The 58508-nt window shown below is 42.3% G+C and overlaps 3 protein-coding genes, 1 long non-coding RNA gene and 1 pseudogene across 5 annotated transcripts; 3 read left to right on the top strand and 2 right to left on the bottom strand.

Moving 5' to 3' along the window:
* The first annotated feature begins 2149 nt into the window (after positions 1-2149).
* Positions 2150-9940, top strand: LOC121871692 (annotated as a pseudogene).
* A 2504-nt stretch (positions 9941-12444) lies between these two features.
* Positions 12445-18477, top strand: LOC121871734 (collagen alpha-2(I) chain-like). Its single transcript, XM_042374146.1, has 7 exons — positions 12445-12488; positions 13237-13425; positions 13927-14338; positions 14626-14897; positions 16174-16456; positions 17002-17319; positions 18202-18477. The coding sequence occupies exons 1-7, from the start codon at positions 12445-12447 to the stop codon at positions 18475-18477; spliced, it is 1794 nt and encodes a 597-aa protein (XP_042230080.1).
* A 1667-nt stretch (positions 18478-20144) lies between these two features.
* LOC121871733 (proline-rich proteoglycan 2-like) lies at positions 20145-21866 on the bottom strand. The gene is made up of 3 exons (XM_042374145.1): positions 21497-21866; positions 20911-21153; positions 20145-20368 (listed from the first exon to the last, which is right to left on the bottom strand). The coding sequence occupies exons 1-3, from the start codon at positions 21864-21866 to the stop codon at positions 20145-20147; spliced, it is 837 nt and encodes a 278-aa protein (XP_042230079.1).
* A 2416-nt stretch (positions 21867-24282) lies between these two features.
* Positions 24283-55547, bottom strand: LOC121871889 (ornithine aminotransferase, mitochondrial-like). Of its 2 annotated transcripts, none has more exons than XM_042374483.1 (9): positions 55439-55547; positions 46759-46976; positions 43933-44157; positions 38308-38531; positions 34007-34100; positions 31845-32002; positions 29983-30075; positions 26384-26543; positions 24283-26190 (listed from the first exon to the last, which is right to left on the bottom strand). In XM_042374483.1, exons 2-9 carry the CDS (start codon positions 46973-46975, stop codon positions 26030-26032), a joined length of 1332 nt encoding a protein of 443 aa, XP_042230417.1. In that variant the 5' UTR covers position 46976; positions 55439-55547; the 3' UTR covers positions 24283-26029. The 2 variants fall into 2 exon arrangements, with proteins under 2 accessions (XP_042230417.1, XP_042230416.1); XM_042374482.1 differs by lacking the exon at positions 55439-55547 and adding an exon at positions 48374-48424.
* Positions 55548-56148: 601 nt separating this feature from the next.
* On the top strand, positions 56149-58159 carry LOC121871888. Its single transcript, XR_006089977.1, has 3 exons — positions 56149-56658; positions 57596-57654; positions 57776-58159. It is a non-coding gene; the product is annotated as an uncharacterized LOC121871888 (long non-coding RNA).
* The last annotated feature ends 349 nt before the right edge of the window (positions 58160-58508 follow it).

Below are 58508 nucleotides of genomic sequence, written 5' to 3'. Positions count from 1 at the left end.
CTAGAAGCGTATTGCTCGCTTCAAGCCAATAGAGCTAGATAGAGGGTGCGCCGATCGGCTCCTTTAATTATTCCATGAATTTTGTTCTATTATTTTTCCTTATACCACGATATTTAACAAGCTTGTTCTTTTTATTTTATAGTACATATCGAAATATAATACAATGAAAATTTGAATGGAAATCGAGATGTTACTAAACATTTCCTACTTTTTTTTACCTTTATCGAAAAAAAGTGGCTTAAATTTTAAATTTTTATTTTTTTATGGTTTCATACATCATGACACTTTTACATTAGAAGACCCATTACAATTAATAAAACAATTCCATGGCAAGTGAAATGAGCCCTAAAAAAAAGGTCTGACTATTTTTCGAAAAACCTCTGAGGCTGAGCCTAAGTTTTCACTTACGATGTGACTCTAGGCTCGAATCTGAGAGAATTAATGAGGCCAAATGAGGATTGTCATTTGCAGCTGTGTGGTAGATAGATAAATAAATATTAAGTCATTAAAATCATAATAAAGTTTGCATTGATTTGGCATAGAGTACTGTACATGGTAAATAGACAATGCAGGTATACATTGTATATGCAGTATAAACACTTGAGTGCAGGTATACAAACAGTATACAGATAGTGCAGGTCATGCTATTGTACTTGACAGTTCAGGTATGCAAACAGTGTATCCATACAGTATGGGTATACAAACAGTATACATAGGCAGTTCAGGTATATGGTGTACATTGACACTGCAGGTGCAAACAATATACACTCGGAAAAAAATATATATGTATACAGTATTTACATTTTGGGGAAACAAAATACACTACTAACAACAGTTTTATAAAGGCCAAGAGGCCTACTGTTATTCACCAGTCACATTGCAATGAACTAATTTTATATTTTGAATTAAATAACTAAATTGATCACCATAATAGGTAATGAAATGTCTCGTAATCATGCCTACCAACCCAAGCGAGACAACACGATTGTTCAGTTTCAAATTCATTGGACCCTTTCCTGAAAAGATACTTTTTACTGGTACACATAGACAGTGCAGGTATACAAATGATGCACATATGACAGCAGGTAGACAGTGCAAGACAGTACAGGTATACAAACAGTGCAGATAGACAGTACAGGCATACAAACAGGTGTACATAGACAGTGTGGGTATACACAAGCAAAATGGCACCCTGTGGTGTAGTGGTCAGCATGCTTGCATCACATCTGAGTGGTCTCGGGTTCTTATTCCCAGTCAGGGTGAAACTATGGGTTTCTTTCTGCCATTGCCTCTGTTCTACCCAGAATGGGAACCTGTATAATTAATTCTGTGGATCATGTTCGGCTTAATGGTTAGCCAGTGCAGTTGGCGAGTAGTTCGGTCTTTTGCGACTATTCCTGACACTGGGTCACAACTTGTTGACTTGGGGTGTGTGGTTGTTGTGTTGGAACAGCTTCTACACTTTTAAACAAACTCACGTAGGTGGCCTTAAGGGTTTGCCATCCTCATACACAAGGGGCAACCTTATTACTTTTTACTTTTATCCTCACTGATCGGCTTGTTGGCAGCTGCTGCATCGGTCCGTCTCTGATTACCTTTCCTTTTCATTTATCTTCACCAAAAGGTCGCCCGCTAGCTCGGGCGTCGGTCACGTCTCTGTCACGCACTGTTGGCATGTACTGGGCATGCACTGCTCCTGAATGTACCTGAACCATTCAGTGTTGGTCAAGTCTTGTCTTTGGAAAGAGCTCTACTGTGCACAGACATTGTGGCTATATAAAAATGTATAGACCGTGTGACTGCAGTTATGCATTATGCATAGATAGTATATACAATGTATATCCCAGACTGAAGTTAGTAATCCAGTCAGGGGGAAAAGTGCCCCACTCTTACTGGATTCCATTGTTCTACCATCACACCCAACACACAAAAGTCCCTTACAGTTTAACAATCGAGCTCATTACTATTTCTCAATAAGGACTGAGAAAGGATGTCATTGTTTTGTTTAATAAATTTATGAAATATTTAGCCATTCAAGTATTACATTATTTGACATTATATATACAAAGTTCTATGTCATGTAAATGTGATATGCTAAACAAATGTGTCTATGTGAACAGGCTGCCAGATCCCACAGTGGCTGCCTTTTATGGTGGAACCCATCCAAGCAGGCTGGAGTTGTCGTTCCCTCTGAAGGCTACCTCAAAGGTGAGTAATCTACCCACACATTCTTTTTAGTACTGCAGTCATACTGTGCTCTACTTTATCCTCTTTGCCACTGACCTGTTAGCTGTTTGGGTGTTGGTTCATATTTCTTTTATGCATGTTACTGACTGTAGAATATACTTGAACCAGTGTTGGCTAAGTCTGGTACTTTATTAAATGAGCTCACATTGAATGTCACCATTATAACACTGTCTATCAGGTCATTTTTAACTTGGAGACTGTGACCTCAGTGGCATGGACATCTACTGGCTCCAGATACGATCCTTGACTGGGTTATGTCTGGAGGTGCTTATAATTCCTATCAAGTCACCTTGCCCATCTATAGTATCAGCTGAGGTAAATGCAGGTGTTTTAACTCTTGATAAGAGGTGCTGGAGTGCTGGCACCAGTTTAGTGGCCTGGTTTTTGACATTATCAATCGCTGACAGTCTGCAGCATATCTTGCAGACCAGACAGTACTCAGGTGGGGGAGGGAGATCACTGATAAGCTTTGAGGGATAGACCATTCATATTTAGTAATGCCCTTGTTCATCCTTTGAAGCTTTTTTCATTAAGTACTGGCTCTACATTGCACACAGTCCTGGCCATACCAGTGTTCATAGGACTCGCACTAAGAAATAACCCTGAAAATTCATTGGTATTCATTTTTATGAACCTTTGATCATTCCTCTCAAATGTTCAGCTTACCTCACATACAGTCAATTACACTGTGGCTGAAAGAGATGCCCACCTAATACAGTACCTTGCTTTCATGGGGTTACAAATTAGATTTTGTTCAAATTTCATACAAAGGTATTTCTGTACATTCTGGTTAAGATCTGGGTTCTAAATCTTAAAATTTGATTTATTATTATTAATTAATGAGCTTTGAAAATTTATAATTCGTTTAGAATACTTTATATTTTACTGTCATGAAATACACTGAGCTGTATCAGGTGTAAGTTTTGAAAGTGCATCATTGTTTTAAGACAAAGTCTTAGGGATATGTATAGATGGTCCAGATGTGACCATGTGTCATATGTATAGGTGGCCCAGATGTGACCAATGTGTCATATGTAGTGGCCCAGATGTGACCAATGTGTCATATGTATAGATGGTCCAGATGTGACCAATGTCATATGTATAGATGGTCAGATGTGACCAATGTGTCATATATATAGATGGTCCATATGTGACCAAGTGTTGTATATATAGATGGTCCATATGTGACCAATGTGTCATATATATATAGATGGTCCATATGTGACCAATGTGTCATATGCAGAGATGGTCCAGATGTGACCAATGTATATATATAGATGGTCCATATGTGACCAATGTGTCATATATATAATGGTCCATATGTGACCAATGTGTCATATATATAAATGGTCCAGATGTGACCAATGTGTCATATATATAGATGGTCCATATGTGACCAATGTGTCATATATATAAATCCAGATGACCAATGTCATATATATAGATGGTCCATATGTGACCAATGTGTCATATATATAGATGTCCATATGTGACCAATGTGCTATGCAGAGATGGTCCAGATGTGACCAACATCAGCAGATCCAGGAATAAAGGGGGGTGTCCAAGAAGTTGTGTGTGGGGAACATGGCGAGCACAGAAAATATTCTGAGGTCAATAGTAATTACTTGTTACTATACAAAAATGCCTGAGTACAATACTGCATTAAAGAAAAAATATTGGAGTTTTCTGATGAAAGGGGGGCTGGACTCTCAGGACACCCCTTCCCCCTCCCCAGATCAGCCCCTGCATGTGTAGATTAAAAAGCAAATGCCTAAGTTGATGCAGGATCTGACTCAAGAGGGAATGGTATAAGGTATGGATTCCATGAGAGGAGGCATATGTTCAGGCATAAAGAGTTAGTGGTGTGGAGGAGGGAACTGATTTGAATGATGCTGGGATCCGGGAGCTGTGTAGCCCCACAATGTATTGTGGATCGCAGATGAAGTGCAGACAGGTCTAGCACGCACAGGCCGCCGCCTAGCTGTCGACTATGAGAATGTCAGGCCAGACATCCTCATCCTTGGCAAAGCTCTTCTGGGTGTCTACCCGGTATGTATACCACTCCTAAAACCTTCACCCTATATTAATGTATTCTATACTGTATAACCGGTGTATTCAAAACAAAACGGGAAGATTAATGAATTTCCGACCATTTGTCTTCCTAATGTACCTGAATTAAACACTGGCTTAGTCCTTTCCACCATCAGTAACTTGGTCTACCATTTCAAATATTTATTTACCAAGTGTTCACATTTGCCAAGAGCCATCAAATTAATTTTAAGTGCAATACTGTATCTGCAAAAACATGGACAATTGATGGGTTGTTTTATTTGTTAGGAGCACAGTTGTTGAATAAATATGCAAAGTACTGTACAAGCAAAGCAAACAGCCAATTGATAATGCATTACAATCCTGTAAATTTAATGTGTTGTTTCTAAATTTAGTTTTGTACATGTAACTTACTGGAACTGTATTCAAAGCTTTATTTACCACAGTATATTTAGTTTTGTACATGCAGGATAATAATTATTTTACTGCCACACACAGTTTGGGCATTCAGGATCCTGATGTTATGGTTGTCCAATATATAAATTGGGCCGAGACTCATAGTTAAAATATCATACAGTCCATACTTCACTTTAATGACTAATTGGTACCATGAAATCAGTCGTAATGTGTATACAGGTATTTTCACATTTCGACTTACGACCAATTCGACTTCCGACCTGGTCGTCGGGTCCCTAACCCTCAGTCAATTGGGACTAGCCCTCAGATACTTCTACCCACTATAATCCTTAAAACCCCACAAACAATTACCTTTTATTCACACACATAATACTGCATGGAGTTAATAACTAATAATAACTAACCTTTAAACACTCCTTGAACTCATACTGTGCTTCCAGCACCACCACCACCAATTGATCCTTCAGTCTCAAAGCCAGTGAAGTCTAGTGGTAAATCATCTAACAGATCCCACTCAGGTAAATCTTGAACATTATCACCACAACATTCATCTCCTCCCTCCTGTTCACACACTCAGATTAAAAACAAACCTACATCATCAAGATGGCCACCCAGAGTGACTATCAACTTGTGCTACTGATCGTTATTGTGTTGAAATGTATCGTTAATGTGTTGAGGTGTCACATTTCATTACTTTTTTACTTTTATCCTTTCACCATTGATCGGCTCATTAGCCGCTAGGACGTCGGTTACGACTGTAGTTATTGTGATGAATCGTTAATGTGAAACTCATTTAGGTGAATTATGTACTGTAATGTAAATCAAACATGGCACAAATATAGTAACATGAGAACAACCCAAAATTTTCTTGTTTAGATATTATGGCAGTAATTATAGCTCTACTTACTCCCTAGGAACTACTAATGTTTTCTCTCAAGTAGACATCTGCATGGTTAGGGCATAGACAATCACTTACTAATACACTCTGAAAAATGTCTTGCATTGAACTGACCTCTAAACAAAAGTTCACTTGGATTTACAGAAAAGATATCCCAAGTTATGTTTGTATGTAGGATAAGTAGAGACAAATCACATTTTTTCAGAGAACTTGTTAATTTGCAGTGATTATTAAAGAAGGTAGTACAGGTACTGTAATGTGATGCAGTGCTGGATTAATGATGGGATGTATTGTATTATATGAACACATTATGATTAAGGTGTCATTTAAGAGACATATATTAAGCTGTGTATATATGCATAAATGAAGGAAACCTTTCATTAATTTACAGGTGTCTGCAGTGTTGGCAGATAATGAAGTCATGATGTGTATCAAGCCAGGAACATGGCTCAACCTATGGTGCAACCCCTTGGCTGCAAGGTAATGCAGTACCTGGGATGCCCACTACCTTTCACTTATACACACACTTGCCTCTGTCACCTTCCCTGTTATTAGGTTACCACTAATCACTCATGCTAACTTATATCATGTGTACATGATACAATGGTACATGGTACAATATATGGATGAATCAGATTATGATAAGCCTTTTATATTATGCTTTTACTGTACTGTATTTTAAATCTTTCCATTACAAAAAGACATGATAAATCAGTTGGGGAACATAATTTAATTGTTTTCTGGATCAGTAAATAACCACACCAAATCTACAACCATCAAAGACAATGGGGATCAGGATAACTTATAGGCAAGTATCCAGACACTAAATGTTTACAGGTACCGTATATACTGCGTGTATAGTTTGAGTTTTTGACCAAATTTTTAGGCCAAAAATTGGGGGTCGTCCCATGCGTAATAGTTTTGTTAGGTTGAACCTGCATGATGGGAAGGCAGGAGACTTTTAGCTTCAGACATGAAAAATAATTACCATTTACTGCCAGTAAACAATGGAAACGTAAAATATGTACCAATTAGAAAAAGTAGTTCCTTCAGCAAATGAAGCTCACCAGCTTAAAATAGGCTAAATTACCTTACAACGTGCTTTCAGCAGCCTATGTTGAAGTTCTTAGCACTGGCTAACTTATCATATCATATCTACGTTATCACAGTTCTCATTGATCTAAAAATACCGTAATAAAAACCTTTTCATTTCACACTTAATGTAATACCCGGTATCTACTTCAACCTCCTATTGTTTACGACCGGCATCACGCACCACCAGCTGTATCAGCTGGAGGTACGTGTTTTTCAAATCATTTTCAGTTAAAAACTGTTACATCACATGTATATTTTACCTTAACTGTGCCTGAATGAATATATTCTCGGAAATAAATAGTAATTTTGCTGAAGCGTGATATATTTTAATGTAAAATAGGATAAAATACGGCGAAAACAAAAGATTTTACCTAACCTTCGATGTTCAAGAAGTTACTCGTTTTTAATAGTTTTTGGTTAAAATATTGTTATATTACAATGGTATTCATACTGTGCTTGATATAATGCATTCACGGAACTGTAATATTTTGCTGAAATGACGTATGTATTACAGTGGAAAGTGGGATAAAATCGTGGCGAAAACAAAGACTTCGCTTTCTTTCGTTCAAAAGATGTTACCTTAATCTAAGCTTTTCAATGGTTTTCAGTTAAAAACTGTTGTATTACGATAATATTCTATCTAATTGACTTGAATAAATACTACGATACCATATTTCTGAATATTTTCATTAAAATCCATCAAAATCATTTTCCTTGTCATCGCCTGCAGCACCAAACAGCTTCTCCCAGTCCTCTCCTTGAACAGGACTAGAAGTGCGTGTTTTTCAGTCGTTTTCAGTTAAAAACTATTACATCACATGTATATTTTACCTAAACTGCGCCTGAATGAATATATTCTCGGAAATAAATAGTAGTTTTGCTGAAGCGTGATGTAATTCAATGTAAAATAGGATAAAATACATAGCGAAAACAAAGACTTTCCCTAAGCTTCTGTTTTGAGATGTTACTCGTTTTTAATAGTTTCCTGTTAAAATTTTGTTTTATTACAATGATATTCTATTCATACTGTGCTTGATATAATACATTCACGGAAATATAATATTTTGCTGAAATTACGTCGTATTACAGTAAGTGGGATAAAATCGTGATTGAAAACAATGACTTTAGCTTTCTTCGTTCAAAAGATGTTACCTGTCGCTTTTCGAATGGTTTAGTTAAAAACTGTTGTATTACAATAATATTCCTCTAATTGACTTGAATAAATACTTGAATGGAAATATACAATATTTTGTTGAAACTACCAGCGTTTCAGTGTAAAGTGTCGTAATAATAAATGGTAAACAATTTGCCGGCACTTTCGTGTTTCAGGCACGGGAGCCTCAGTTTATAGGGCGTAGAGCGTTTTAGTGAAGGTTTTGTTGTTCCATTACCCTCAAAACGTGGGTCGAACTATAAGCGAGGAATATCGTAAATTACGATTTCTTGGTCAAAATCAGGGTCGACCTATAAACGAGGGGGAGAGCAGTATATACGGTATTTTTACCAAGCTAAATCTTAGGTTATACAAAATACTTAATGAACAGCTTATATATTGGATGACTTTCTCTTGCTTTCCTCATTTTTCTTCATAACAAACTAATCGTTGATGTTAATATGTCAAATTTGTTTGTGTAATAATAATAATAATTAATGGTTTATTGGCGGCAGCGTAGAAGACTGAAAATATAGATACATAATTGGGAATGGATCACTTGATTGGCAAATAATGGACAGGTAACATAAGTGATACAAATATGGTATATAATGACAAGGTGGGGAGAAGGTCATACAGTATAAGTACTCCAGAGCATGCTGATTTCGAATATATGGTCCACGATTCGATGTGGGGTAATTAGTGGCTGTAATGACCCTTGGAGAATTTAATTATATTTTTCAATGCTAATTACTCGCCAACTATGGGTTCAAAGTGCGATTTTGGTGTTAATGTGTTTTTTCTGAAAGTACTTAATTAGTTAAACCCTTAAATTTCAATTCTGTGAAAAAAGTATATTTTGGAGAAAAATTACCAAGGGGTAAGGCTTACCTTTTCGACAGTTTGGCCCAAAATTGTATTTTGTTGAAAATCGTTGTAGGTACTCCAGTGCATGCTGATTTCAAATATATAGTCCACGATTGATTCTTGAGGGTAATTAGTTAACGTAATTAGTTAAACCCCTTATCCAAAATTCCGAAACCTCTGAAAACCTTAATTTTTTTGTGGAGCAAAGCTTTGCATTTTTGTATTTATTCATTTATTCTTTTTTTTCTTAACAGGGTTAGCCCACCGGGCACTGGTCACTGACCCACATAAGGGCCTGGGGGAGGGCGAAATAATAACAATAATACTGTAACAATAAAATAATAATAATAATAAGGAAATACAAGATCAACAGTGAGAAACAACCTAGACCTATAATTCATTATTATTATAATTATTATTATAATTTCGCCCAAGCTCCAATGTGGGTCAGTGACCTGTGCCCGGGTGGGCTGATCCTGGAAAAAACAACTAAACTAACCATTCTGAAATCCGAACAATTCCAAAATCCGAAATGCATCTGGCCCCAAGGATTTCAGATAAGGGATTGTCATCCTGTACTACAGGGTATTGCAACATATAGTAACAGTGCAAAAGTAAGATTGGCTGGGAGTAAACTTACATGAACTTACAGGTTTATAAAAATATGAACCCCAATTCAGGTTGGTCTAGCAGCCTTGCAAGTGATGGAGGAAAGAAATTGGCGAAAATGCTGAAAAAATGGGAATCCCTCTTCGTTCAGAGCTCTTCAAGTTTAAAGGAGGTGGTTTCTTTGGTGCGGGACGAGGACTACTGAATGCTATTGTCATTAACAAGGGTAAGTTCTAAGCAAAAGTCGGTGTGAACTTGGGTTTCTTCAATATACTGTATTGGTTTCAACAAATGTAATGACATTTCACATAATCACATAGCATACGACAACAAAACAACAATTTTTTGTAATTTTTGTACTGTACTATTTTTTATTTTTTTATTAACATCTTATAAGCCATTTTGATTTTTGACAGAGTTTGATGCATGGGATGTGTGTTTACAACTTAAGAACAATGGGCTGTTGGCTAAACCCACACACGGACACATCATCCGATTTGCTCCTCACTCTGCATCAATGAAGAAGAAATAAAGGAGTGTATTGATATTATCAAGAACACTATCTTATCTTTCTAGCAGGTTTCTCTTCTTGCTGATTCTATGGTATTGGCAACAAATTATTTGTGGATCTTTTTACCGTATATTAAATGAGGTATGATATTTTTCTGTAATCTAGCAAGTAATTGACAGATTGGTTAGGCAACTTTTGAACAAGTTACGTATACATAATTCCTGTGCAGTAAATATAGTATGCAGGGCTTGACAGTGCAGTATTCAGGTATGCTGATATTTTGATCATTAATTTATAACCAAGTTTAAGTTGAAAATATCAGAAGACAATTTTTATTGAAGACATTTACTAATTTCATCAAACTTTATACTTGCCAACAGTGAGACAAAGAATTTATATACTGTAGGTCTATTCATTCATGAGGATGAGAGAATGTTGTTTACCTGTGAAGGAGGGCAGCTTCTAGTGGTTTGTCATGGATTTTGATACTTTTGAATACTGAAGGTCCTTCCTGGATAAGGTAAGGGAAAGAATATGCTTGTCAGATGGTGTCTTAATGTCCAAACTGATCGCTTTTGTAAAACAAAAAAAAAAAAATGAAGCTCAAGCTCCTTATAATTTGAACCTTTTCTTCAATTCCTAGCAACTAACCCCATTAATGAAAAGCTAAATCAAAGTTTAATACAGCTACCATTTGCATTGATGCTGGCTGTGTCATACCTGGCCACCCTCAAGCCTTGCCATAGCAATCTAGCCCAGCTGGGATTACTCTCCTGACCCTAAGAAATGCTCCTCCTCGGTCTCAGCACACAAAGAAATGTTTATTCCTCTGTTTTTAACCTTAGGGTAATTATTATTGACTTTACCTATTTTGTATGCAAGATTGGGTGTGCATGGAACTGAATGAAAAGAAATATGAAAAAGTTATGTTTATCTATCCAAAATTACAAGTTGAAGAATAATGATAACATCAATTCTATCTCAGCATGGTTAGGGAGAGCACTAGGGCATGTGGCCATCCCAGCGGATTTTTGTTACTCAAACGTTAGATAGCAAGGAATACCTGTACTCCAAACAAGGAAGCACCTCGCTCTTGAAGAGCATTGGTGTCATTTTTCCACAAATTTGGGATTTAAGGAAGTGTCATTTTACTGGAAAATTTGGGTGTTTCAGGCACCCTTACAGGTGAGGTACACTCGTAGGAAGGAGAAGTACACAAACTCATTGGCAAGTTGTACTTTAATTTGTGATAACATTTTGTACTAGTATAGTTTTCACTAAACACAAAATATCAGATGTGACATACTGAAACAACACCCTGGCCACCTACTATATAATCAGGGAACACTTAAGGGTTTTCAATACTCTACCACTGTCTGCTATCTTGGATATATACAAATGTGTAAGCATACTTATAGTATCTTGGTAAATATACAAATTAGTCGGCACACTCTTAGTTACGTAAAATATGGCATGAATGTGTTTCACCTCCTGGTTCAATTAATTTAGAATAACAGTATAGCCCTAACACTACTTCTGGTCAGAGGCAACTGAATTACAGTTGCCTCAAAATGAAAGTAACACCTTTTAGTTCAGTATTTATAGGAAACCTACTAATGTGTGTTCATATATTCATTATTATTCTGCCCACCATAATAGTCAGTCAGTATTGTATACTCTTCAATATTTTTGCATGCTCTACGAATAGGCAGTCCAGAATTCATTGAATTGGAATATAAATACTGTACCTGTATATCTAATATATTGGATTGAACTTAAAATACCCTAGTTCTTTTAGAGACAAATGCCTTAACATTGCTAAGAAATCTTTTATAGAACTGATCCTAAACCTCCCCATGACAGTAAGAATCTCTTAGTTTTACCATTTAACAAAAATTTCTCGAAATTCTCTACAACTGAAAACCTGGACGTAAATGTAACGTTTAGTAATTCTTGCACTGTAAAACAAATGTTAATTAAGAACTCTCCCCAGCAATGCAGGTGGCTGCATTTACGAGGTTCCTTGCAAGTAATGTAATATTTTCTACTTAGGCCAGACAGGCAAAGATCTTATAACTAGACTTAAACAGCGTAAATATAGTGTTTGGACAGGCCAGAATCCAATGCTTTATTCATTCATATGAGAGATAATAAACATTGCATTGACTGGGATAATGCCTCCTCAGTCTTACCTTGTAATTCAGTTGTCAGCAGAACATTATAGAATCTAGTCTCATTAAACTTACAGTCTGTCTACATGAATTTGAGTAACGGCTTGTACAAATTGTCATTAAGAAGATTTGTAACTAGGTGAAAGGATTGGGTCACTACTTAATAACCTGAATATGGTGGACACCTGCTGTCCCTAGGACTTGATCTCACTCTCCCTTACTGTATATATTATCCTTGTCGATAATTACTCCTTAGTCTGTGGCACCAAATAAATTTTGAATTTATATGTTATACCAGTTTTGAGGTATACTGAATATACTACATGTATATATTGATATATAATTTGTATGTATTAAGTAAATCACTTTATGTTGTGTATTAGTTAGGTAAAATATGTATAGGGAAAATAGTTTGATAATTAGCAAAATGGTTTTGGCACTGTGTGGGTCACTGGTCCATGAGCTCAGCTGGTGAGTGGGGAAGAGGCAGATGAGCCTAGCTGGGGAGAGTGTGGGGTCCAAGTCTGGTACAGTTGGTTTGGACCTGGGATATATGTACAATATATGGAGATAAGTGTTTTTCTTTTTACTGTTCAAGTGTATGGTAAAGCTGAGTTTAGGGTTTAGGATAATTTTTCCTGTGGTTGTTTGTGTTTAAATTGTTCCTACTGAACTTGTCTTTGTAAACACATGCTTAATTTTATTATATTAAAGAATTATGCAGTGTATGATTCCTCCTCGATATGAATTAATCTAAGGCTTATTAAGAACCTGGCAGATATAATAATAGATTCATTAAAGTGTTTACAGGGCGGCCCCAGGGCCATATCAAGAGTGCCGCTCCCAGGGGTCCCTACCAAGGTGAATCCAGTGGCTCTTCAAGGGTGCCTCTCAGGGGCTCTACAGGGCAGCACCCCAGGGGCCTATCAGGGCGAGACCCCTAGGGGACCTTCCCAGGGCAGTGCCCTGAAGACTGTACAGAGGTAACACCCCCAGGGCCTTACCAAGGGTGGCACAGGGGCCCTACCAGGAGCAGTGCTCACTGAGGCAGTGCACGGGGCCCTATCAGGGGTGGCGCCCCAGGGCCCTACCGGAACGGTACCCCCAGGGACCTCCCATGAACCCTCATAAGGGCAACGCCCCAGGGGACCTTCAGGGATGGCTCCCCAGGGGCCTTCCATGAGCGGCTTCCCCATGGGGCTTAAAGTGCCACCTTCAGGTGCCCTACCAGAGGTGGCAACCACAGAGGTCCAAACCGAGATGACAACCCCAGGGCCCCACTAGAGTGGCATTCACTGGGCCCATACCAGGGGAATCCCAAGGGGCCCCTACCAGGGCAGTGCTCCCATGGGCCTGACAAGGACAAAATCCCAGAGGCCTACCAGTGGGAACCACCAAGGGCCCTAAAGTGGTTGGGCCCCAGGGGTGCTACAAGTGGTGGTGCTTCTAAGAGCGGTGGCTGGAGGGCCCTATGAAAGGCAGTACCCATAAGGGCCTTACAGGGCAGTGCCCTAGATTCCTATCTGGGGCGACGCCCCAGGGTGTTCCCCGGGGCCACACCTCCAGGGATCCTACCAACGGCTCCCTCCAGGGCTAACCATGGAAACTCCCCAGGGCCTCTATCTTCCTTGGTCGTGGTGTTGTACATATTACATGCGTTCTGCAATCCCTTAGCTACGATTGGTGGACTAAAATGTAAACCCGCCAAATTACAGCCAATAGGATAAGAGAGCAAACAGTCAGCACAACACCCCAACATATGTTTTCCTGTTGGATATTACAGTATTCTTCGTTACATTGTTCTGCATGTGATGATATTGGAAATGCAATGGGCGATGCATTTATTTAACGTCGCATTTCTCAGAGTTATAAATAGCACAAAAACAACCTACCCCTAAGGTCCCTACAGGGCGCCCACGGGGGCTAACAAGGCCGACGTCCCAGGGGCCATAACGTGGACAATGCCCAGGGGCCTAGCATGGACAACGCCACAAGGTACTCTCCCAAGGCGACGCCCCCAGGAACCCTCTTGGAACAGCTCACTCGGGGCCAACCCAAAATGGCATCCCAGGGGCCCTACCGGGGAGCCGCCCTCAGGGGCCTTTGAGGGGTCTTACCAGGGTGACGCCACCAGGGATCATACCAAGAGCGGCACCCTCAGGGGCCCTAATAGGGGCGGCACCTGGGGCCGTACCCGTGGTGGCGCCCACAGGGGACAACAAGGGACAGGTCCTCAAGGTCCCTACAGGGGTGGTCCCAGCGACCCTACCAGGCGTTCTCTGGAGCCCTACAAAGGCTGCACACCAAGGTTCCCTACCAGGGTGGGGCGCCTCATAGGGCCTAGGGCCGTCCACAGAGGCTCTATAATTTGCTTGGTCGTGGTGTCGTACATATACTTACATCCAACAATCCCTTACTTAACTGTGATTGGTGGACTAAAATGTAAACAAGCCAAATTACAGCCAATGGAGAGAAGGCAAACAGTCAACACATCACCCCAACTTATGTTTTCCTGTTGGATATTACAGTATTCTCCGTACATTGTCCTGGATGTGACGATATTGGAAATGCAATGGGCGATGCATTTATTTAACGTCGCATTTCTCAGAGTTATAAAAGCACAAAAACAACTGCCCCAGAGTTCCTACAGGGGCGACGCCCCCAGGGGCCCTACCATGGACAACGCCACCAGGTAACCATTCAAAGGCCACGCTCCCCAGAGACCCTCTTGGGACGGCCCCTCATGGGCCGACCAGGAAACGGCATTCCCAGAGACCTATGCGGGAGCCGACAACAGGGTCCTACCAGGGATGGCGTCCCCAGGGGCCCAACCAGGAGCAGTGCCACCAGAGGCCCTACACAGGGACGGGGTCCTCAGGGGTAATAGTGGTGAGGTCCCCAGGGCCCTACGGAACGGTTCTCCTAGGAGCCCTATTGGGACAGCACCACGAGAAAATCTATCAGGGTGGCACACTCTGGGACCTACTAGGAGGGACACCCACAGGGGCCATACCAGGGGTGGTGCGCACCCAGTGACCCTATATAGGGGAGGGGGACAAACCTAGGCATCCTACCAGGGAGGCCTACGAGAGTACCATGGGCGTGCCACAGAGGCTCTATAATTTGCTTGGTCGTGGTGTCGTACATATTACTTACATCCAACAATCCCTTACTTAACTGTGATTGGTGGACTAAAATGTAAACCCGCCAAATTACAGCCAATAGGATAAGAGAGCAAACAGTCAGCACAACACCCCAACATATGTTTTCCTGTTGGATATTACAGTATTCTCCGTTACATTGTTCTGGATGTGATGATATTGGAAATGCAATGGGCGATGCATGAATATAATGTCTCATTTCTCAGAGTTATAAATAGCACAAAACAACACTACCCTAAGGTTCCTACAGGTGCACGCCCATAGGGCCTAACAAGGCCGATGCCCCAAGGTCCTAGCATGGACAACGCCACCAGGTACTCTCCCAAGGGCGACGCCCCAGAGACCCTCTTGGGGCGGCTCACCAGGGCCAACCCAAAACGGCATTCCCAGGGGCCCTACCCGGGGAGCCGCCCACAGGGGACATACCCGGGGAGCTGCCCCACAGGGCCCCTACCAGGGTCCTTTTGAGGGACTTACCAGGGTGATGCCACCAGGATAGTACAGAGCGGCACCCTGAGGGGCACTATTAGGGGAGGCACCTACAGGGCCCCACTGCGGGTGGCACCCCACAGGACAACAAGGACGAGTTCCTCAGGTCCCTACAAAGGACGGGGTCCCCAGCGACCCTACCAGAGGAGGCGTTCCCAGGCCCACAAGAGCTGCACACCCAGATTCCCTACCAGGGGGGCCTCCAAGGGCCAACCAGGGCCAGTCCCACAGAGGCTCTATAATATGCTTGGTCGTGGTGTCCTACATATTGCATCCATCCAGCAATCCCTTACTTAACCGTGATTGGTGGACTAAAATGTAAACCCGCCAAATTTCAGCCAATAGGAGAAGAGAGCAAACAGTCAACACAACACCCCAACTTATGTTTTCCTGTTGGATTTCAGTATTCTCCGTTACATTGTTCTGGATTTAATGATATTGGAAGTTTATTTCTTTATCGTTGCATTTCTCAAAATTAAAAAAAGCACAAAAACAACTGCCCCCAGAGTTCCTACAGGGGCGAAGCCCACAGGGGCCCAACAAGGCCGACGCCCCCAGGGGCCTACGAGGGATAACGCCATAAGGGAACCATCCAAAGGGCCCCCCCCCCCCCAGAGACCATCTTGGGACGGCTCCCTCAGGGGCCGACCACGAAACGGCATTCCCATAGGCCCTACGCGGGAGCCGCATACAGGGGTCCTACCAGGGATGGCGTCCCCAGGGGCCCAACCAGGAGCAGTGCCACCAGGGGCCCTACAAGGGACGGGGTCCTCAGGGGTCATGAAAGGGGTGAGGTCACCCAGGGGCCCTACAAGGAACGGTGCTCGTAGGAACCCTATTATGGACAGCACCACTAGAAACACCTATCACGGGTGGCACCCTCTGGGACCTACTAGGAGGGACACCCAATGGGGCCCTACCAAGGGTGGCACACCCAGGGACCCTATATGGGGAGAGGGGGGGACACACCTAGGCACCCTACCAGGGAGGGGGCGCCTCCAGGGGCCTACATGAGACCTACCATGGGCGTCCCACAGAGGCTCTATAATTTGCTTGGTCGTGGTGTCGTACATATTACATACATCCAGCAGTCCCTTACTTAACTGTGATTGGTGGACTAAAATGTAAACCCACCAAATTACAGCCAATAGGAGAAGAGAGCAAACAGTCAGCACAACACCCCAACTTATGTTTTCCTGTTGGATATTACAGTATTCTCCGTTACATTGTTCTGAGTGTGATGATTATGGAAATGCAATGGGCTCTTTCTTTATCGTCGCATTTCTCAGAGTTATAAATAGCGCAAAAACAACTGCCCCCAAGAGTAACTACAGGGGCGAAGCCCACAAGGGCCTAGCAAGGCCGACGCCCCCAGGGGCTGTACCACGGACAACGCCACCAGGGAACCATCCAAAGGGCCACGCTCCCAGAGACCCTGTTGGGACGGCTCACTGAGGGGCCGACCACGAAACAGCATTCCCAGAGGCCCTACGCAGGAGCCGCCCACAGGGATCCTACCAGGGATGGCGTCCCCAGGTGCCCAACCAGGAGCAGTACCACCAGGGGCCCTACAAGGGATGGGGTCCTCAGGGGTCATAAAAGGAGCGAGGTCCACAGGGGCCCTACAAGGAACGGTGCTCCTCGGGGCCCTAGTAGGGACAGCACCACCAGAAAAGCCTATCAGGGGTGGCACCCTCTGAGACCTACTAGGAGCGACACCCACAGGGACCCTACCAGGGGTGGTGCTCCCAGGGACCCTATATGGGGGGAGGGGGGACACAGCTAGGCACCTTCCAGGGTGGGTGGGCGGTGCCTTCAGGGGCCTACAAGAGGCCTGCCATGGGCGTCCCACAGAGGCTCTATAATTTGCTTGGTCGTGGTGTCGTACATACTACATACATCCAGCAACCCCTTACTTAACTGTGATTGGTATACTAAAATATAAACCCGCCAAATTACAGCCAATAGGAGAAGAGAGCAAACAGTCAGCACATCACCCCAACTTATGTTTTCCTGCTGGATATTACAGTATTCTCCGTTACATTGTTCTCGATGTGATGATATTGAAAATGCAATGGGAGATGCCTTTATTAATGTCGCACAGGGTACCTACAGCGGCGATGTTTAGGGGTGCTGGTGGTAGAGTGGTACCGCGCTTGCCTTCGCAAGCGAGATGTCACGGGTTCAATTCCCGGGCCGGTGGAAGTTGTTTGGACATACTTCCTAGCCCCCATTAGTCCCTGTTCACCTCCAGTAAAGTAGGTACCTGGTGTAAATCGAAAGTTGCGAATTCGTATTCACGGAGATGTTGTTGGAGCTTCCAATATCCTAATGACATAAGCCATTGACTCTTCAGGCTTCTATGCCCTTGACTCTTCAGGCTTCTACGCCCTTAACTCATGAGACATAAAGGCAAGCATGAACTTAGCATGCTTCCCTGTTGGGCACTGTAAACGCTTCTGCGCTTCACCTTACACAAGGATGTAGGGAAGTGCCCAATAAAAAAATAATAAAAAAAGCGGCAATGTCGGCAGGGGCCTAGCAAGGCCGACGCCCGCAGGGGCTCTACCAAAGACAATGCCACCAGGGAATCTCGCAAGACGACTCCCCAGTATACCCTCATGGTGCTGCTCCCTCAGGGGCCTACCCAGAAACGGCAATCCCAGGGGCCCTACCAAGGGAGCTGCCCACAGACGTCCTACCAAGGGCCCTCTGCGGGGTACTACAAAGGGTGGCGTCCCGAGGGGCCCTACCAGGAGTGGCGCCACGAGGAACCCTACCAAGAATGGGACCTTCAGGGGCCCTACTAGGGATGTCACCAACAGGGGCCCTACCCGTGTTGGCCTCCACTTGGCCCTATAAGGGGTGGGGTTCACAGAGGCCCTACAAGGCGCAGGGTCCCCAGGGACCCTACAAGGGACGGTGCCCCTAGGGGCACTACCAGGGGAAGCGCCACCAGGAACCCTACCAGGTGTGGCACTCTCAGGGGCCCTACTAGGAGTGGAAACCCACAGGGGCCCTACCAAAGGTGGCGCTCCCAGGGGCCCCACAGGGGTGATGCACCCTGAGGAACAACTAGGAGGGGTGCCTCCAGGGGACTATGAGGGACCTACCAGGGGCGTCCCACAGAGGCTCTATAATTTGCTTGGTCGTGGTGTCGTACATATTACATACATCCAGCAATCCCATTGCATTTCCAATATCATCACATCCAGGACAATGTAATGGAGAATACTGTAATATCCAACAGGAAAACATAAGTTGGGGTGTTGTGCTGACTGTTTGCTCTCTTCTCCTATTGGCTGTAATTTGGCTTGTTTACATTTTAGTCCACCAATCATAGTTAAGTAAGGGATTGTTGGATGTATGTAATATGTACGACACCACGACCAAGCAAATTATAGAGCCTCTGTGGGACGCCCATGGTAGGTCTCATGTAGGCCCCTGGAGGCGCCCCCTCCCTGGTAGGGTGCCTAGGTGTGTCCCCCCCTCTCCCCATATAGGGTCACTGGGTGCGCCACCCCTGGTATGGCCCCTGTCGGTGTCCCTCCTAGTACGTCCCAGAGGGTGCCACCCCTCATAGATTTTTCTGTTGGTGCTGTCCCTAGTAGGGCTCCTAGGAGCACCGTTCCTTGTAGGGCCCCTGGGGACCTCGCCCCTTTCATGACCCCTGAGGACCCCGTCCCTTGTTGGGTCTCTGGTGGCACTGCTCCTGGTTAGGCCCCTGGGGACGCCATCCCTGGTTGGACCCTTGTGGTCGGCTCCCGCATAGGGCCTCTGGGAATGCCGTTTCCTGGTCGGCCCCTGAGGGGGCCGTCCCAAGAGGGTCTCTGGGAGCGTGGCCCTTTGGATGGTTCCCTGGTGGCGTGGTCCATGGTAGGGCCCCTGGGAGCGTCGCCCTTGCTCGGCCCCTGTGGGCTTCACCACTGTAGGAACTCTGGGGGCAGTTGTTTTTGCGCTATTATAACTCTGAGAAATGCGACGATAAAGAAATACCATTGCATTGCATCACATCCAGGACAATGTAACGGAGAATACTGTAATATTCAACAGGAAAACATAAGTTGGGGTGTTGTGCTGACTGCTTGCTCTCTTCTCCTATTGGCTGTAATTTGGCTTGTTTACATTTTAGTCCACCAATCACAGTTAAGTAAGGGGTTGTTGGATGTAAGTAATATGTACGACACCACGACCAAGCAAATTATGGAGCCTCTTTGGGACGGCCCTGGTTGGCCCTTGGAGGCGCCCCCTGGTAGGGAATCTGGGTGTGCAGCTCTTGTAGGGCCCCTGGGAACGCCTCCTCTGGTAGGGTCGCTGGGGACCCCGTCCTTTGTAGGGACCCTGAGGAACTCGTCCCTTGTTGTCCCCTGTGGGGTGCCACCACGGGTAGGGCCCCTGTAGGTGCCTCCCCTAATAGTGCCCCTCAGGGTGCCGCTCTTGTTACTATCCCTGGTGGCATCACCCCTGGTAAGTCCCCTCAAAAGGACCCTGGTAGGGGCCCTGTGGGCGGCTCCCCGGGTATGTCCCCTGTGGGCGGCTCCCCGGGTAGGGCCCCTGGGAATGCCGTTTTTGGGTTGGCCCCTGAGTGAGCCGCCCCAAGAGGGTCTCTGGGGGCGTCGCCCTTGGGAGAGTACCTGGTGGCGTTGTCCATGCTAGGACCCCTTGGGGCATCGGCCTTGTTAGGCCCTATGGGCGTCGCACCTGTAGGGACCTTAGGGGTAGTTGTTTTGTGCTATTTATAACTCTGAGAAATGAGACATTATATTCATGCATCGCCCATTGCATTTCCAATATCATCACATCCAGAACAATGTAACGAAGAATACTGTAATATCCAACAGGAAAACATATGTTGGGGTGTTGTGCTGACTGTTTGCTCTCTTATCCTATTGGCTGTAATTTGGCGGGTTTACATTTTAGTCCACCAATCACAGTTAAGTAAGGGATTGTTGGATGTAAGTAATATGTACGACACCACGACCAAGCAAATTATAGAGCCTCTGTGGCACGCCCATGGTAGGTCTCTCGTAGGCCTCCCTGGTAGGGTGCCTAGGTTTGTCCCCCCTCCCCCTATATAGGGTCACTGGGTGCGCCACCCCTGGTATGGCCCCTGTGGGTGTCCCTCCTAGTAGGTCCCAGAGTGTGCCACCCCTGATAGATTTTTCTGGTGGTGCTGTCCCTAATAGGGCTCCTAGGAGAACCGTTCCTTGTAGGGCCCCTGGGGACCTCACCACATTTATTACCCCTGAGGACCCCGTCCCTTGTAGGGCCTCTGGTGGCACTGCTCCTGGTTGGGCCCCTGGGGACGCCATCCCTGGTAGGACCCCTGTTGTCGGCTCCCGCATAGGGTCTCTGGGAATGCCGTTTCCTGGTCGGCCCATGAGGGGGCCGTCCCAAGAGGGTCTCTGGGAGCGTGGCCTTTTGAATGGTTACCTGGTGGCGTTGTCCATGGTAGGGCCCCTGGGGGCGTCGCCCCTGTAGGAACTCTGGGGGCAGTTGTTTTTGTGCTTTTTATAACTCTGAGAAATGCGACGTTAAATAAATGCATCGCCCATTGCATTTCCAATATCGTCACATCCAGGACAATGTAACGGAGAATACTGTAATATCCAACAGGAAAACATAAGTTGGGGTGATGTGTTGACTGTTTGCTCTCTTCTCCTATTGGCTGTAATTTGGCTTGTTTACATTTTAGTCCACCAATCACAGTTAAGTAAGGGATTGTTGGATGTAAGTAATATGTACGACACCACGACCAAGCAAATTATAGAGCCTCTGTGGGACGGCCCTGGTAGGCCCTATGAGGCGCCCCACCCCCTGGTAGGGAACCTTGGTGTGCAGCCTTTGTAGGGCTCCAGAGAACGCCTCCTCTGGTAGGGTCGCTGGGGACCCCACCCCTTGTAGGGACCTTGAGGAACCTGTCCCTTGTTGTCCCCTGTGGGGCGCCACCACGGGTACGGCCCCTGTAGGTGCCGCCCCTATTAGGGCCCCTGAGGGTGCCGCTCTTGGTATGATCCCTGGTGGCGTCACCCCTGGTAAGACCCCTCAAAGGGCCCCTGTGGGCGGCTCCCCGGGTAGGGCCCCTGGGAATGCCATTTTGGGTTGGCCCCTGAGTGAGCTGTTCCAAGAGGGTCTCTGGGGGCGTCGCCTTTGGGAGAGTACCTTGTGGCGTTGTCCATGCTAGGGCCCCTTGGGGCATTGTCCACGTTATGGCCCCTTGGGACGTCGGCCTTGTTAGGCCCCCGTGGGCGTCGCCCCTGTAGGGACCTTAGGGGTAGTTGTTTTTGTGCTATTTATAACTCTGAGAAATGCGACGTTAAATAAATGCATCGCCCATTGCATTTCCAATATCATCACATGCAGAACAATGTAACGAAGAATACTGTAATATCCAACAGGAAAACATATGTTGGGGTGTTGTGCTGACTGTTTGCTCTCTTATCCTATTGGCTGTAATTTGGCGGGTTTACATTTTAGTCCACCAATCGTAGCTAAGGGATTGCAGAACGCATGTAATATGTACAACACCACGACCAAGGAAGATATAGAGGCCCTGGGGGAGTTTCCATGGTTAGCCCCTGGAGGGAGCCGTTGGTAGGATCCCTGGAGGTGTGGCCCCGGGGAACACCCCTGGGGGCGTCGCCCCAGATAGGAATCTAGGGGCACTGCCCTGGTAAGGCCCTTATGGGTACTGCCTTTCATAGGGCCCCTCCAGCCACCGCTCTTAGAAGCACCACCACTTGTAGCACCCCTGGGGCCCAACCACTTTAGGGCCCTTGGTGGTTCCACCACTGGTAGGGCCTCTGGGATTTTTGTCCTTGTCAGGGCCCATGGGAGCACTGCCCCTGGTAGGGCCCCTTGGGATTCCCCCTGGTATGGGCCCAGTGAATGCCACTCTAGTGGGGCCCCTGGGGTTGTCATCTCGGTTTGGACCTCTGTGGTTGCCACCTCTGGTAGGGCACCTGAAGGTGGCACTTCTTTAAGCCCCATGGGGAAGCCGCTCATGGAAGGCCCCCTGGGGGAGCCATCCCTGGAAGGTCCCCTGGGGGCGTTGCCCTTATGAGGGTTCATGGGAGGTCCCTGGGGGTACCGTTCCGGTAGGGCCCCTGGGGGCGCCACCCCTGATAGGGCCCCTGGGTGCACTGCCTCAGTGAGCACTGCTCCTGGTAGGGCCCCTGTGCCACCCTTGGTAAGGCCCTGGGGGGGGGGGTGTTACCTCTGTACAGTCTTCAGGGCACTGCCCTGGGAAGGTCCCCTAGGGGTCTCGCCCCTGATAGGGCCCCTGGGGGTGCTGCCCCTGTAGAGCCCTGAGAGGCACCCTTGATAGAGCCACTGGATTCACCTTGGTAGGGACCCCTGGGAGCGGCACTCTTGATATGGCCCCTGGGGGCGCCGCCCCTGGTAAACACTTTAATGAATCTATTATTATATCTGCCAGGTTCTTAATAAGCCTTAGATTAATTCATATCGAGGAGGAATCATACACTGCATAATTCTTTAATATAATAAAATTAAGCATGTGTTTACAAAGACAAGTTCAGTAAAGGAACAATTTAAACACAAACAACCACAGGAAAAATTATCCTAAACCCTAAACTCAGCTTTACCATACACTTGAACAGTACAAAAGAAAAAACACTTATCTCCATATATTGTACATATATCCCAGGTCCAAACCAACTGTACCAGACTTGGACCCCACACTCTCCCCAGCTAGGCTCATCTGCCTCTTCCCCACTCACCAGCTGAGCTCATGGACCAGTGACCCACACAGTGCCAAAACCATTTTGCTAATTATCAAACTATTTTCCCTTCTATACATATTTTACCTAACTAATATACAACATAAAGTGATTTACTTAATACATACAAATTATATATCAATATATACATGTAGTATATTCAGTATACCTCAAAACTGGTATAACATATAAATTCAAAATTTATTTGGTGCCACAGACTAAGGAGTAATTATCGACAAGGATAATATATACAGTAAGGGAGAGTGAGATCAAGTCCCTAGGGACAGCAGGTGTCCACCATATTCAGGTTATTAAGTAGTGACCCAATCCTTTCACCTAGTTACAAATCTTCTTAATGACAATTTGTACAAGCCGTTACTCAAATTCATGTAGACAGATTCGGTAAGTTTAATGAGACTAGATTCTATAATGTTCCTGCTGACAACTGAATTACAAGGTAAGACTGAGGAGGCATTATCCCAGTCAATGCAATGTTTATTATCTCTCATATGAATGAATAAAGCATTGGATTCCTGGCCTGTCCAAACACTATATTTACGCTGTTTAAGTCTAGTTATAAGATCTTTGCCTGTCTGGCCTAAGTAGAAAATATTACATTACTTGCAAGGAACCTCGTAAATGCAGCCACCTGCATTGCTGGGGAGAGTTCTTAATTAACATTTGTTTTACAGTGCAAGAATTACTAAACGTTACATTTACGTTCCAGGTTTTCAGTTGTAGAGGAATTTGCGAGAAATTTTTGTTAAATGGTAAAAACTAAGAGATTCTTACTGTCATGGGGAGGTTTAGGATCAGTTCTATAAAAGATTTCTTAGCAATGTTAAGGCATTTGTCTCTAAAAGAACTAGGGTATTTTAAGTTCAATCCAATATATTAGATATACAGGTACAGTATTTATATTCCAATTCAATGAATTCTGGACTGCCTATTCGTAGAGCATGCAAAAATATTGAAGAGTATACAATACTGACTGACTATTATGGTGGGCAGAATAATAATGAATATATGAACACACATTAGTAGGTTTCCTATAAATACTGAACTAAAAGGTGTTACTTACTCTGTGGAGGCAACTGTAATTCAGTTGCCTCTGACCAAGAAGTAGTGTTAGGGCTATACTGTTATTCTAAATTAATTGAACCAGGAGGTGAAACACATTCATGCCATATTTTACGTGTAACTAAGAGTGTGCCGACTAATTTGTATATTTACCAAGATACTATAAGTATGCTTACACATTTGTATATATGCCAAGATAGCAGACAGGTAGAGTATTGAAAACCCTTAAGTGTTCCCTGATTATATAGTAGGTGGCCAGGGTGTTGTTTCAGTATGTCACATCTGATATTTTGTGTTTAGTGAAAAACTATACTAGTACAAAATGTTATCACAAATTAAAGTACAACTTGCCAATGAGTTTGTGTACTTCTCCTTCCTACGGTGTACCTCACCTGTAAGGGTGCCTGAAACACCCAAATTTTCCAGTAAAATGACACTTCCCTTAAATCCCAAATTTGCTGGAAAAATGACACCAATGCTCTTCAAGAGCGAGGTGCTTCCTTGTTTGGAGTACAGGTATTCCTTGCTATACGAACGTTTGAGTAACAAAAATCCGCTGGGATGGCCACATGCCCCTAGTGCTCTCCCTAACCATGCTGAGATAGAATTGATGTTATCATTATTCTTCAACTTGTAATTTTGGATAGATAAACATAACTTTTTCATATTTCTTTTCATTCAGTTCCATGCACACCCAATCTTGCATACAAAATAGGTAAAAAGGTCAATAATAATTACCCTAAGGTTAAAAAACAGAGGGAATAAACATTTCTTTGTGTGCGAGACCGGGAGGAGGAGCATTGCTAAGGGTCAGGAGAGTAATCCCAGCTGGGCTAGATTGCTATGGCAAGGCTTGAGGGTGGCCAGGTATGACACAGCCAGCATCAATGCAAATGGTAGCTGTATTAAACTTTGATTTAGCTTTTCATTAATGGGGTTAGTTGCTAGGAATTGAAGAAAAGGTTCAAATTATAAGGAGCTTGAGCTTCATTTTTTTTTGTTTTTTGTTTTTGTTTTTACAAAAGCGATCAGTTTGGACATTAAGACACCATCTGACAAGCATATTCTTTCCCCTTACCTTATCCAGGAAGGACCTTCAGTATTCAAAAGTATCAAAAATCCATGACAAAACCACTAGAAGCTGCCCTCCTTCACAGGTAAACAACATTCTCTCATCCTCATGAATGAATAGACCTACAGTATATAAATTCTTTGTCTCACTGTTGGCAAGTATAAAGTTTGATGAAATTAGTAAATGTCTTCAATAAAAAAATTGTCTTCTGATATTTTCAACTTAAACTTGGTTATAAATTAATGATCAAAATATCAGCATACCTGAATACTGCACTGTCAAGCCCTGCATACTATATTTACTGCACAGGGAATTATGTATACGTAACTTGTTCAAAATGTTGCCTAACCAATCTGTCAATTACTTGCTAGATTACAGAAAAATATCATACCTCATTTAATATACGGTAAAAAAGATCCACAAATAATTTGTGCCAAGTACCATAGAATCAGCAAGAAGAGAAACCTGCTAGAAAGATAAGATAGTGTTCTTGATAATATCAATACACTCCTTTATTTCTTCTTCATTGATGCAGAGTGGAGGAGCAAATCGGATGATGTGTCCGTGTGTGGGTTTAGCCAACAGCCCATTGTTCTTAAGTTGTAAACACACATCCCATGCATCAAACTCTGTCAAAAATCAAAATGGCTTATAAGATGTTAATAAAAAAATAAAAAAAATAGTACAGTACAAAAATTACAAAAAATTGTTGTTTTGTTGTCGTATGCTATGTGATTATGTGAAATGTCATTACATTTGTTGAAACCAATACAGTATATTGAAGAAAACCCAAGTTCACACCGACTTTTGCTTAGAACTTACCCTTGTTAATGACAATAGCATTCAGTAGTCCTCGTCCCCGCACCAAAGAAACCACCTCCTTGGGTAACTTGAAGAGCTCTGAACGAAGAAGGATTCCCATTTTTTCAGCATTTTCTGCCAATTTCTCTTCCTCCATCACTTGCAAGGCTGCTAGACCAACCTGAATTGGGGTTCATATTTTTATAAACCTGTAAGTTCATGTAAGTTTACTCCCAGCCAATCTTACTTTTTTGCACTGTTACTATGTTGCAATACCCTGTAGTACAGGATGACAATCCCTTATCTGAAATCCTTGGGGCCAGATGCATTTCGGATTTTGGAATTGTTCGGATTTCAGAATGGTTAGTTTAGTTGTTTTTTTTTCCAGGGATCAGCCCACCCGGGCACAGGTCACTGACCCACATTGGAGCTTGGGGGGCGAAATTATAATAATAATTATAATAATAATGAATTATAGGTCTAGGTTGTTTCTCACTGTTGATCTTGTATTTCCTTATTATTATTATTATTTTATTGTTACAGTATTATTGTTATTATTTTCGCCCCCTCCCCCCCAGGCCCTTATGTGGGTCAGTGACCAGTGCCCGGGTGGGCTGATCCCTGTTAAGAAAAAAGAATAAATGAATAAATACAAAAATGCAAAGCTTTGCTCCACAAAAAAAATTAAGGTTTTCAGAGGTTTTCGGAATTTTGGATAAGGGGTTTAACTAATTACGTTAACTAATTACCCCGCAATCGAATCGTGGACTATATATTTGAAATCAGCATGCACTGGAGTACCTACAACGTGATTTTCAACAAAATACAATTTTTGGGCCAAAACTGTCGAAAAGGTAAGCCTTACCCCCTTGGTAATTTTTCGCCCAAAATATACTTTTTTCACAGAATTGAAATTTAAGGGGTTTAACTAATTAAGTACTTTCAGAAAAACACATTAACACCAAAATCGCACTTTGGAAACCCATAGTTGGCGAGTAATTAGCATTGAAAAATATAATTAAATTCTCCAAGGGTCATTACAGCCACTAATTACCCCACAATCGAATCGTGGACCATATATTCGAAATCAGCATGCTCTGGAGTACTTATACTGTATGACCTTCTCCCCACCTTGTCATTATATACCATATTTGTATCACTTATGTTACCTGTCCATTATTTGCCAATCAAGTGATCCATTCCCAATTATGTATCTATATTTTCAGTCTTCTGGCTGCCAAGCGCTTTCAATAAACCATTAATTATTATTATTATTACACAAACAAATTTGACATATTAACATCAACGATTAGTTTGTTATGAAGAAAAATGAGGAAAGCAAGAGAAAGTCATCCAATATATAAGCTGTTCATTAAGTATTTTTGTATAACCTAAGATTTAGGCTTGGTAAAAATACCGTATATACTCGTCTATAACCCCCCCTCGTTTATAGGTCGACCCTGATTTTTTGACCAAGAAATCGTTAATTTACGATATTCCTCGTTTATAGTTCGACCCACGTTTTTGAGGGTAATGGAACAACAAAACCTTCACTAAAAACGCTCTACGTCCTATAAACTGAGGCTCGCCGTGCCTGAAACACGAGTGCCGAAGGCAAATTGTTTACCATTTATTATTACGACACTTTACACTGAAACGCGGGTAGTTTCAACAAAAATATTGTATATTTCCATTCAAGTATTTATTCAAGTCAATTAGGAGGGAATATTATTGTAATACAACAGTTTTTTAACTAAACCATTCGAAAAGCGATTACGGTAACATCTTTTGAACGAAAGAAAGCGAAAGTCATTGTTTTCGTCACGATTTTATCCCACTTTCTACTGTAATACGTACGTAATTTCAGCAAAAATATTATATTTCCGTGAATGTATTATATCAAGCACAGTATGAATAGAATATCATTGTAATAAAACAAAATTTTAACAGAAAACTATTAAAAAAACGAGTAACATCTCAAAAACAGAAGCTTAGGGAAAGTCTTTTGTTTTCGTCATGTATTTTATCCTATTTTACATTGAAATACATCACGTTTCAGCAAAACTACTATTTATTTCCGAGAATATATTCATTCAGGCGCAGTTTAGGTAAAATATACATGTGATGTAATAGTTTTTTAACTGAAAACGATTCGAAAAACACGTACCCTCTAGTCCTGTTCAAGGAGAGGACTGGGAGAAGCTGTTTGGTGCTGCAGGCGATGACAAGGAAAATGATTTTGATGGATTTTAATGAAAATATTCAGAAATATGGTATCGTAGTATTTATTCAAGTCAATTAGGATAGAATATTATCGTAATACAACAGTTTTTTAACTGAAAACCATTCGAAAAGCGATTAAGGTAACATCTTTTGAACGAAAGAAAGCGAAAGTCTTTGTTTTCGTCACGATTTTATCCCACTTTCCACTGTAATACATACGTCATTTCAGCAAAAATATTACAGTTCCGTGAATGCATTATATCAAGCACAGTATGAATAGAATACCATTGTAATATAACAATATTTTAACCAAAAACTATTAAAAAAACGAGTAACTTCTCTTGAACATCGGAAGGTTAGGTAAAATCTTTTGTTTTCGTCATGTATTTTATCCTATTTTACATTAAAATATATCACGTTTCAGCAAAATTACTATTTATTTCCGAGAATATATTCATTCAGGCACAGTTAAGGTAAAATATACATGTGATGTAACAGTTTTTTAACTGAAAATGATTTGAAAAACACGTGTACCGTCTAGCTGATACAGCTGGTGGTGCGTGATGCGTCGTCGTAAACAATAGGAGGTTGAAGTAGATTACCGGGTATTACATTAAGTGTGAAATATCGAAAAGGTTTTTATTACCGGTATTTTTTGTAGATCAATGAGAACTGTGATACCGTATATGATATGATAAGTTAGCCAGTGCTAAGAACTTCAACATAGGCTGCTGAAAGCACGTTGTAAGGTAATTTAGCCTATTTTAAGCTGGTGAGCTTCATTTGCTGAAGGAACTGCACAACTTTTCATTACTAATTGGTACATATTTTACGTTTCCATTGTTTACTGGCAGTAAATGGTAATTATTTTTCATGTCTGAAGCTAAAAGTTGCTCCTCGCCCTTCCCATCATGCACGGGTTCAACCTAACAAAACTATTACGCATGTATAGGACGACCCCCAATTTTTGGCCTAAAAATTTGGTCCTAAAAACTCAAACTATACACGAGTATATACGGTACCTGTAAACATTTAGTGTCTGGATACTTGCCTATAAGTTATCCTGATCCCCATTGTCTTTGATGGTTGTAGATTTGGTGTGTAAAGTTATTTACTGATCCAGAGAAGACAATTAAATTATGACCATTTCCCCAACTGATTTATCATGTCTTTTGCTGTTTAATGGAAAGATTTAAAATACAGTACAGTAAAAGCATAATATAAAGGCTTATCATAATCTGATTCATCCATATATTGTACCATGTACCATTGTATCATGTACACATGATATAAGTTAGCATGAGTGATTAGTGGTAACCTAATAACAGGGAAGGTGACACAGAGGCAAGTGTGTGTATAAGTGAAAGGTAGTGGAGGCATCCCAGGTACTGCATTACCTTGCAGCCAAGGGGGTTGCCACCATAGGTTGAGCCATGTTCCCCTGGCTTGATACACATCATGACTTCATTATCTGCCAACACTGCAGACACCTGTAAATTAATGAAAGGTTTCCTTCATTTATGCATATATACACAGCTTAATATAGTGTCTTCCTTAAATGACACCTTAATCATAATGTGTTCATATAAATAAACCTACAATACATCCCATCATTAATCCAGCACTGCATCACATTACAGTACCTGTACTACCTTCTTTAATAATCACTGCAAATTAACAAGTTCTCTGAAAAATATGTGATTTGTCTCTACTTATCCTACATACAAACATAACTTGGGATATCTTTTCTGTAAATCCAAGTGAACTTTTGTTTAGAGGTCAGTTCAATGCAAGACATTTTTCAGAGTGTATTAGTAAGTGATTGTCTATGCCCTAACCATGCAGATGTCTACTTGAGAGGAAAACATTAGTAGTTCCTAGGGGAGTAAGTGAGAGCTATAATTACTGCCATAATATCTAAACAAGAAAATTTTGGGTTGTTCTCATAATAGTGCACAATTACTATATTTGTGCCATGTTTGATTTACATTACAGTACATAATTCACCTAAATGAGTTTCACATTAACGATTCATCACAATAACGACAGTCGTAACCGATCGCCCAAGCGGCTAATGAGCCGATCAATGGTGAAAAGGATAAAAGTAAAAAAGTAATGAAATGTGACACCTCAACACATTAACGATACATTTCAACACAATAACGATCAGTAGCACAAGTTGATAGTCACTCTGGGTGGCCATCTTGATGATGTAAGTGGGTTTGTTTTGATCTGAGTGTGTGAACAGGAGGGAGGGAGATGAAGGCGCTGTTGGTGATAATGTTCAAGATTTACCTGAGTGGGATCTGTTAGATGATTTACCACTAGACTTCACTGGCTTTGAGACTGAAGGATCAATTGGTGGTGGTGGTGCTGGGGAAGCAGCACAGTATGAGTTCAAGGAGTGTTTAAAGGTTAGTTATTATTAGTTATTAACTCTACATGCAGTATTATGTGTGTGAATAAAAGGTAATTGTTTGTGGGGGTTTTAAGGATTATAGTGGGTAGAAGTATCTGAGGGCTAGTCCCAATTGACGGGGTTAGGGACCGACGACCAGGTCGGAAGTCGAATTGGTCGTAAGTCGAAATGTGAAAATACCTGTACTCACCACATTAACGACTGATTTCATGGTACCAATTAGTCATTAAAGTGAAGTATGGACTGTATGATATTTTAACTACCATGAGTCTCGGCCCAAATTTATATATTGGACAACCATAACATCAGGATCCTGAATGCCCAAACTGTGTGTGGCAGTAAAATAATTATTATCCTGTACATGTACAAAACACTAAATATACTGTGGTAAATAAAGCTTTCATGAATACAGTTCCAGTAAGTTACATGTACAAAACTAAATTTAGAAACAACACATTAAATTTACAGGATTGTAATGCATTATCAATTGGCTGTTTGCTTTGCTTGTACAGTACTTTGCATATTTATTCAACAACTGTGCTCCTAACAAATACAAAACAACCCGTCAATTGTCCATGTTTTTGCAGATACAGTATTGCACTTAAAATTAATTTGATGGCTCTTTGGCAAATGTGAACACTTGGTAAATAAATATTTGAAATGGTAGACCAAGTTACTGATGGTGGAAAGGACTAAGCCCAGTGTTTAATTCAGGTACATTAGGAAGACAAATGGTCGGGAAATTCATTAATCTTCCCGTTTTGTTTTGAATACAATGCCGGTTATACAGTATAGAATACATTAATATAGGGTAGAAGGTTTTAGGAGTGGTATACATACCGGGTAGACACCCCCAGAGAGAGCTTTGCCAAGGATGAGGATGTCTGGCCTGACATTCTCATAGTCGACAGCTAGGCGGCGGCCTGTGCGTGCTAGACCTGTCTGCACTTCATCTGCGATCCACAATACATTGTGGTGGCTACACAGCTCCCGGATCCCTGCATCACATCTCAAATCAGTTCCTGCCTCCACACCACTAACTCTTTATGCCTGAACATATGCCTCCTCTCATGGAATCCATACCTTATACCATTCCCTCTTGAGTCAGATCCTGCATCAACTTAGGCATTTGCTTTTTAATCTACACATGCAGGGGCTGATCTGGGGGAAGGGGGTGTCCTGAGAGTCCAGCCCCCCTTTTCATCAGAAAACTCCAATATTTTTTTCTTTAATGCAGTATTGTACTCAGGCATTTTTGTATAGTAACAAGTAATTACTATTGACCTCAGAATATTTTCTGTGCTCGCCATGTTCCCCCACACACAACTTCTTGGACACCCCCTTTGATATTCCTGGATCTGCCCCCGATATGACACATTGGTCACATCTGGACCATCTCTGCATATGGCACATTGGTCACATATGGACCATCTATATATATGACACATTGGTCACATATGGACCATCTATATATATGACACATTGGTCACATCTGGACCATTTATATATATGACACATTGGTCACATATGGACCATCTATATATATGACACATTGGTCACATCTGGACCATTTATATATATGACACATTGGTCACATATGGACCATTTATATATATGACACATTGGTCACATATGGACCATCTATATATATGACACATTGGTCACATCTGGACCATCTCTGCATATGACACATTGGTCACATATGGACCATCTATATATATGACACATTGGTCACATATGGACCATCTATATATATGACACATTGGTCACATATGGACCATCTATATATATGACACATTGGTCACATCTGGACCATCTATACATATGACACATTGGTCACATCTGGACCATCTATACATATGACACATTGGTCACATCTGGGCCACCTATACATATGACACATTGGTCACATCTGGGCCACCTATACATATGACACATTGGTCACATCTGGACCATCTATACATATCCCTAAGACTTTGTCTTGAAAACAATGATGCACTTTCAAAACTTACACCTGATACAGCTCAGTGTATTTCATGACAGTAAAATATAAAGTATTCTAAACGAATTATAAATTTTCAAAGCTCATTAATTAATAATAATAAATCAAATTTTAAGATTTAGAACCCAGATCCTTAACCAGAATGTACAGAAATACCTTTGTATGAAATTTGAACAAAATCTAATTTGTAACCCCACATGCCAAAAAAAGCAAGGTACTGTATTAGGTCGGGCATCTCTTTCAGCCACAGTGTAATTGACTGTATGTGAGGTAAGCTGAACATTTGAGAGAGGAATGATCAAAGGTTCATAAAAATGAATACCAATGAATTTTCAGGGTTATTTCTTGGTGCGAGTCCTATGAACACTGGTATGGCCAGGACTGTGTGCAATGTAGAGCCAGTACTTAATGAAAAAAGCTTCAAAGGATGAACAAGGGCATTACTAAATATGAATGGTCTATCCCTCAAAGCTTATCAGTGATGCGCCCCTCCCCCACCTGAAGTACTGTCTGGTCTGCAAGATATGCTGCAGACTGTCAGCCGATTGATAATGTCAAAAACCAGGCCACTAAACTGGTGCCAGCACTCCAGCACCTCTGGTATCAAGAGTTAAAACACCTGCATTTACCTAGCTGATACTATAGATGGGCAAGGGGTGACTTGATAGGAATTTATAAGCACCTCCGAGACATAACCCAGTCAAGTGATCGTATCTGGAGCCAGTAGATGTCCATGCCACTAGAGGTCACAGTCTCAAGTTAAAAATGACCTGATAGACAGTGTTATAATGGTGACATTCAATGTGAGCTCATTTAATAAAGTACCAGACTTAGCCAACACTGGTTCAAGTATATTCTACAGTCAGTACATGCCAACACGCACATAAAAGAAATATGAACCAACACCCAAACAGCTAACAGGATGATCAGTGGCAAAGAGGATAAAGTAGAGCACAGTATGACTGCAGTACTAAAAAGAATGTGTGGGTAGATTACTCACCTTTGAGGTAGCCTTCAGAGGGAACGACAACTCCAGCCTCGCCTTGGATGGGTTCCACCATAAAGGCAGCCACTGTGGGATCTGACACTGCAGCCTGTTCACATAGACACATTTGTTTAGCATATCTTACATTTACATGACATGAAGAACTTTGTATATATAATGTCAAATAATGTAATACTTGAATGGCTAAATATTTCATAAATTTATTAAACAAAACAATGACATCCTTTCTCAGTCCTTATTGAGAAATAGTAGTAACAGAGCTCGATTGTTAAACTGTAAGGGGACTTTTGTGTGTTGGGTGTGATGGTAGAACAATGACCCAGAATCCAGTAAGAGTGGGGCACACTTTACACCTCCACCCTGACTGGATTACTAACTTCAGTCTGGGATATAAATTGTATACTCACACTATCTATGCATAATGCATAACTGCAGTCCTGCACGGTCTATGTACATTTTTTATATAGCCACAATGTCTATGCACAGTGCGAGCTCTTTCAAGACAAGACTTGACCAACACTGGAGCGGGTTCAGGTACATTCAGGAGCCGGTGCATGCCCAGTACATGCCAACAGTGCGTGACAGAGACGTGACCGATCGCCCGGGCGGCTAGCGAGCCGACCTTTTGGTGAAGATAAATGAAAAGGAAAGGTAATCAGAGACGTGACCGATCGCCCAAGCGGCTAACAAGCCGATCAGTGGCGAAGAGGATAAAAGTAAAAAAGTAATAAGGGTTGCCCCTTGTGTATGAGGATGGCCGACCCTTAAGGCCACCTAGGCGTGAGTTTGTTTAAGGTGTAGAAGCTGTTGCCAACACAACAACCACACCCCAAGTCAACAAGTTGCTTGACCCAGTGTCAAGGAATAGTCGCAAAAGACCGAACTACTCGCCAACTGCACTGGCTAACCATTAAGCCGGAACATGATCCGCAAATTAATTAACATACAGGTTCCCAATTACTGCTGGGTAGACAGAGGCAATGGCAGAAAGAAACTTGCCCATAGTTTCACCCTGACTGGGAATAGAACCCGAGACCACTCAGATGTGATGCAAGCATGCTGACCACTACACCACAGGGTGCCATTTTGCTTGTATGTATACCCACACTGTCTATGTACACTGTTTGTATGCCTGTACTGTCTATCTGCACTGTTTGTATACCTGTACTGTCTACCTGCACTGTCTACCTGCACTGTCTATGTGCATCATTTGTATACCTGCACTGTCTATGTGTACTCAGTAAAAAAAAAGTATCTTTCAGGAAGGGTCCAATGAATTTGGAACTGAACAATCGTGTTGTCTCGCTTGGGTTGGTAGGCATGATTGCGAGACATTTCGTACCTATTATGGTAGGGTCAATTTAGTTATTTAATTCAAAATATAAAATTAGTTCATTGCAATGTGACTGGTGAATAACAGTAGGCCTCTTGGCCCTTTATAAAAAACTGTTGTTCGTGGTGTTATTTTGTTTCCCACAAGAAATGTAAATACTGTATACATATATATTTTTTTACCGAGTGTATATTGTTTGCACACCTGCAGTGTCAATGTACACCATATACCTGAACTGCCTATGTATACTGTTTGTATACCTATACTGTATGGATACACTGTTTGTATACCTGAACTGTCAAGTACAATGCTTGTATACCTGCACTATCTGTATACTGTTTGTATACCTGCACTCAAGTGTTTATACTGTATACAATGTATACCTGCATTGTCTATTTACCATGTACAGTACTCTATGCCAAATCAATGTAAACTTTATTATGATTTTAATGACTTAATATTTATTTATCTATCTACCACACAGCTACTGCAAATGACAATTCTCATTTGGCCTCATTAATTCTCTCAGATTCGGAGCCTGAGTCACATACGTGCGTGAAAACTTAGGCTCAGCCTCAGAGGTTTTTCCGAAAAATAGTCGATTCTTTTTTTTTTAGGGCTCATTTCACTGCCATGGAATTGTTTTATTAATTGTAATGGGGTCTCTTCTAATGTAAAAGTGTCATGAAAATTGTATGAAACCATAAAAAAATAAAAATTCTTAAAATTTAAGCCACTTTTTTCGATAAAGGTAAAAAAAGTAGGAAATGTTTAGTAACATCTCGATTTCCATTCAAATTTTCATTGTATTATGTTTCATTGATATGTACTATATACCAAAATAAAGAACAAAGCTTGTTAAATATCGTGGTATAAGGAAAAATAATAGAACAAAAATTCATGGAATAATTAAAGGGCCGATCGGCGCACCCTCCTCTCGCTCTAATGGCCAGAGCGACACTGGGTTCATGCTGTGCTGCCACACACACATGATGACCAAGACCATCTCCAGGAAGGTGATAAGGCCCACACAAAGAAAACGACATCTGTCAAATGGCGTCCAAAGTTCAGTCAGTTTCACCGAATAGTTTTTGAGTTATTTGAAAATATAGCCCATTGGACGTTGGCGTAGCAAAGCCAAGCGTAAGTTTTTTTTTGCCTTTTATGTTCGACGCCACAATGGCGTCGTGCAAGGCCGAGAGGGTTAATATTACTATTATTATATTTTAGCCCCCCCCCCTCTCTTGTTGTAAACAGGCTCACTGTAACAAACACTAATCTAAAACTAATCTAATTCTAGCTGTAACTTTGAGTGAGACAAGACACATTTGTCTACCAATTTCACTTCTGTTGTAAAGAAGTAAAATGTCAGGCCTTTTATATTGTGCACTGAGGGTTGATGGTGTACAGTAGAGCATGGAAGAGAAAATTTATCCTGGTCTTGGAGTTAATAATGTTTAAGAAAAAAAAAAAAAAAATCTTATATTACTGTACATGTATCAAAGCACCAATTGAAAAAAAAATAAAATAAAAATATCCAAGAAACCAAAAAGAATTATGATTTCATTAGCAATGGTAAGTGAAATTTAAAACTATCTATTTGCAGTACAGAATGTATCTATTCAAACAGTGCTCAGTGAAAGACAAAATAACAGAAATATGGTAAATTTAAAAGTTATCTATACATTACTGTGTAATAGTACAGTATCATATCTTGAATAACTTTAACCACCACTGCTGAGAGAAAAAAGTGGTTTCCAAAATGTCTAAAAATTAGAAGAGAAAAAAGTGATTTTGTACTTGATACTGGTCAACTAATACAGTACAGTCAGCCCTCACTTTACGCGGTTAATTCAACCCACAGGGTACCGCGGGAAGTGAGAAACGCGTAAAGTGAACAACATAACATATGGGATTAATTGAAATAGAGGCCGGGCCGACCCCCAAACTCCACTTTTTGACGACACACAACTATGTTGTAGTAAAAATATTATCTTAACTTTATGATGGTATGCACACACAATTAATAATTAAGAGAAATATCAATAATATTAGGTTTTTTAACACTTACATTAGTAGAAAAGATGGCTGGGCACACGGGGATGGGGGGTTGGTTCCGAGGCAGAGGGCAGATTATTGGCCCTCACCTGTATCACTTGTATCAATTGTATCACTATCCACCACAGAGGCTTGCAGGGCCTCTTTGTCAAACCCCTCAAAGTCCATATGCGTAAGTCCATATCCTCACTATAATTATCACTATCACTGACTTGGGCCGGCTGTGGTGGGTGGCGGGTGAAGAACTCGGTAATGTTTTGATGACTGGGCGACCTTGTGCGCACCCTGCTCGCGCCGCTTACACAACATGGCGGGAGGTTTGGATCCAAAAATGGCGCGGCTCGCCAGCCGCTCTCCGCATAAAGGGGTACACGCACCGCGGAATGTGAGCATTCCTGTTTCGGCAGGGTACCGCGTAAACGTGGAAATGCGGAATGTGGGACCGCGTAAAGCGAGGGTTGACTGTAGTTGAGGGATCTTGTCAATATAATACAATATATGATAGCGTGTCGAAATACTGTTTTTTGAGGTCATAATGTGCTGTTTACCAATATTGTTTGTGAATGGTTGAACTATCTACAGCTGATTTATCTCTGCTTCCCATAATTTTGTTGTAGCATAAGTGTACATGAATACCATCTTTGTGTTGTACTGTATACTGTACAGTATAAATTTCTTGGTAGAGCCTGAAATGAGTTATCACTTGAATTTACCAGTATGGTCTATAAGTTTTAAGGTGTAATTTATTGATACAGTTGTATAGGACACTGAAATTATTGACAACTGTCTCATTGCCAGAATTGTCTTCAATTATTGTGAGGTTTTCATAATAAGATCTAGATAGAATACAAGCATTTATCTTAGTTTTTAATGTCAAATAAACTGTCTTAATGCCTTGATTTACCTCCAGTGCTGGCAAGTCATCATAGGGGATGAGAGAGAAACCAGGCATGTATGGCCCAAAGTCACGATAAGCTGTAGCATCAGATGAGCTAGATACCGCCGAGAGGGTGCGGCCCCAGAAGTTGTTGTGCACAAAAATTATCTTCGCCTGGTCTTTGGGGATACCCTTCACCAGGTACCCCCACTTGCGGGCCAGCTTGCAGGCTGTTTCTCCTCCTTCCACACCTGCAATTATTTCATATTAAATTCCATATTATCTCTTCACAAATTGTCCAATTTCTACATACTGTACAGTGTTCAGATCAGCAACTGTAATTTTTGTTGTGAGGCAGACATCTGATTTTGAAACACTACATGTACAGCATTCTCATTTTACCAGTGTACAAATATGGTTTTATGTATCACTATGACTTATTCCACTATCAACACATTTAATTTTTGTGCCATAATTAGTTCTTGGTTGTCTCTTTTTAACTAAACATTACATATAACTTTTCTGCATAGTCCAAAAATAATTTGAGATCATATTGAAGGTAGGAGTTTTCAGCACCAAGAAGATAACTCCAGGTGTTCTTACCAGATTTTAGTTTTCTCTTGAGGTAAACAAGCCTCTTGATTTTGAGGTGAGGTCAAAAATTATTATTTTGAAATAATAACTTGAATTATGAAACATCAGTGAGAGATGAGACAGTTTTGGTGGTTGGTACATCAATGCGAGTGGATAATGAAAGATTCTGAATGGTAGAATAGGTGAACATCTGGGAAAAATAAGTACTACATGCCAGGACAGTATAAGAGGTACAGGTGTCATGATCACAATAGCCTGGCTAGTGTGTTCAACACTTAACTATTCATATTATACTCCACCGTCCACAAAGCATATGTGAGTACCCCAGTTGAGACGTCCTTTTTCTCACCACTTCAGTACGCCCGAGTCCTCTGTTATCTCTCATGTACCTCAGAGACTCTGAAATTTCTTAATACCTCATATGGTGTTCAGAGATTTGAAATTGAGTGTGAAGGAGTATGTTTTACATTAAGTCAGTTATACCTACAGTGAGAAAAAGCATTCAAGGTGTATTGAGTATATGTTGAAGGCACTATATATCTTTATGTGTAGAGTACATCGTGTTAAGATGTGTTTTGAGTACCCATCCGTCAACTGTAAATCAATGTTTCTTCTGAACTTATGGGATAGCAACTCAAAACTGGAGTCATATCTTATATCTTTTTAATCTATGAACAACAGAGAATCCAATGAAAGTATTGAAATTGTTGTCAGTCTTCTATTATAGAAAGTAAATAGTCTTCTGAATTTAAGGTCTATTGCTTATCCCCGGGGACCTAACGGAAAAATCTCTTTTTCTCCTCGCGAAGCTCTGCCCACAATACACTGCCACTCTTAGTACTTGACATCAGTTTAATTCTTCCATTTGAAAGCACGGTCACTACTTGGTTTAAAAAGTTAATCTTAGAAATTTAATATAAGCTCGCTGCCTGATTTTCACAAGCCAATGTGTACAGTAAAGGAGTCTCATAATTAAATCTGTGAAAGCTCCGACTTAGTAACTCAGGGGGCTGCGAGAGGCTGGGAGAGACGCAGAGTATACACACTGTCCTGACTCAAGCCCAAGACTCCAATGTAACAGTTATGTCCAATACTTCGTGTCCCACTCCGTCATATTAAGTGAATTTGACTTGGTTGTGCTTTGTTTGAATATACAAGTGATCCAGTAACATAACTTTGATGTCTTTAGTAAAGTGTTCATGCGCCATTTTATGACATTCGTGTCAACATTTCTCTGTCCTGACTAAAGCCCACGACTCCTCTGTAACAGGTGCCTGATAGACCACAGGTGGTTGTTGTATGCCAGGACGACATCCAACACCAGTATGGAGATGGATGAAGCCCATTAAGATCGAACAGCATTGTGTTACACAATGGTGTGGCGAGCTGAGAGCTCGCATACAGCCAGTCACTCAGAGAAGGTGGCCAGTACGGTATGTGTTTGCTGTCCACCTGTTGATCTCACGTGAGGAGTAAACAACCAGCTAAGCATTGTTATGAGTTCACCACTCTACGTAAAGTTACTTACTGGGTGTGTTGCTCATCCGAGTATCCATGTATGTAGTCTCCTCAGTTATATGGGTGTCTGGAGTGAGCAAGAATATGAGGGTTGCTACTTTACTTCTTGGCAAATGTAACAAAGTGGCGCAGGGAAGCTGTTAGTCCCGGTGCTATTGAGGTATTAATGTGGTGCTATTGCCTTAGGAGTCCTATTAGTAAGCAAGAGCTACAATTCTCAGGTAACCTGTATTGATGGTGCTCAAGTGTGCTATATGTAAGAGTCCCGGCCCTGACACGGTGCATCCTAGAGTGCTAAGAGAGTTATGCAACGAGCATGCAGAGCCCCTGAAGATCCTGTTTTGTAAATGCCTGGATGAACAAATGGTCCCCAGTGAATGGAAAGTGGCTTTTGCGAGTCCTATCTTCAAGAAGGGTGATCGGCACTCCACGAACAACTATAGACCGGTGAGCCTGACCAGCATAATATGTAAGGTACTTGAGAGTATTATCAGAGATGCCGCAATGGAACATCTAATAAGAAACAATCTTGTAAAGGATTGCCAACACGGTTTTATGCCGGGGCACTTCTGCTTAACACAATTGCTCAAGGTATTGGATATTTGGACCCATATTCTGGAACGGGGTGGTAATATCGACGATATTTAGCTAGATTTTGCCAAGGCTTTCGACAGCGTACCCCATGAAAGGCTGAAAATCAAACTGGAAGGGTACGGAATTTGGGGAAATGTCCTAGCATGGATAGAAGACTTTCTACATGACAGGAAGCAGTGTGTGGTGATTAATGGCACGAAATCGTCATCCGTACCTGTCAGAAGTGGAGTACCACAGGGCAGTGTATTGGGCCCGCTGTTGTTGTTTGTTTCATAAATGACATGCCTGACGTTGTACACTCCTCCATACAAACGTTTGCCGATGATGCTAAGTTATTTCGGGAAATTAAGAACCAAGCTGACTGTGAAGAGCTGCAGAAGGACCTCTGTGGGCTCCAGGAATGGTCGAAGGAATGGCTGCTGAGATTCAATGTCACGAAGTGTAAGAGGATGCACCTGGGGCGTACCAACGGTAAGGAGGCGTATCATATGTCCCAACGGGATGAAGAAACTGCACTAGTTGAGACTGAATGTGAGAAGGACCTAGGTGTGTAAGTTGGCAATGAGCTGAAGTTCTCGGGCCATTGCGAGAAGAAGGTAAACCAGGCAAATAAATTATTGGGTCTTATAAGAAGGTCATTCAGATATCTAGACGGTCCGTCCCTTGTAACGATCTTCAAGAGTGAAGTGCTTCCCCATCTGGAGTACTGTCACCCCGTCTGGTCCCCGAGATATGCTAGGGACTGTCAGTTGGTTGAAAATGTTCAAAGGAGGGCCACCAGACTGGTGCCTGCACTTCGGCACGTCAGCTACCCTGAGAGATTGGAGCGCCTGAACTTGCCTAGCTTATATTACAGACGGGCAAGGGGTGACCTAGTTGAGGTGTATAAGCATCTCAGGGGGCACTACTCAGTCGAGTGTCCTTACTTGGAGCTGGCGGATGCTCTCCCCACAAGGGGTCACAGCTTAAGATTGAAGAAGCCGCAAGTCCAGAAAACTGTGAGGGCAAACTTTTTCGGAGTAAGGGTTGTAAACTCTTGGAACAATCTACCAGAGAGTGTTGTAATGGCACCGAGTGCGAGCTCTTTCAAGACAAGACTTGACCAACACTGGAGTGGGTTCAGGTCCATTCAGGAGCCGGTGCATGCCCAGTATTTGCCAACAGTGCGTGACAGAGACGTGACCGATCGCCCGGGCGGCTAGCGAGCTGACCTTTTGGTGAAGAGGATAAATGAAAAGGAAAATTAACCCGAGACGTGACCGATCGCCCAAGCGGCTACGAGCCGATCAGTGGCGAAGAGGATAAAACTAAAACTAAACTAAACTATAGTGTGTTTTTTTTAAAGTAAATCAAGTACCTGTAATGGTGGATGTTGGAAGGTGTACCAGTTGAAGAGTACAAACTGAGTGGAGTCATGGAGATGATTCTTGTAGTTGTGTGTTACTGAATGTAGTCATAAGTTTAACTGCACTTTAATAAACTATTTTTATTGTATGTTGGGTGTATCATTCCCCTGCAGTATTCACCTTTGTCTCCTCCTATATCTTGGTGGCAATAATAACAGTGAACCCCCGTGTCCTAACCCTCGAGCCACACTACCACAGGTCAGAGGTTAGGGGGTATCTATGAGAGGTAAAGTAACAAAAATAATAGCTAACATATGGAATTAATAAAGCAAGAAATTGAAAGAAAGGTTTGAAGAGAGAACAAATTAAGAAATAAAGAAAAGAAGAGAAGGCAGAGAGAAAGGATAAAGTTATATAATTACAACACCTTACCTACAAATTGTTTAAAAGTAGTGTGATAGAGAAAACTAAGGTAAAATAGAAAGAGGAAGTGTTGGGGTATGTGCCGGTTTGGCAACACTATCGGTCCCAACAGTCACAGAATTAATTCCGGCTCAGACAGCTCGCTGTGAGGATATGTCTGTTCCCACAGTATCACCTTCGCCAATAAATGGACTATGGATGCGGCCTTTACTTATGCCCCGCGTTAGCACCCTAACAGGAAGAATCCCCTATACAGTAATGTTAGTATTACTAAATTAGTATGCACAGTGGTCCCTTGGTTAACGAGCACAATCCGTTCTAGAAGGTTGCTCGTTAACCGAAAAACTCATTAACCGAAACAATTGTTTCAATGGGTTTTGGGGTAATTGGTTCCAGCTCACCGAAAATTACCTAAATTCAACAAAAAAGGTAGAAAAATACACTTACTTTGAGGTGTGTATGTAGAAGGCTCCTGGAGGAGGAGGAGGAGGAGGAGGAGGAGAAGTCACCCCATGGCGCCATTTCACCCATAAAATTTTAGTTCTCTTGGGTGTAATTCAAGATTACTTTCTTTAAATCAACACTGCACTGCATTATATATTGTCAATATGTAAAATAAATTTCAAAATGACCAATAATTTGCTTGCAAACACAGAAAAAAGCATTTAGTTGAAGAGAGTCTCAAGCAAGATGTTACCTCCACTGAAAAGACACAAAGACTGACGCCTGTATGGTGTGTCGAGAGGCTGGATAAAACTAGTTTCATTACCTTCAATTACGTTCAATAATTGTTAAAATGACTAAAAAATTTAATATTAAACTTTTAAAATTATTGAATAGTATAAACTTCTTGATATTTGCTAAAATGGTAAGAAATTTAAGCCCTAGAACTGATTACTGTATTGGCGGACTAATACTACAGCTGGTGGACCGCCAAATGCAGGCGAAAACATGTTCAGGTCGGCTCGCAAGAAACTCGTTAATCGAGGGATTGCTCGTTAACCAAAATTAAGAATCTTATGGAAGGTAACTCGTTAACCGAGGGACCACTGTTACTGTAATATCTTTCTGTAAACAGATAGCATTCAATATGGCAATAGTTTAAGACAACTCTGGCAGCATGAGTGTGTATGTGGGTGGGGCGTGGGAGAAAGTGGTTGGGGAAGGACATCATTACCTGTGTTCATGGGGAGGATCTTATCATAGCCAAGGAGAGAAGTAACATACTCCTCGTACTCGCCCAAGACGTCATTGTAGAAGGCTCTTGAAGTGAGGGTGAGGATGGCAGCTTGCTCCTGCAATGCCTGAATGATCTTAGGATGACAGTGCCCCTGGTTCACGGCAGAGTAGGCACTCAAGAAGTCAAAGTAGCGTTTTCCCTCCACATCCCACATGTATATACCTGATGAGAACATTTATAAATTCAGTTTCAATAGACATGCTTGGAGAAAGCAATCATTAACACAATTTGCAAAATACAGTAAATTTTACACTATACAGTAGTGCCAACACAAGGTGTCTACATTGAAACGAAATGACTTTGAAGCCTTATAAATTATTACAGGGTATTGAATAATCCAAGTAGAGGAACATTCACACAGCTCAAAGTCAGTATGCTTGAGTTTCATCTGGGGTTTGGTGTTTCTTGTGATTGTCCATGCCTTATTCACTGTCTGAACCACTTATATGCACACTGTACTGTATACAGCTTGTAATATTTCTGTAGCTTGGAGTTGTCGATGTGTGAGCACATGTAGGAATCAAGATGGTATGGTACTCTTGTTGGTTTTGCTCAGATCACCAAGTGTTGCTTTAGAGAGACTGATACTTGTTTGAGAGGAATTTGCAGTTTCCTGAAGTACAGTACTGCAAATCCGTTCGACATGGTAGTATGCCTTATGTTCTCACTTAAGTGTCAATTGTGTGTTCATTGTTTTTATATCCCCAATTTCCGCCTCTCATGGTGTTTATACATTAAAAACATTGGTAGCACGCATACGTGTGCAAACACACACACTCACATATGTTCATACCTATCACCCCAGTCAATTATTCTTCAGTATTATTGCTTATATAAACTGAGACTTGTCCTTGGTTCTGGAGAGGGTGCGTTTTGAGGAATAACTATTTGACAAAGCACTAACCCGCATTGTGTTCTCAGAAGAGGGTATATAAGAATTAAATTGCAAAAGCTAAAGGTTCATAAGAGTCCCGGCACAGACATGGTGCACCCCAGAGTGTTAAGAGAGTTGTGCAATCGGCTTGCAGAGCCCTTAAGATCCTGTTCTGTAAATGCCTGGATAAGCAAAAGGTCCACAGTGACTGGAAAAGGCTATGTGCATCCTATCTTCAAGAAGGGTGATTGCCACTCCACAGATTAATTATAGACCAGTGAGCCTGACCAGCATAGTATGCAAAGTACTAGAGCATAATAAGAGATGCCATGATGGAACATCTATTGCAAAATAACCTCGTAAACGACTGCCAACATGGTTTTATACCAGGACGTTCCTGCTTAACACAATTACTAAAGGTACTGGATGTTTAGACTAAAATTCTGGGATAAGGCAGGAATATTGACAATATATACCTAGATTTTGCTAAGGCTTTCAACAGCATACCCTATTATAGGCTGAGAATTAAACTGGAAGGGTATGGGATTTTGGGAAATGTCCTTCAGTGGATTGGAGACTTTCTTTATGATCACAAGCAAGTATGTGGTGTGTAATGACAGGGCAGTGCATTGGACCATTGTTGTTTGTTTGTTTCATAAATGACATGCCAGAAGCTATACACTCATTCATACAATCGTTTGCAGATGATGTCAAGTTATTCAGGAAAATTAAGAACCACAGACTGAAGAGCTACAGAAAGATTTCTGCAAGCTTTATGAATGGTCGAAGAAATGGCAGTCAAGATTTAATGTTCCGAAGTGTAAGAAGATGCATCTAGGCCCTACCAACAGTAAGGAGGCATACCACATGACCAAGCAGGTCAAAGAAACTGCATTAATAAAGACTGAATGTGAAAAGGACATAGTTGTGGATGTTGACAATGAACTTAAGTTCTCGAACCATTGTCAGAAGAAGGTGAATCAGGCAACGAAACTAGTCGGTCTTATATGAAGGTCGTTCAGATATCTAGACGGTCCGTCCCTCATAACGATCTTCATGAGTGAGGTGCTTCCCCAACTGCAGAACCGTCACCTGGTCAGGTCCCCAAGGTAAGCTAGAGACTGTCAGCTGATTGAAAATGTCCAGAGGGCCACCAGACAATTGCCTGCACTACTGCACCTCAGCTACCCAGAGAAATTAAAACACCTGCAACTGCCTAGCTTAGACTACAGATGGGCAAGGGGCAAAGGGGTCACAGCTCAAGACTGAAAAAGCCACAAGTCCAGAAAAGTGTGAGAGCAAACTTTTTCGGAGTAAGAATTATGAACTCTTGGAACAATCTACCAGAGAGTGCGAGCTCTTTCAAGACCAGACTTGACCAACACTGGAGCAGGTACAGATACATTCAGGAGCCAGTTCACGCCCAGTACGTGTCAACAGTGCATAACAGACGTGACTGACTGCCCAAGCTGCTAACAAGCTGATCAGTGGCGAAGAGGATGAAAGTATATAAGTATGAGAAAAATCTAACCTGTGGCTTGATAATTTACACATGGCTTGGAAGACTTAACCTAGTCCAAGGCGATTTACCCTTATCTTGGGAAATATATTCTAGGGCAGGGAGACGGTATTATTATTATAGTTTGGGTCATCCAGCGAATTTTATGTTAGGTTAGGTTTGGTTGACATTGTGTTTTTCCGATTGTTTATTTCAACTTCCAAATATGTGGATGACCAGAGCGATAATTTTACCAGGGAGAATTAGCTTGGAACTGGGAGACCTCTCCCTTGGCCCGAGAGATTTTACACTTAGCCTGGGAGTCTTTACCCTTGGATCTGGTTGATTTACCCTTATCCTGGAAGACTTGACATTCTCCCGGGAGACTTACCCTTGGCCCGGGAGATAGCTACAGGAATAGGCTTATAGTTGTGGGCACCAAACTTTGCCTCTCTCTCCATGATCTCCTGGAAGTTGAGGGACACTCCCTGCTGGCTGCTGGGATGTGTCCTAGTCTCTAATGCGGTTCTTGGCCGCATCTCTTGGGTGTTGAGCGATCGTCGACATGCACCACCGATCACTTGGAATTGTCTCGGTAATCGCAGCATCCTGAAAAGAAGAGATAGGCTTCAAGTTTTTCTCAGCTGGTGTTGTCTCCATAGTAGGGCAGCTGTACAGGGGAGGGTCACTACTGTCACAAGGTAAAGTTTAGGAGGAAGAAGTTAAACTTTACTATAATATTAATTTTGGTATTACTGCTTTTACTTGCCCCACAACTTTTGGCTTTTTTTTTTTAATATACCTACCATGTACAGTAGTTTAGACAATTTTAAAATGTTTTTCTTTATAATTTTTTGGGGAAATTTATGTTTTTCGAGTATTTTAACCAATAAAATTACCAATGGTTTTGAAGTAGGAGGAAAATGTGGAGTAATATACTAGCACAAAGAACATCTGGAGTAAGGAGCCCTGCCGCCCCCCCTCCCCCCCACACACACACACACTCACTTCACAGTCATTCACCCCAAACTTTACTTCGCCTCTCTCCTGAACACCCTGGTCAGAATTAAGTGGTACCGGTTGGTATAGCGTCTCTCCCCTTAGTCAGCTCTCGGATGTGGCGTGGTGCCAAACTTGCATCTGTCAAGACTTATTCAAGCAAACAAGTTTAGTTTAGTGTTGAACAGAGCTGCCACTGCTACTTGATCACTTTATATTTGTTGCTCCTGTGTGTTTAGTAAAATTGTCAAACTACTGGATAAGCATGTACATAAACTATGCAGTAGGTATGCGGTGCACGTAGGCCATGGGTGTATACAGTTTCCTAGTGCAGGCACTGTAATGCAGGTAAACAACAATGGTAAACAATACAGAAAGGCAACTTGACTAAGGACAGCCAACATACCTGTAGCTGTCAGGTGCATAATTCCAGGTGGGTTCTTTGCTTAGGCTTACGCTTTGTCTCTAATCAGTACTAGCATGTTTACAGGAGTAATAGCGAAAGGTTTTTGATAAAATTTAGGCTGGTGAATCACTTGAACAGTACAGCATTCTGTGACTAATATAGAAACTCACTCTTCTCTTGCTGTAGCTTCATCTGTAATTATTTTATGTTTTTGGTTTAACTTTGAATTGTTTAATACCATAACTGGTTGTAATGTGGTATGGTAACTTATTCCAGTCTGTGGACACCAGGTAGCATAAATTTGTTCACTCACTCACCCCCTCTATCATAGTGCACAGTCTGCCGGTTCATATCCCTCCTTCCAAAGTTTGTTGTTAGCAGGGTTGCCAACTCGGATTTTCAAATGTCGCTAGGCTGGTACCTAAAAGTAGCTAAATGTCGCTAAATCTTCCATGGAAAGTCGCTAGCTATTATTCCCCCCTTCAGGAATTTGATGCAAATTATATTTTCATAATGCCGACTATAATGGACGGAGTATAAATAAAATGCATTATGTATAAATAAAAATATTATTTTTTTAAAGTTTAATGTGCACACTTACCTATTATTCAATAGTAATTGCATCCCAGTCCTCTTCGTAGTGTGAACAACTGTAGAGCTGGAAGCATGTGAAGTAACCAGATATTGTAGGAGTTGTAGAACTGTTGTACAAGAACAGGAGAATCGACCCAGAGGAATGTGAGTTCAGTATTGCTGGATATGACTCATTTACGAACCTAACTCAAGAATCCTGCAGGAGGGGTGTGGTTATCTACGCTAGGCAAGACCTTAGAGCCAGCCAGGCGAGGGTACAGGGAGAGGATGTCTTTGAAGAGTCCAAGTGGTGTAAAATTAAATTAAAGGGAGGGGACTTACTTATCGTCGGGTGTATCTACAGATCCCCGAACTGTGGCCCACTAAATCAAAGGAACTTAAGAACCTTAATAAACAATGCGGCGATGCTCAACCCCAGCCACCTCCTTATCATGGGGGACTTTAACTATGGCGACATCGACTGGAGAAACGAGTCAACCCCGAATGACTTGAATAATCCTGCTACTCTTTTTGTAGAAACTCTGAGAGATAATTTTCTGTTCCAACATGTGAGAGACCCGACACATTACAGAGGGGAACAAACACCCAAGCCACTTGACCTCATCATAACAAACGAGGAGGGTATGGTGGCCAAACTGGAACACCTTGCCCCAGTTGGCACCAGTCACCATACAGTGTTGTCATTCAGATTTAACTGTTACCTAGTTCAAGATAAGGCCAGGCCAAGGTGCAAATATTACAAGGGAAATTACAATGGGATGAGGGAAGAGATGAGGGGTATCAACTGGCCTGACTTATTAAGGTACAAGAACGCAGACACTACGCTGAATATCATAACTAGTAAAATGACCCATTTGATCGATAAATATATACCCAAGACCAAACCCAGTGCTTCTAGGAATACGAGGGGATCCCTACACATGAACCATGCGGCGGTCGACAAAATTAAGAAGAAAACCCAGAAATTCAAGACGTGGGTTGGGTCAAACGATGAGCAAGACAGGAGGATGTATGCAAGAGCCAGAAACCAAGCAAAGATAGAGTGTAGGAGGGCTGAAAAGGAGTTCCAAAGGCTGGTTGCACGCGAGGTCAAGTCAAACCCAAAGGCGTTTTACCGCTATGCAAAGTCGAAATTGAAAACGCGAGTAGGAGTATCAGACCTGAGGCTTGAAGATGGTAGTTACGCAGATTCTGACCAGGATAAAGCTGAGGCATTGAACAGCTTCTTTTCCTCAGTGTTCACAAGAGAGGATGCAACTAACCTTCCTGCGTTTGAGGACAGACGGTTCGACACAGCACTGACCCACATTGTGTTCACAGAAGAGGGTATTAGAAATAAACTGTCCAGGCTAAAGGTCCATAAGAGTCCTGGACCTGACATGGTGCATCCTAGAGTGCTAAGGGAGCTGTGCAACGAGCTTGCAGAGCCCCTGAAGATTCTGTTTTGTAAATGCCTGGATGAACAAATGGTCCCCAGTGAATGGAAAGTGGCTTATGTGAGTCCTATCTTCAAGAAGGGCGATAGGCACTCCACGAACAACTATAGACCGGTGAGCCTGACCAGCATAATATGTAAAGTACTTGAGAGTATTATCAGAGATGCAGCGATGGAACATCTACTACGAAACAACCTTGTAAAAGATTGCCAACACGGTTTTATGCCGGGGCGCTCTTGCTTGACACAATTGCTCAAGGTATTGGATATTTGGACCCATATTCTAGAACGGGGTGGTAATATCGACAATATTTACCTAGATTTTGCCAAGGCTTTCGACAGTGTACCCCACGAAAGGCTGAAAATCAAACTGGAAGGGTACGGAATTCGGGGAAATGTCCTAGCGTGGATAGAAGACTTTCTACATGACCGCAAGCAATGTGTGGTGATTAATGGCACGAAATCGTCATCTGTACCTGTAACAAGTGGGGTACCGCAGGGTAGTGTATTGGGCCCGCTGTTGTTTGTTTGTTTCATAAATGATATGCCTGACGTTGTACACTCCTCCATACAAATGTTTGCCGATGACGCCAAGTTATTTCGGGAAATTAAGAACCAAGCGGACTGTGAAGAGCTGCAGAAGGACCTCTGTGGGCTCCAGGAATGGTCGAAGGAATGGCTGCTGAGATTCAATGTCACGAAGTGTAAGAGGATGCACCTGGGGCGTACCAACGGTAAGGAGGCGTACCATATGTCCCAACGGGATGAAGAAAATGTACTAGTTGAGACTGTGTGTGAGAAGGACCTAGGTGTGTATGTTGACAATGAGCTGAAGTTCTCGGGCCATTGTGAGAAGAAGGTAAATCAGGCAAATAAATTATTGGGTCTTATAAGAAGGTCGTTCAGATATCTAGACGGTCCGTCCCTCGTGACGATCTTCAGGAGTGAAGTGCTTCCCCATCTGGAGTACTGTCACCCCATCTGGTCCCCGAGATATGCTAGGGACTGTCAGTTGGTTGAAAATGTTCAAAGGAGGGCCACCAAGCTGGTGCCTGCACTTCGGCATCTCAGCTACCCTGCGAGATTGGAGCGCCTGAACTTGCCTAGCTTATACTACAGACGGGCAAGGGGGGACCTAGTTGAGGTTTATAAGCATCTCAGGGGGCACTACTCAGTTGAGTGTCCTTACTTGGAGCTGGCGGACGCTCGCCCCACAAGGGGTCACAGCTCAAGATTGAAGAAGCCGCAAGTCCGGAAAACCGTGAGGGCAAACTTTTTCGGAGTGAGGGTTGTAAACTCTTGGAACAATCTACCAGAAAGTGTTGTGACGGCACCGAGTGTGAGCTCTTTCAAGAGAAGACTTGACCAACACTGGAGCGGGTTCAGGTACATTCAGGAGCCGGTGCATGCCCAGTATTTGCCAACAGTGCGTGACAGAGACGTGACCGATCGCCCGGGCGGCTAGCGAGCCGACCTTTTGGTGAAGAATATAAAGGAAAAGAGTCGTGACCGATCGCCCAAGCGGCTAACAAGCCGATCAGTGGCGAAGAGGATAAAAGTAAAAATAAGTAAAGTGAAGTGCTTGGTTCAGGTTCTCTTGTAACTGTATGCCTCCACAGTCCCTATCTTTCTTAAAATATCACTAGGAAGTTCATAACTTGCACAACAGGTGTTCTGTCTTTTTAACCCATACTTTATTGTAAGAATTGTCTTTAATGTCGATAGTTTTGTAGTGGAATTCTCCCCTACAAACGCTGTTTGTCGCTGCCTAGCCGACCCCACCAATTCCCCAGTGTATGCCTCGTGGTCTAGGTCAACCAGCGCCGCCATACACCACGGAGCGGGGGTCAACTGCTAAGCCACGCCTACCCCCGCTATTTAAGACCTGACCTCGTGGTGATCTGTCTCTCTTTCTACCTACAGCCGCAGCCAGCAACACACCTCCTCCTCCGCCGCTGCCTGGCGGCCCTCGCTCCTCCTCCGCCTGCCTGGCGGTCCTCTCTCCCGCTGGCGAGCATGGCGACCCACAAGCTGTCCTTCTCTGAGCGTCCTCACCAACCAGCTCTCTCTACATCACGCTTGTAACCATGCTGCCTTCCCAGCACCAAGCTGCATTGTACATCCAATACAACATGTATATAGAGAGCACATCGTGAGTTTCCTTTCTCCATTCCATCCTGAGTGTGAACCAAACAATATCATACCCCACAGTTTCATTTTGTTGCGCAATTTTGATTTCACAAAGTTCATATTACTAAATGTGCGCTCTACATCTGCTTTTGAATGCGGAAGAGATAAGGCAGCGAGTGCAATTTCAGCCAGATCATGGTAAGGGTTTTCACCTGTCGCATCTCTGTAATTTGCCACTTCTGACCACAATTTTAGGGTGTTAGATGTTTCTGTCCAGATTGTGTGATGCAGTTTTTTCCACTGGAAATCAATCTTGGTAAGGGTGCTGGAATCTTCTGTAAATAAGTGTGCCAAACCAAGTATATCTGATTTAATAGGCTTCAAGCAATCATCGGCACTCAGAAAAGAAATAGACTGCAGCACACGAATGTTGTCAGGTAAGCGTTGACGAAGTTGTTTTATGAGTTCAACCCGTTCAAATGCATTGTCCCTGTAACCCCGTTGCTATATATTATGGCTCGAAATTAGGAAAACCGAGTTTTCATGGACAGTCCAAAAGTATCCAGAAAGTCGCTAGATTTCTGTGGATATCTCTAGATTTGCGACAAGTCGCAAATCGCTCTAAAATGTCGCTAGAAAAAAACAAAAAGCTCTAGATCTAGCTACAAAGTCGCTAAGTTGGCAACTCTGGTTGTTAGATACTCTCCGGCTGCGATCCACTGAAAATCCTGTAAGCGTGATTCAGTCTCAATTGCTTCACTCTCGTCTATCCGTTACACTTAACATGTTCAGTGATAGAAGAACATCGAGACCAAAGTGATCTTTTTCATTGAACATTAGATGCTTGGGTTTTAGCTTGTGTGAAGGCAGAGAGTACCATGACGAGCAGGAATAGTCAGAGTGACATTGTATGAGCACCAAACAAATGCTCCTACGTACATCAGCCGAGAGACATACATTTGTATAGAGGTTTTATTTAGGCATTACTTTCTTAACTACTGTATTTCACGGAGGTTACAGTTGGGGTGAGTTCATTCCCACACACAGTAGTATAGTACACAGAATTCGACATAAATGACTATTTATGTAGTATTTAATGCAATAAGCACCAAAAGTCCTCTACTCAGTCTATTGCAGTGGTTCTCAATTAGTTTTAGCCATTACCCCAAAACAAGTCTGACAACAATTATCATTACCCCGACATAGGTGTGTCAGCTGTTTATTTTCAATCTATTTTTGGTGTCGTGTACAGTACGTGAAGCAGACGCGGTTCCGCCGTGGGAGAGCGAGGCACGAGGTACCAACTTTGCCGTGTGCAGGGCGTACCTGACACATGAATGACCAGTGGTTGTGTATGGAATCAAGAAGCAGGAAAAATGAGGCTATATGATATCTCATGGCCTGTCGTTACCCCCCGAAAAACGTCAAAGTATCTATCCCCTTGGGGGTAATTTACCCCTAATTGGGTACCGTTGGTATACTGCATAGCGTGTAACAATATTTCTGGCACCTGGGCAGGTTACTCTTCATTTCCATTTAAGTAATACTCGAGTGAAAGCACAAATAAACATTTTCCTAGGACAGAGACGCGTAGCAGACTTAGGGTGGCACAGATAAGTCTGGAGTTAACTGCGGAGAATAAATATTAGACCGGTTTCAATCGAACACTGCAGTGGATCCTCTCCCCTACAACTACCAACTGAGCTCCTGCCGCGCGCTTACCAGCCAATCAGCGTACAGCCAGCTACGCCTAGAGACTAGGTCTATTTTTTTTATTAGGCACTCCCCTACATCCTTGTGTAAGGTGAAGCGCAGAAGCGTTTACAACGCCCAACAAGGAAGCATGCTAAGTTCATGCTTGCCTTTATGTGTCATGAGTTAACGGCGTAGAAGCCTGAAGAGTCAAGGGCGTAGAAGCCTGAGGAGTCAGAGGTTTATGTCATCAAGTTAATGGAAGCTCCAACAACTCCCTGAATACGAATTCGCAACTTTCGACAGGTACCTACTTTACTGCTAGGTGAACAGGGACTAATGGGGGCTAGGAAGTTAGTCCAAACAACTTGGGGAAGTGGGACATACATTCCGGGAGTGCAAGAGTAGAGAAATTCCTAGGTGCCTGAAGTGCCAAGGGGACCACAGAAAACTGGCAGCACGCTGTTCAGTAAGGAAAGAGATCGTATAAAAAAGGAGGGAAATTGAAAAGGAAAGGGCACAAGAAAAGCAAAACAGGACCTATTCGGCTGTAGCCAAATTAACAAAGGAAACAACTCCGATTAAGAACACAACTGGAACTAGAATACAAATACAACCCTAGACAACACGGATTTAGGAAACACAGAGGAACAAACACGGCCATAGCCCTTATATACGAAAGTATAGCAAACGCAATGCATAATAGAGAACAGTGCAACATAGTTTTAAGGGACGTGGCAAAAGTGTTCGATAAGGTCTGGCACTTGGGACTTAAATATAAAATAACCAATCAAGAACTACCTAACAACTTCACCTCTCTTTGTAATTTCTTAGACAATAGAGAAGCACACATTATAATAGGCAATCACAAAGGCCCAAGCTTCAGACTTTATAGTGGAGTACCACAAGGAAGTAACTTATCCCCAACTCTTTACACAATCTACACTTCAGACATGCCGCCACCAATTCTCGGTGAATATGCTGATGTCACCCAGAAAATCCGCCATCCAGGCAAGGCCAAACAGATAATGGCATTAAAATCAGCTCACAGTATAATTAAATTTTTGTAATTTGCCCCGCGAGGGGACTAGTTTATTAGGCACCACTTAGCATCCTGTGCAAGGTGAAGTGTAAAAGTGTTAACAGCGCCCTACAGGAATACATGCGTAGTTCAAGCTTACCTTCGTGACTCGTGCAAATGCCCGAAGGGTCATGGGTTTTGTCAACAAGTTACATAAAGTGACAGGATAATGAGTGTGTGGGGGTAAATTCCCTGTACAATTCATCTGTTTATGGCAAAGAGTGGCAGTTCCCAAATGTCAAGGTTTCTGGACTTGTGGCTCCTTCAACCTTGAGCTGTGGGGGCGAGCGTCCGCCAGCTCCAGGGAAATTATCGTTTCGGTCAGAATCGTTCAAAACACACTAAACCATCGGAAAAACATAATTTCAACCTAACTTCGGACGGTGGTACAGTACCTTAAAATCCTAAAATTCGCTGGATGACCGAAACGATAAGAATACCCTACCCTTTTGTCACCCTATTCTACAGTATATCGCCATTTCATTGGCCCTACCTGCCTGTGTGTGAGGCTCCCGAAAGTTCCGTACTTGACACACTTAAACCACCCCGTGTGTAGCTACACCTGGCCACCAAGCGTTGTCATCCATGCCAGGATATATCAAGCCTAAAATAAAAATAACCGAACACATGTCCTTGCAGTAAATTAAGATCTGTGCATCTCCATATCCTTGACGCTGCTCTTACCGTAAATAATGGCAAGCTTTCACAAATGAATTAAACGAGTACGGACTTACTTTATGTGTACGTCAAGGTTCTCACCGCAGGAAGGAGTCAGGGGAACTACGTGCTCCCTTTACTTGCTTGGTGGGTAGGTGTGTGCCCGGGGTAGCAGCGGTAACAGTTGCCAACTTACATTTATGTAACTAACCGCATAAATTTCCATGATGTATATCAATTACGATGTCTTGAAGTGTCCCTTTTATTTTGTTATAAGTATTTAGTGAACTCATAATCATCAGTAAGGATATAGAACAGTTGTAATTGGAAAGTTATGTGCTTTTTCTGACTCGTGAAAGTTGGACCAATGAGAGCGGGTTACCTGAGGTGTGTCGGGAGCTAATCCTCACTTGTTGACGCTCCCCAACATTTACCGCACCCTTTAAACTAAATGTCGAATCAACTTTGTAGAGCGAGTAAATATGATAAGTAACATTGATAATATGTGTATATACTGTATTTACTAGCAAACAGTGTTCCAGCGTTGTCAAATAAGAGATACAAATGAACAATAGATGAAACCTGTTGTCAATTAGTAAACCATTCTAATGCTGCTCACACCACAGTCAACAAAATCAAGGCTGCCACCACATTAATAACTAAAAAAATGGAGATGAGAAACTAGACATTGAACGATATCATAGAATGGAATAAAAAAAATGGACCTTATCATACTGCACTAGCCATGAAGTAGGTACAATGATAAGACAAAATTACACGATGGGGAGTGTGGCCCATCGTGGCGTATCTCCCCCACACTGTGTGGGGGGAGATACGCCACGAGATATGGTTTAACCAGTAGTAGTACTGTAGTGGTCTGGAATATGGATTACCTACAGTTCTTGCGTTCAGTTTTTTCCTATACTAGATATAATCGAAATACATGCAGCACTTGGCAACTACAACAAACATTTTAGTTGGCCTCAATTTCTTCGTATCTTGTGTAAAACATTCATGGAGTGTTACCTAACCAATTCGTCGGCGAAAACGCGTTTGTTTTAGGGAATATTACTAACCAATTATAAAGACGTTTATAATGTGTACACGTGTCTCAAGTAAAGTACTGTATACTTGACTGATTAAAACAGCCATGACTTGTGACGCAGACACAATACTGTATACAGCGATAAACTTAGCCTAACTTACCTAAGGTAAAGTAAGGTCAATGCTGTATCATGGTGACTTAACATTACCACAGCAATGCTGTGGTTGCACGTTGATTTTAAGGACTTTAAATGTAAGTGGAATATTGTATACGTTAATTATAAACATTTACTGGGTTAATTTCATTGCCTCAGTTATATTCAGTATATTGTTTTATGTTACCATATGTATTTCTATCAAACATATTTCGACCAATTTTCATACTGTATTTCTTTCTTTAGTAAGACTTGTAAACTCTCAGCATGAACTGCCAGAGAATAGTGTGACGGCACCAAATGTGAGCTCCTTTAACTCCAGACTAGACTAACTCGGGCACTTTAGCTGAAGAGCCCGTACATACCAACAATGTTTAACAGGGAAAAGACCCGCTATTAAGATGACAAATGGCAAAATGGGTAAAATAAACTTAGACCAGTCAAAGTTACTTGTTCAATCCCTCGTCCTGTATGAACCACCACTGTAATTTCTGAACCATGGCTTGCTTACTCCGTGAAATAACCAGTACATTAAGTCTGGTTCACGAGAGATGCTAGAGACCACCAGTTGATTGAAAAAGTAGAAAGGAGGGCCACCTAACATTAATACGTTTTTTTTTTCCGTAGAGCAGAAGTTACGTAACATACCTGATATGTCCTTGTGCTTTGGTACAGTTGCAGAAATGTGTTCCTACACGCCGTGGTAACCTGTGTCTCCAAATGGTCAACCTACGTATATGGACCCATAGCAAACCTATCCACCAATCATATTCGTTATTACACTACCAATACCAATTCATTCATAAATAGTGATACTATACTACTATGACGTTCCGTTTGAAGACACGGGTCACCACAGAGGGGTAGGAACACATTTCCTTAACTCCCCTCTCCCAGGCCCTGGAGATTCCATCATTGTCCTGATGTTCCATGTGTTCTCCCATTCCTACAGAAAGAATTTTCTTATTATTTTGAGAATGCAAGATTTGAGCTGATGTCATTCTTTCTCTTGTGTGTGTGACGTGGCCTGACTAGTGAAGAATGATTCCTTCTTCAACCTGATGATGGCCACCTGTATCAGCAGCAGACACGAGGTAAGCCACCTTTACCTTGGCAACTTCCTCAGTCGTTGATATAATCATGACAGGCACCCATGACTGACAACCACAAACAGCTGTGCAACCTCTATTACAACAACTTTTTACTAGTTGTTAGCACTGTTGGACAATCAGCATGACCATCTTTCCTGAGAATGAACTGGAGATGTGAGACGTTCCCGCCCTCCATGCGTCTTGATGCTACCCTTAGAGGCTGTTAAGTAGGTCGGGTCATTGGTAGTGGTGGACGGCGACAGGAAACATTTAGCTTTCTCATCTCGTGTTTGTTTCAACCCATGGTGACGACACAGCCTAAACCCATGAAGAGTGACAATAATGGTCAAGAACATGAAAACAATAGTTGTGTGACTTCTGATGACTTTTAATCAGCTATGAGTCTTGATAGTAAAACTGGTTACCTGTTGAATAAAAAGTTTAATTGCTAATGAATATTTTCCCTTTTTACAATATTATCTTGAATTGGTAATGAAACAAGTTCTTCATAAACATTATATATGCTTGTCCAGTACAAATAATATGCATATACCTGTATTCATTATACATATTGTGTATTTACAGGCAGAGGTTTTACATCCATAGTTGCTTCTAACAAACCCAGTCTATCACAGTTCCAAGCAGAATCAATAACTTCTGCAATGAGATAACTTAATTCACCTTAACCATATTAACATAATCCTTACATGACATTGATGCTCATGCAAGTGGTAATGAATCTGAGTGTGTTCATCTCAAAATTTAAGTACCATACTTAAAAATAGTATTTATCAAAACCTTGTACAGTACAGTACATACAGTATGAATTTCGGTTTTGCATACCAATAATTCATAAA

This window comes from Homarus americanus, unplaced genomic scaffold (genome assembly GCF_018991925.1).
Source record: "Homarus americanus isolate GMGI-L3 unplaced genomic scaffold, GMGI_Hamer_2.0 scaffold39675, whole genome shotgun sequence".
NCBI classification, from domain to species: domain Eukaryota; kingdom Metazoa; phylum Arthropoda; class Malacostraca; order Decapoda; family Nephropidae; genus Homarus; species Homarus americanus.
The sequence above is the reverse complement of the archived record's forward strand: the minus strand, read 5'-3'. Positions and strand labels throughout refer to the sequence as shown.

Excerpts from the sequence above, each read along its gene's own strand:
- LOC121871733 (XM_042374145.1), bottom strand. The coding sequence starts at position 21,866 with ATGCCCCAAGGGGCCCTAGCATGGACAACGCCACAAGGTACTCTCCCA. Across the intron at positions 21,154-21,496 it reads TACAAAGGCTGCACACCAAG|AGTTCCTACAGGGGCGACGC; the intron begins GTTCCCTACCAG and ends AACTGCCCCCAG. Across the intron at positions 20,369-20,910 it reads AAGGGACGGGGTCCTCAGGG|GTGCGACGCCCATAGGGCCT; the intron begins GTAATAAATGTG and ends AGGTCCCTACAG.
- LOC121871889 (XM_042374482.1), bottom strand. The coding sequence starts at position 48,396 with ATGCAATTACTATTGAATAATAG. Across the intron at positions 30,076-31,844 it reads TCTCTGGGGGTGTCTACCCG|GTGTCTGCAGTGTTGGCAGA; the intron begins GTATGTATACCA and ends ATTAATTTACAG. Across the intron at positions 26,191-26,383 it reads TGCTATTGTCATTAACAAGG|AGTTTGATGCATGGGATGTG; the intron begins GTAAGTTCTAAG and ends GATTTTTGACAG.
- LOC121871734 (XM_042374146.1), top strand. The coding sequence starts at position 12,445 with ATGGTTTTGGCACTGTGTGGGTCACTGGTCCATGAGCTCAGCTG. Across the intron at positions 12,489-13,236 it reads CTGGTCCATGAGCTCAGCTG|GTGCCCTACCAGAGGTGGCA; the intron begins GTGAGTGGGGAA and ends TGCCACCTTCAG. Across the intron at positions 16,457-17,001 it reads CCTCAGGGGTCATGAAAGGG|GGGCGAAGCCCACAAGGGCC; the intron begins GTGAGGTCACCC and ends GAGTAACTACAG.